General features: G+C 43.1%; 2 protein-coding genes across 4 annotated transcripts; both read right to left on the bottom strand.

The window, feature by feature from the left end:
• Window positions 1-39,861: 39,861 nt before the first annotated feature.
• LOC135543425 (inversin-A-like) lies at window positions 39,862-43,349 on the bottom strand. Its single transcript, XM_064970675.1, has 4 exons — window positions 42,429-43,349; window positions 42,104-42,286; window positions 41,575-41,791; window positions 39,862-41,497 (listed from the first exon to the last, which is right to left on the bottom strand). The coding sequence occupies exons 1-4, from the start codon at window positions 42,648-42,650 to the stop codon at window positions 40,548-40,550; spliced, it is 1,572 nt and encodes a 523-aa protein (XP_064826747.1). The 5' UTR covers window positions 42,651-43,349; the 3' UTR covers window positions 39,862-40,547.
• Window positions 43,350-43,438: 89 nt separating this feature from the next.
• LOC135543424 (single-stranded DNA-binding protein 3-like) lies at window positions 43,439-64,845 on the bottom strand. Of its 3 annotated transcripts, none has more exons than XM_064970672.1 (18): window positions 64,579-64,845; window positions 58,552-58,624; window positions 57,882-57,943; window positions 52,518-52,602; window positions 50,666-50,755; window positions 49,635-49,700; window positions 49,189-49,248; window positions 49,017-49,083; window positions 48,472-48,539; window positions 48,310-48,371; window positions 48,109-48,154; window positions 47,876-47,911; window positions 47,702-47,756; window positions 47,528-47,598; window positions 47,287-47,365; window positions 47,154-47,182; window positions 46,916-47,017; window positions 43,439-46,604 (listed from the first exon to the last, which is right to left on the bottom strand). In XM_064970672.1, the coding sequence occupies exons 1-18, from the start codon at window positions 64,632-64,634 to the stop codon at window positions 46,449-46,451; spliced, it is 1,263 nt and encodes a 420-aa protein (XP_064826744.1). In that variant the 5' UTR covers window positions 64,635-64,845; the 3' UTR covers window positions 43,439-46,448. The 3 variants fall into 3 exon arrangements, with proteins under 3 accessions (XP_064826744.1, XP_064826745.1, XP_064826746.1); XM_064970673.1 differs by having other exon boundaries at window positions 47,705-47,756; XM_064970674.1 differs by having other exon boundaries at window positions 46,498-46,775; window positions 64,579-64,844.
• Window positions 64,846-72,089: the final 7,244 nt, after the last annotated feature.

The following is a 72,089-nucleotide window of genomic DNA, read 5'->3' as shown; positions in this document are numbered from 1 at the left end:
GGACACCTACTCTTCAATCAAATGTTTTAGACCTAGATAATTACACATCCAGCACATCTTATTTCTCTACCAGCATGCGAACCGTGAAAATCCCTCAACTGCAACAGCTCTAGTTGATTTAACTGATCAATGGCTCTGGTCACTTGACCAAATTAAACTTATGGTTGAGCTGCTTCTTGATTTTAGTGCAACATTTGACCTTGTTGACCATATGGCTAATAGCTGAGGCTATTGAGGAGATATGTTTTCTTGAAACCTCATTTCTTTGTTGGAACTTTGTTACTGAGGTGTCATAGTCTACGGAAGACCTGTTTTACTGTAGTAAGGTAGCCTATATATTTTATTAATGATGAAGAGTATGATGAGAAACATAGTGGTCGACTGAGATTAAACAAATAACCTAAGGAAACCTGGATGAGTTGTGAAATCTAAAACACATTGACTTGGAATTAGGCAAAACACCTGTATTATGAATGGTCAACCATTTGATAAGAGGTAGAGCATTTTATTTTAATAAGACATTTGGTTTCATGAATTCAATGTAAATATTACGTATGACTGTGCTCAACAGATTTTTAAAAAGTGAATTGTTCCAGCATTTGATTACACATGAGAGCTTCTGTGGGTAGTCATAGCAATGGGGCCTTCATTGTGACATCACAAGATTCTGATTCTGGGAGGTTAGCTGTTGCACAGACAAACAGAACAGTGCAAAGAGACTGATTCAACTAACCACTGACAGATTATTCATGTCCTATTTCATTAGCAAGAGAACACGCTGCTTACTTGAGAGGTAAGTTGTAATATAACTTACTGTTTAACTATGTTTCTGAAGAATAACTACTTTTTAAATGACTTGTGTACTAATATGACCCTTTGAGTAGGCCTGACATGCAATCATGGTGACAAGAGAAACTGTTGACGAGAGACAGTTTGCTTGAATCCATTTTTTGTGAGAATATTGTTCATCCTGACAACTGAGATGGCATGTTACAGTTGTAGTCAGCCAGCCTAATGGCAAATACATTATATTGATGAAAGAAAACCGCATCTCTGTGTTAATCCCCAACATACATTGTAATCAATTATCTCTATAAATATGTAACACAAGGGTAGGTTGTGTAAAAAACAGAGAGCCTGAAGTTTGATAGTTAAAGTCTATGTTGTGATTTCTCATCTCCAATGGCGACGCCTTGCATCACAATGATGATGTCATGAAGGATGTTGTGCACATAATGATAGGAACAGACAAAATCGATTCATTTGAACTTGGTCACTTTTCTAGAAGCCGACAATTTACTAGTAATTCAGGTAGGCCTATTGAATAATCATCTCTGGATTGGGATCGTCACTTCCTTAATTGTAAGTAAAGGGGAAGAAGGGTGAGCACATCATAAAGAGATGTATTATTCTTTGGTTAGCAACACGCCACTTACTACAACGTTATGTATTTCACAGTTTTTGTTAGCTAGGAGGAAGACATGGAGGGTTCAACGCCGGCACAGAGGAGGGCTGAGTGTCAGTTGAAGGAAAGGGAGATCCAGACAGACTACATGATGGAGCTGGGAGCCAGGTTGGCTCTGGTGAGACAGATCCAGAGGGAGCAGGAGAAGGAGATAAAGAGGATTTGGTTTGAGACAAGGAAAATGCCAAGCCTGATTGAGGAGGTAACAAGACCAACGTTGAGAAATTCGACTAGAGTTCTGTTGAATAATATTGATTAAAGCAAGTATATGTCAATAGTTAACAGTATTTTGTCTAACTTTTCTGGTGTTGTTTGTGTATGTCTCTGAGTATTGTTATGTACATAGTCCTCAGTTCTTATGGTTGCCTTGTCTTGAAAAAAACTAAAATAACAAGACCAAGCGATCTCTCGTAGACCTTCATATCAGGATAATGTAGTTGTCCCACCTAGCTACCTTAAGTTGAATGCACTAACTGTAAGTCGTTCTGGACAAAAGCGTCTGCTAAATGTCTAAAATGTCAAATGTTATGCTGGGTGTTGTGCATATATTTTTACACTTAGTTGACCCGTTAGCTAGAAGACCCAGGGTTGGTACAGACTGGTGCAGAGCATCTGAGAGGACACTAGATCTATACAGTGTCTTAGGAAAGTATTCAGACACCTTTACTTATTGCACCTGTTGTTACGTTACATCCTCATTCTAAAATGGATTCAATCAAATAAAGATTCTCAGCAATCTACACACAAAACCCCATAATTACAAAGTGAGCAAACTGTTTTACATGTTTTGTTGCTTATGCATTAAACTACCTTATTTACATCAGTATTCAGACCCTTTGCCATGAGTCTCAAATGAGCTCAGGTGCATCCTGTTTCCATTGATCGTTCTTGAGATGTTTCTACAACTTGATAGGACATGTGGAAAGGCACACACCTGTCTAATAAGGTCCCACAGTTGACAGTGCATGTCAGAGCAAATACCAAACCATGAGGTCGAGGGAATTGTCCGTAGAGTTCCCGAAACAAGATTGTGTCGAGAAACAGATCTTGGGAAGGGTACCAAAAAAAATCTCTGCTCCATTGAAGGTCCCCAAGAACACAGTGGTCTCCATCATACTTAAATGGAAGAAGTTTGGAACCACCAAGACTCTTCCTACAGCTGGCCGCCAGGCCAAGCTGAGCATTCGGGGGAGAAGGGTCTTGGTCAGGGAGGTGACCAAGAACCTGATAGTGACTCTGACAGCGCTCAAGAGTTCCTCTGTGGAGATAGAACCTTCCAGAAGGACAACCATCTCTGCAGCACTTCACCAATCAGGCCTTTATGGTAGGGTGACCAGATGGAAACCACTCATCAGTACAAGGCACCCCGCTTGGAGTTTGCCAACAGGCACCTAAAGACTCTCAGACCATGAGAAACAAGATGCTCTGGTCTGATGAAACCAAGATTGAACTCTTTGGCCTGATTGCAAAGCGTCAAGTCTGGAGGAAATCTGGCAGCTACAGCACGGTGAAGCACGGTGGTGTCAGCGTCATGCTGTGGGGATGTTTTTCAGCGGCATGGACTAGGAGACTAGTCAGTATTGAGGCAAAGATGAACAGAGCACAGAGAGATCCTTGATGAAAATCTACTCCAGAGCGCCCATGACCTCAGACTGGGGGCGATGGGTCACCTTACAACAGAACAACGACCCTAAGCACAAAGACTAGACACCGCAGGAGTGACTTTGGGACAAGTCTCTGAATGGCCTTGCCAGAGCCCGGACTTGAACCGGATCGAACATCTCTGGAGAGTACTGAAAATAGCTGTGCAACAACTCTCCCCATCCAACCTAACAGAGCTTGAGAGGATCTGCAGAGATGAATAGGAGAAACTCCCCAAACACAAGCATGCCAAGCTTGTAGAGTAAAACCCAAGGAGATTCTATGCTGTAATTGCTGACAAAGGTGCTTTCAACAAAGTACTGAATACTTTAGTAACCATTATTTATATTTGAAATGAACTTGGAACGATTCTGTTGTTGCTTTGTCAATATTTGGTGTCGTGTATAGATTGATGAGCAAAAAAATGATTTAATCAATTTTAGAAGAAGGCTGTGAGGTAACAACATGTGGAAAAAGTGAAAGGGTCTGAATACTTTCTGAAGGCACTGTATATGTGATGTATAAGTTATTTTTAATTTTTACCTTTATTTTACTAGGCAAGTCAGTTAAGAACAAATTCTTATTTTCAATGACGGCCTAGGAACAGTGGGTTAACTGCCTGTTCATGGGCAGAACGACAGATTTATACCTTGTCAGCCTGGGGATTTGAACTTGCAACCTTTCGGTTACTAGTCCAACGCTCTAACCACTAGGCTACCCTGCCGCCCCAGGCACTGTATATGTGATGTATAAGTACATAGTGTTCACTCATAAAGTATGTATGTACTGAATGTGATCACTTTCATCATGTCTGTTTCTTTTCTCCTGCAGAATGTGAGAGATGTGACCAACCGTCCACTCACTAAGTTCATGGCTCCCTGTATTGACTCCCTCCCACCACTGGCTTTCACCAATCGGAGGCCTATACCAACCATGTTGCATCCCCCCTCTCCATTGGCCATACGCACTCAGGATGCACAGCGGTTCATTGTATTTTCCTACTTTGTCCCTGCTGAGTGCCCAGTTGCCACAGAGGCCACTGCAGATGTATCTGCTGGTAAAAGAGAGGACTTGTCGCCAGATACACATCTATCCTCAATGCTGCATCGATACCTGCCACACTTCTTTAACGATGACTCCATTCCACCACAGCAGACAGTAGAGGGAACCACTGAGGACTCAGATGCTCCAGTGGCAATATCTAATATCTTCCTATCAGTGCTCCCTCCCACCACTGGCTCAGCGGCTCATTGGCAATTCATTCAATGTCCCTGAAACATCCCAGCTTGCTGTTTCAGCCACGGAGTGCCGAGTTGCCACAGTGGCCACTGCAGGTACAGCCACAGAGAACCGATGGGCAGCTAGAATTCTTCCTTCAGTGCTGCCTCCATGCCTGCCACCAGTCGTTGACGATGACTTCATGCCTCTAGAACACACAGTAGAGGATGCCTATGAGGTCTCATTTGCTACAGAGGCCACTTCAGGCACAGCTACTGTTGATGGAGTGGACAGATCAGCAGCTAAATGCCCTGTCCCAATGCTGCCTCCAAGTCTGCCACGTGTCTTTGACATGGACTACAAACTGCCAGGGGCGGCAGTAGAGGGAACCAACAAGTGTCCAGTTGCCAGTGAAACAACCAATGATGTGTCCACTCACCTCAAAGAGGACATGGCAGCTGATCAACGCCCTCCTGACCCTGCAGCACTGCCTCCAAGCTCGCCATGTATCTTTGACTCTGACCACAAACTGACCAAGGAGGAAAAAGAGGATGTACCCGAGTCCTCCCTTGCCACAGAGATCACTGTAGGCACATCCATTGTCCAGGGAGAGGACCTGGATAAAATCCCTGCTCCAAGCCTGGCATGCATCCATGACAAGGACCACAAGCAGCCAGATCAGAAAGGGAGGGGCACTACTGTGGAGGTGGATATCTGCCCTCTTGTTCACCAGCTGGTCTCAGATGCTAAATTAACTCTGGCAACCAGCAATGATGAGCTGCCCAACCCTCTGATCTGCGTGGTCACTAAGATGCCTGTTAGAGTTGGAGCATCCACATGCAGTTCAGAGGGTGAGGAACCCAGGCCCCGGACCCTGGAAGAGGCAAAGGTAGGTGTCGTATTTCACACTACTACTTTACAGGGATGGTGGTCAGTTCCATTTCAATTCAATGTGTTGAAGAGAATTGGAAAACATCACCCCTCACTAGGGTTATTAGGCCATCACTGTATGTTGATCACTCAATTGTGTATTGAATGTGCCACATTGGAACAATATTACATCTAGAGTCAATGTCTTCCTGTTAGGATCATTGGATAGGCATTGAAAATGAGAGTGAAGAGAGGAGCGTCACTGAGGAGGTGAGCCCGAGGGAGGGATTGAAGAGTGAGGCGGATTGTGCCCATTCCAAGTGCTCCAATGGGACGGTTTCATCAGAGAGAGCAGAGACCATCCTGGGAAGAGTGGGCTTTCTGCTCATGAACCAAATGCAGAAAATCCCATTTTTGAAGATGGAGGAAAAAGAGAAAAATAAGAAACTGAATAAGAAGTTGAAAGATGAAGAGAAAGAGAGAAAGGAGATGAAACACAATGAGGAGGAGCAAAAAAAGAGGGAGAAGAAAGAGATGAAGGAGAGAGAGAAAGAGCAGAAGAAAGTCATGAAGGCTGAGAAGAAGAGGGAGAAGTTCGAACAGAAAATGAGAGAGAAGGAAAGAAAAGAGGAGGAAAAGGCAGAGAAAAAGAGGTTAGAGGGGCTGATGAAGATACATAATGACATGATGAAAGACAGGATTAAGAAAGAGAAGAAGTGTTCTGAGGAGCTGAAAAAGAGAGAGAAAGCTCAAGCTGCATTCTTGGAGATGGAGAGAAAGATTCAAGAAAAGGAGGAGAAGAAGAGAGAAAAGATGAGGAGAGAGGAGAGGAAGAGACTGGAGAAGAAGAGGAAGAGGGAGCCAGCTGGAGGTGGAACTGAGACGGTGATAGAAGAGCAGGGAAGGGATGAAATCTTGAAGATTGATGAGTAGACTGGGTAAGAGAGAGAGAGTAGGGAGGGATACTGTATTTTTGCCTGCATTGAAAAAAGGAATAAAAATATTAAATTGAAAAGGTTTACTCTCTGTTTTGATTTTTGTCAAGAGATACTGTATAACACAGTATAAACACACAATGTTTACTTTTCACAAATCTGGGGAGAGTTGCACTGTTTAAATGTTGAATTTCAAATCGACCCGATGGAGCGGGGCTGTGCTGAGATGACTAGGACGGAACAGTAGAGGGAGTGGATGGAGGGTGGTGCGGACTTTGACGGAGAGAAATTTGACAGAGAGGAATATGATAGATGGGAATATGATAGAGAGGAATATGATACAGGGGAAGATGATAGAGAATAATGGAGGAATATCTGATGCTCTTGAGCAAGAGAGGTTGTCTGACATGTTTTTAACAATAGGCACTGTTGGCAGAATCGATAGTCAGCTGATATTGATTTTCTTAGTTAATAATTTATTCAACTGCAATGCAAGAACTCAGGTACACCTCCAACATCTTCTACCCAAACTCATAAGACTCCTGAACAGCTAATCAATGGGCTACCCAGACCCCACTTTTACTCTGCTGCTACTTTCTGTTCATTATCTATGCATAGTCACTTTAACTCTACCTACATGTACATATTACCTCAATTATCCCGACTAACCGTTGCCAACGCACATTGACTCTGTACCGGTACCCCCTGTATATATCATCGCTATTGTTATTTACTGCTGCTGTTGAATTATTTGTTGCTTTTATTTTTTTTAATTGGCTTAACACCTTTTTTTCTGAAAACTTCTTAAATCATTGTTGGTTAAGGGCTTGTAAGGAAGCATTTGACTATAAGGTCTACTACACCTGTTGTATTCGGCGCATGTGACAAATAACGTTTGATTTGATCTACTCTTCAATCAAATGTTTCAGACCTAGATAATTACACATCCAGCACATCTTATTTCTCTACCAGCATGCGAACCGTTAAGATCCCTCGACTGCAACAGCTCTAGTTGTTTTAACTGATCAATGGCTCTGGTCACTTGAACAAGATAAACTTGTGGTTGAGCTGCTTGTTGACTTTAGGGTTGCATTTGACCTTGTTGATCATATGGCTAATAGCTGAGGCCAGAGATGGTTTCTTGAATCCTCATTTCTTTGTTGGAACTTTGTTACTGAGGTGGCATAGACTATGGAAGTATTGTTTTATTCTAGTAAGGTAGCCTACAGCAGCATGTATTTAATTAATAATGATGAGGATGATGAAATTAGTGGTTGGCTGAGATCAAACAAATAACCTAAGTAAACCTGGATGCTAGTTGTGATATCTACAACATATTGACTTTGAATTAAGCAAAACACCTGTATATTATGAATGGTCAATAATTTGATATTGTCACAATGTTTTTTACATTTATTTTATTTCACCTTTATTTAACCAGCTAGGCCAGTTGAGAACAGGTTCTCATTTACAACTGCGACCTGGCCAAGATAATGCAAAGCAGTGAGACAAAAACAACAACACAGTTACAAATGGGATAAACAAATGTACAGTCAATAGAAAAATCTATATACAGTGTGTGCAAATGAAGTAAAGATTTAAGGCAACACACAGGCCAATAGTGGAGAAGTAATTACATTTGAGCAATTTACACTGGAGTGATATATGTGCAGATGAGTATGTGCAAGTAGAAGTACTGGTGTGCAAAAGAGCAGAAAAAGCAAAAACAAATATGGGGATGAGGTAGGTAGTAGGTTGGATGGGCTATTTACAGATGGGCTGTGTACAGCTACAGCGATCTGTAAGCTGCTCGGACAGCTGACGCATTGAAGTTAGTGAGGGAGATATAGGTCTCCAACTTCAATGATTTTTACAATTCGTTCCAGTCATTGACAGCAGAGAACCGGAAGGAAAGGTGGCCAAACAAGGTGTTGGCTTTGGGGATGACCAGTGAAATATACCCGCTGGATCGCGTGCTACGAGTGGGTGTTGCTATGGTGACCAGTGAGCTGAGATAAGGCAGAGCTATACCTAGCAAAGACTTATAGATGACCTGGAGCCAGTGGGGTTGGCGAGCCCTGGGGGACACCGAAGGGATGTCGGGAGAGGGTGGAGAGGAGGATCTGATGGTTCACAGACATGTACCGAGGTCCAGCCAACGAGAGCATACAGGTCGCAGTGGTGGGTAGTATATGGGGTTTTGGTGACAAAATGGATAGCACTGTGATAGACTGCATCCAATTGGCTGAGTAGAGTGTTGGAGGCTAATTTGTAAATCTCATCGCCGAAGTCAAGGATCGGTGGGATAGTCAGTTTTACCAGGGTAAGTTTGGCAGCATGAGTGAGGTAGGCTTTGTTGCGAAATAGGAAGCCAATTCTAGATTTAACTTTGGATTGGAGATGCTTAATGTGAGTCTGGAAGGAGAGTTTACAGTCTATACAGACACCTAGGTATTTATAGTTGTCCGCATATTCTACGTCAGAACCATCCAGAGTAGTGAAGCTAGTCAGGCGGGTTGAAGAGCATGCATTTAGTTTTACTAGTGTTTAAGAGCAGTTGGAGGCCACGGAAGGAGTGTTACATGGCATTGAAGCACGCTTGGAGGTTTGTTAACACAGTGTCCAGAGAAGGGTCAGATGTATACAGAATGGTGTCGTCTGAGTAGAGGTGGATCAAAGAATCACCCGCAGCAAGAGCGACATCATTGATAAATACAGAGAAAATAGTCAGCCTGAGAATTGAACCCTCATTTTAGGAAGAGAGGGTCCAGAGGGTCCAGATTGTCTAGCCCAGCTGATTTGTAGGGATCCAGATTTTGCAGCTCTTTCAGAACATTAGCTGTCTGGATTTGGGGGAAGGAGAATCTCCCTACCATATGACATCATTTATTCAGAAGCATACAAGACGTTTCTGGACCTTGTTGTGCTGTGCTCACTAGAGAAAGGAAGGTGATGCGGCGGTCCTTTGTGGTCAAATTTTGTCATCAAACTTTGTCATTAAAGTAAGGCATTCTCTGGATTTATGGTGCTTTCAAGACAACTGGGAACTCAACAAAAAAAGCTTGAATCATGATGACATCAGTGATCTTCAGGTCGTAGCTCTAGAAAGAGGCCCGAGTTCCGAATGTACAATTCCGAGCTGGATGAAAGTTCAAAACATATTTTCCCAGTCGTAGCTCGTTTTTTTCCGAGTTCCCAGTTGTCTTGAACGTACTATAGTCAGATTTTGCAGTTCCGAGTTAACAGTTGTTTTGAGCGTGGCACAAATCATGTTTCATTGACAGCATGGCCAATGTTGAATGCTTATAATTTTCAACTAGGAAAAGTGACACTAATCTTAGACTTGGGACCTGTGGTGGCAAAATTGCAAGATTATGTTATAATACTTTTATTGCATCAAATGGTTGTTTTATTTAACAGAATAGATCATTCTTAACTATTGAGGATGTGCCTCGGGGAGATAACACTGACAGGAGATTTACAATGTTTTTTGGGTGATAAAACCTAAAGAGCATTCCAGAGCATGAGTTAATGTTTCTGTTCTATACCGTACCAGAGAGAGATGGTCCCAGTTTGGAGTCGGAGGGCCAGACACTGGTCTATACAATAAACTGTTGACACAGCAGATACTGTCTGCTATGTATTATAGGCATCTTTCACACAAATCTAAACCTTGTGACCCGTTCTATGTACAGTGGGGAGAACAAGTATTTGATACACTGCAAAATTTGCAGTGTTTCCTACTTAAAGCATGTAGAGGTCTGTAATTTTTTATCATAGGTACACTTCAACTGTGAGAGACGGAATCAAAAAAACAAACATTTTTAAGTAATTAATTTGCATTTTATTGCATGACATAAGTATTTGATACATCAGAAAAGCAGAACTTAATATTTGGTACAGAAACCTTTGTTTGCAAGTACATAGATCATACGTTTCCTGTAGTTCTTAACCAGGTTTGCACACACTGCAGCAGGGATTTTGGCCCACTCCTCATACAGACCTTCTCCAGATCCTTCAGGTTTCGGGGCTGTCGCTGGGCAATACGGACTTTCAGCTCCCTCCAAAGATGTTCTATTGGGTTCAGGTCTGGAGACTGGCTAGGCCACTCCAGGACCTTGAGATGCTTCTTACGGAGCCACTCCTTAGTTGCCCTGGCTGTGTGCTTCAGGTCGTTGTCATGCTGGAAGACCCAGCCACGACCCATCTTCAATGCTCTTACTGAGGGAAGGAGGTTGTTGGCCAAGATCTTGCGATACATGGCCCCATTCATCCTCCCATCAATACGGTGCAGTCGTCCTGTCCCTTTTGCAGAAAAGCATCCCCAAAAAATGTTTCCACCTCCATGCTTCACGGTTGAGATGGTTTTCTTGGGGTTGTACTCATCCTTCTTCTTCCTCCAAACACGGCGAGTGGAGTTTAGACCAAAAAGTTATATTTTTGTTTCATCAGACCACATGACCTTCTCCCATTCCTCCTCTGGATCATCCAGATGGTCATTGGCAAACTTCAGACAGGCCTGGACATGCGCTGGCTTGAGCAGGGGGACCTGCATGAGCTGCAGGATTTTAATCCATGACGGCGTAGTGTGTTACTAATGGTTTTCTTTGAGACTGTGGTCCCAGCTCTCTTCAGGTCATTGACCAGGTCCGGCCGTGTAGTTCTGGGCTCACCTTCCTCATGATCATTGATGCCCCACGAGGTGAGATCTTGCATGGAGCCCCAGACCGAGGGTGATTGACCGTCATCTTGAACTTCTTCCATTTTCTAATAATTGCGCCAACAGTTGTTGCCTTCTCACCAAGCTGCTTGCCTATTGTCCTGTAGCCCATCCCAGCCTTGTGCAGGTCTACAATTTTAACTCTGATGTCCTTACACAGCTCTCAGGTCTTGGACAGGTGCGGTTAATACAGTTAATGAGTGGAGAACAGGAGGGCTTCTTAACTTCTTAAGGTATAGGGGGCAGCATTTTCACTTTTAGATAAATAGCGTGCCCAATTTCAACTTCCTGCTACTCATGCCAAGAATATAAGATATACATAGTATTAGTAGGTTTGGATAGAAAACACTCTGAAGTTTCTAAAACTGTTTGAACCATGTCTGTGAGTATAACAGAACTTATGTAGCAGGCAAAACCCTGAGGACTAACCGTTCAGAATTGTTTTTGGTCTCTGTCTGTTCAGTGATTTCTCACTGGGACACTAGATTAATTAGGAGTTCGTTTTCAGTTCCTACCACTTCCACTAGATGTCACCAATCTTTGGAATTTGGTTGAGGTTATTCCTTTGAGAAATGAAGAAGTTCGGCCATCTTGGAAATGGGTAACACTGTTGAGAGTTGCGCAAGACTTGAAAAGTATCGTTGTTTGATGTCTTCCTGTATTGAACACAGATAGACCCGTCTTCAATTTGATCGATTATTAACGTTTAAAAATACCTAAAGTTGTATTACAAAAGTAGTTTGAAATGTTTTAGGAAAGTTTATAGGTAACATTTGAGATATTTTGTAGTGACGTTGCGCAAATTGGAAGCTGTTTTTTTCTGGATCAAACGCGCCAAATAAATTGACATTTTGGATATATATGGACGGAATTAATCGAACAAAAGGACCAATTATGATTTTTATGGGACATATTGAAGTGCCAACAAAAGAAGCTCGTCAAAGGTAAGTGTTACCATAATTTAATTATGCCAATGTGCTTTCATCAATTGAAATTTGTAAGATTTCTTGTTTGCATAAAATAGACGCAGACCAGTCTTTCAATAATAGGTAATAGAATTTATTCTCGGAGCGCGCTGCCACTTAAACACGTACAGCAGTTTATATACAGATCATGACGTCATTTCACTGCTTTAACAGAATCCCCTCCTCTCGACCGGGACAAAGTAAGGTGAAAAGTTCATTCTAACTCACTAACACACTCCCAGATAACTTTTGACCCCTCAACATTATCGATCACCACTGAACTGACAGTTTTAATTAACAGACAACCTAGGAATGCACTCACTGCCTTATCTAAAAACCCCAGAGCTAAGTTTCAGTAGGGTCAACCATAGGCTAACGACCTTCTGTGTTTACACAGTCCACAACCCATGTGTTTCTGCCTAGTTGGAATGGTGTTCATTAACTTTTTATTACTCCTTGTCCGTGTCACACAATCCCTTCTTATGAACTCATATTGTCAATCACTTATAAAACAAAGTATAGGTTTACCTAGTTACAATTCTATTTAAAAAGGATATTGTTTATTTATTTATCCATAATAAATTCAACAGTAAGGCATCTTTTATATTTTATTTCTGCGTTTTGTGAAGCGCCTGCAGGGTTGAAATATGCTACTCTTTGTTTACTGTTGTGCTATCATCAGATAATAGCTTCTTATGCTTTCGCCAAAAAGCCTTTTTAAAATCTGACATGTTGGCTGGATTCACAACGAGTGTAGCTTTAATTTAGTATCTTACATGTGTGATTTAATGAAAGTTAGATTTTTATATAATTTTATTTGAATTTGCCGCGGTGCATTTTCCCTGGTTATTGGTCAAGTGGGACGCAAGCGTCCCCTATCCTAGAGAGGTTAAAGAAAAACTAACAGCTCTGTGAAAGCCGGAAGTCTTACTGGTTGTTAGGTGATCAAATACTTATGTCATGCAATAAAATGCAAATGAATTACTTAATCATACAATGCGATTTCCTGGCTTTTTGTTTTAGATTCCGTCTCTAAAAGTTTAAGTGTACCTATGATAGAAAGTACAGACCTCTACATACTTTGTACGTAGGAAATACAGCCAATTTTACAAGTTATCAAATACTTGTTCTCCCCACTGTATCTATTGTTCGTCATGTAGGTTGAAAGGGGGTGTATCTTGGATATAAAAGACCTTTGTACTTTTGTCTTGCCGCTCTCAACAGATCATCAGAAACGATGATTTGTCGACCAGCAATTGCCATAGCAAAGCTCTCACTATTAAAGATTTAGTTTAATTATAACTCTGACTTGTGTGATACGTTTGTCTCTCCTCATTTGACAGTAAAGAAATGAACCACCACACAGCCACCCCAGTGAATAGCAGGCAAAGCAATCATCAGTTAGCCACTGATTCCTTCCAAACCACTCATTATTGATATTTGTCCAATGAACACTGATACGTTTAATCAATAATTTTCTCTTCATATGATATGGATGAAGAAGGATTTGCCAGCAGATAGTCGACTCCATTCATGATGATGACTGCTAGCTATGATTTTGAAAGTATGATGTTGACTTGATCAGTCAAATCAAAGATACTGTAGATATAATGCCATTTTATCTGTGGCCAAAGACCTTGAGCTTTCTTGGATGGGCTGAAGCACCTGCATTTTGGAGCTGCTTACTCAAGAAAACATAGAAGAGAACATGTTTGTATGCAGCTTTATTAGCTCAATGACATACAGTACCAGTCTAAAGGTTGGAAACACTTACTCATTCAAGGGTTTTTCTTTATTTTGACTATTTTCTTCATTGTAGAATAATAGTGAAGACATCAAAACTATGAAATAACACATATGGAATCGTAGTAACCCAAAAAGAGTTACACAGATCAAAATATAGTTTTTAAATTTGAGATTCTTCAAAGTTGCCACCCTTTGCAGTGATGTTAGCTTGCACACTCTTGGCATTCTCACAACCAGCTTCACCTGGAATGCTTTTCCAACAGTCTTGAAGGACTTCCCACATATGCTGAGCAATTGTTGACTGCTTTTCCTTCACTCTGCAGTACAACTCAATCTAAACCATCTCAATTGGGTTGAGGTCTGGTGATTATGGAGGCAGGTTCATCTGATGCACCACTCCATCACTCTTCGTCTTGTTCAAATAGACCTTACACAGCCTATAGATGTGTTGGGTCATTGTCCAGTTGAAAAACGATTCATAGTTCCACTAAGTGCAAACCAGATGGGATGGCGGATAGTTGCAGAATGCTGTGGTAGCCATACTGGTTAAGTGTGCTTGAATTCTAAATGGATCACAGACAGTGTCACCAACAAAGCAACCCCATACCATCACACCTCCTCCATGATTCACGCTGGGAACTACATATGCGGAGATCATCCGTTCACCTACTCTGCATCTCACAAAGACACGGAGTTTGGAACCAAAATCTCAAATTTGGGCTGATTAGACCAAAGGACAGATTTCCACCAGTCTAATGTCTATTGCTTGTGTTTCTTGGCCCAAGCAAGTTTTCTTATTATTGGTGTCCTTTAGTAGTGGTCTCTTTGCAGAATTTTGACCATGAAGGTCTGATTCACGCAGTCTCCTCTGAACAGTTAATGTTGAGATGTGTCTGTTACTTGAACTCTGTGAAGCATTTATTTGGGCTGCAATTTATGAGGCTGGTAACTCTAATGAACTTATCCTCTGAAGCAGAGGTAACTCTGGGTCTTCCTTTCCTGTGGTGGTCCTCATGAGAGCCAGTTCCATCATAGCGCTTGATGGTTCATGCGACTGCACTTGAAGAAACTTTCAAAGTTCTTGAAACTTTCCTGATTGACTGATCTTCATGTCTTAAGGTAATGATGTACTGTTGTTTCTCTTTGCTTATTTGAGCTGTTCTTGCCATAATATGGACTTGTTAATTTTCTCCAAATAGGGCAATCTTCTGTATACCACCCCTACCTTGTCACAACACAATTGATTGACTCAAACGCATTAAGAAGTACAAAAATTCCACAAATTAACTGTTAACATGGCACACCTGTTAATTAAAATGCATTCCAGATGACTAGCTCATGAAGCTGGTTAAGAGAATGCCAAGAGTGTGCAAAGCTGTCATCAAGGCAAAGGGTGGCTACTTTAAAGAATCTCAAATATAAAATGTATTTTGTAACACTTTTTTGCTTACCACATGATTCCATATGTGTTACTTCATAGTGTTGATGTCTTCACTATTCTGCCCTCCCAAGCATTTGGTCAAAAATGAATTAGTCATTTTTGTTAGATTAAATGCATGCTTAATCATGTGGACAAGTATCCTGCCTCTATTGTATTGTGTTTTGGAGAAAATGGGGTTCGTATAAGCAGTAACTGCAAAAAGTTACTGTGAAACCAAGGTAAATGGCAGTAACTGAACTTAATGCCTTTTAGTTTGGTTTCAACCTGCCCTTGGCTGCAGTTACTGCGTTTTACCTTTGTATCATATCATTCTGATAGTGATGCAATCGAACCTGTATGACACCTACACACACATACATTGCTAATCTAGGGATACAAAACCATGGAACATCATTCCCGGGGGTTAAATGATGGTTGAACTTGCTCTGAAACGCCGACATCCAGACACTGGTAAGAACTAGCCAGCTAAGTAGATCTGACATCAAAATGAATTAGCTAGCAAGCAAGCTAAACTAGCTAGCGAGCATAGACTAACAATGCTACCTGCTCTCATAAGAGGTATGCAATTGATACTAACATCAATCTATTAGCCATATAATGAATTATATTCTGAATTTTCATCCGATGGTTTCTTTGAATCAGTACACCATACACACGACTTCTAGCCAGTGACAGCCACCTAGCTAAAACTGACGCGCCAATACCAAAACGTCAAAACCTACCTAGCTAGCATTAGCATGAAGCAATAGATTTGTGCTACATGTTCCCATAAGAGACAATCAGCAGTTTATACTAGCTTTAATCTATTGTACCTAGAATTAATATAATCCCTATAGTTGTATTCTGACATTGAATGGGTTATTTGAATCCATAACGTTACACCACACACGATCTCTAGCCAGTTGGGACGTGCACCCCATACTGAACTGTCAAAAGCCACCCACACTCGTTTTCCGGATGAGTGCACACACAGCATTGCTCGCTCATTAATAATATATCTACTCACATGTTCAGGTTCCTGGTCAGGAAAGTTAAAATCTCAAATTGTATCCATCACCTTTGTTGGTGGCATATGTAATTAGTACAACAAGCTTTGACATACCAAACGTGTGCTCAATGTGTCTGCTTCAGTGCCATCATTACATGAATGCGGGAAAAACTGTTTTGCATGATTTCCACCAATCCCCGTGGATTAGTATCTATGCGGATCAAAGTTGCCATGTGAGGGTGTATTAGGACAGTCAATGTCCATCCATGCAATTGTTTTGTATTTGTAAGTAAAAATGAAAATGTAAGAGCGTTTTTGGGAGCAGGTATGGAGTTAATAGATGAACTGAGTTATGACAGTGAAAATGATTTTGATAATGTTTGCACAAGATAAAATCAACATGGATTATATCCTATATTATAGAATAACTGAAAAGGATTATAATCATATGTTTGAAAATGTCAGTATTAATTATTATCATCCATGACAGAATAGAATCAATAGGATGCAGGTCCCTGATTATTTGCTCTATTTATTTCAGTTGAGTTTGAGGGCCACATTCCAACAAAGATTCCTGATCTACCCCCTTTAACTGAAGTCAGTGTCAACACTATCTGAAGAAATAGAGGATCAGTGGATGGTCTCTGACTCCTTAGACATCAGTCTACAGGAAGATAAATCAATTGCCAAAGATGATGATGATGAAGATTATCATCCACCTTCAGAGTTGGATGTTCCAGGCCATGTGGCAGCTGAGCCCGTGGACATAACTCCAGAACACCTATCAAACAAGAAATCCAAGATTCCACCAATGGGTAAGCCATGTGGTCCCAAATGCAAGAGGCAATGTACTCTGAAATATTCTGAGGTTAGCTAAAGGAAATATGGGAAAAGTATTGGGAGAAGAAGTATAAGGAGAAGAGGACATGGATCTTCCACATGGTGGCACAACAATCAAAGAAAAATATCACTGTTGGTGCTGACAGTCGATGCAGCAGGTCGTTTCTGTACCATCTTCTTAACCAGAGCGGTTCTGCACAACAGGTGTGCAAAGTGTTTTTTTTTCGGACAACATTGACAGGTTGATTGTCACAATGATGTCACAATCACCACCACACTGATTCCACCAAAGGATCAGAGGGGAAAGAGCTTCCACGAGCAAATTGAACATGAATCCAATCCTGCAACACATTGAGTCCTTCCATCCCCAAATCAGCCACTACATAGGAGAGCATGCCCCACATCGCCTCTACCTCCCTAGTGACGTCAATATTCAGTTCATACATAATGACTACAAGGAGAAGAACAAAGATGCCAGCTGCGGTTACGAAACCTATCGCAAGGCGGTAAAGGGAAGGAACATCAGCCCTGTGAAGCTCGGCGAGGAGTGCGAGCTCTGTTTGGTGCAGGGTCATCATCTGAAGATGGATCACATGGAGAACGAGACCATGGAAACCCAAGCCTGCCAAGACAACAGCCATGCAGCACCTGAATTCACCATCACCAACCTCAACTGCATGCAATGTAGAAAATATGAGGAACATAAGAAGTCTGCAGGGCAGAGCAGAAGCCATTACCAGGCTGATGCACAGAAAGATTGGCCTGAGGATTGGTCTGTGAGGAGCGTTGATATGCAAAAAGTCATCATGCTCCCTCACATGCCAGGTGTGAAAACAGCATTGTTCACAAGATGAATCGTGGCCTATCACGAGACATTTGCCACCACTGGAAAGAAGTCTAAAAAGAAGAAGAAAACAATCTCAGTGGTATGGCATGAAGGAACAGCTGGTCGGAAGGCAGAGGAGATTACTTCATCTTACGTAACAGCACTGGAGAGGGAGAGAGATGTCAAGCATGCAGTGTACTGGGTGGATAACTGCACTTCTCAAAACAAAAACTGGTGCCTCCTAACATCACTGGTGAGTGTTGTCAATGCTGACTCAACTTTGATGGAGGACATCACCCTCAAGTTCTTCGAGCCAGGACACACCTTCATGAGTGCAGACAGTTTCCACCATGGCGTGGAACAGGAAATGAAATCTCGACCTGGAGGTGTGGTGTACGACTTCGGGGACTTCCTCCATGTGGTCGCCACTTTCAATGCAGGCAAGGTGGAGGTGGTTGAAATGAAAAAGGAAAACATCCTGGCATGGAAAGCTGGCCATTCCATTGTCACCAAAGCTGAGATCCAGTTGAGGCGTGGATCCAGGAGCCTCTTCTACAAAGTCTCCCATGAAGAAAAGGACATATCAGAGCTTGACTTCATCATGAAGAAAGTCACTCTAGAGACACACTCGACACTATGTACACAGGATAGAGGGATAGAAGAGTCCAAGAAGATGGACATAATCACCAAGATGTGTCCTCTGATGCCTGCAAAACGAAGGCAGTTCTGGAATGACTTGGCTGCGAACAGCATTGCTGAGGATGAGGAGTGATATGGAAGGGCACTGAAGAAGTTTTACTTAAAAATTAAATGGAACTATTCAGCATTTTATCAATTGTAGCAAAATGTCATTTGGGTCGTCTTGTGAATATGAACATGTAAATATGCTTAAAATCTATTCTTAAAGCTGTTATTTGATTTTATTTGCAATCTCATGGTCATTTTTTATCTTGTATTACCCTACATCATACTTCAATTATGTTCCATAGTTATATATTACAAGACAGGTAATCATTTAATGTAATTCAAACAATTTCAGTGCTGCATTTCACATTTATTCCTATAACAAGACATAGGCTACTTGTCAAACAGTATGTAATGTGACTGATGCAGAACCTACATCTCTATGTAAATGCAACTGGTATCTTAGTGGAAGACACATAAAGGATGCAGTTTCAACTTTGTTACACTGTCAGTAATTACACTGCTCTTGAGTCTGATTGGTTAGATCAACTGGAAAGACATGGATAAGAAACATTTCAAACAAGTTTTTAAACAATGGGACCTGTTGGCAGGTCTAAAACTACCGTTCGATAGTCAGCTGATATTGATTTCCATAATAATAAATTGAACTACAATTCAAGAATTCAGGGACACCTACTCTTCAATCAAATGTTTCAGGCCTAGATAATTACACACCCAGCACATCTTATTTCTCTACCAGCATGCGAACCGTGAAGATCCCTCAACTGCAACAGCTCTAGTTGTTTTAACAGATCAATGGATCAGGTCACTTGACCAAAATAAACGTATGGTTGAGCTGCTTCTTGATTTTAGTGCAACATTTGACCTTGTTGATCATATGGCTAATAGCTGAGGCCATTGAGGAGAGATGTTTTCTTGAACACTCACAGTCTACAGAAGACCTGTTTTACTGTAGTAAGGTAGCCTATATATTTTATATATAGCCTATATATTTTATTAATGATGAAGATTTTGATGAGCAACACTGACATTAGCGGAAGGCTACGGTCAAACAAATTACCTAAGTAAACCTGGGTGCAAATTGTGAAATCTAAAACATATTACATTTGAAATAGGCAAAACACCTGTACTATGAATGGTCAACAATTTCATAAGAGGTAGAGCATTTTATTTTACTAAAACATTTGGTTACATGAATTCAATGTAAATATTAGGTATGACTGTGCTCCACAGATTTTAAAAAAGTGAATTGTTCCAGCATTTGATTACACATGAGAGCTTCTGTGGGTAGTCATAGCAATGGGGCCTTCATTGTGACATCACAAGATTCTGATTCTGGGAGGTTAGCTGTTGCACAGACAAACAGAACAGTGCAAAGAGACTGATTCAACTAACCACTGACAGATTATTAATGTCCTATTTCATTAGCAAGAGAACACGCTGCTTACTTCAGAGGTAGGTTGTAATATAGCTTACTGTTTAACTATGTTTCTGAAGAATAACTACTTTTTAAATGACTTGTAGGCCTGACATGCAATCATGGTGACAAGTGAAACTATTGACGAGAGACAGTTTGCTTGAATCCATTTTTTTGTGAGAAAATTGTTCATCCTGACAACTGAGATGGCATGTTACAGTTGTAGTCAGCCAGCCTAATGGCAAATACATTCTATTGATGAAAGAAAACCGCATCTCTGTGTTAGTCCCCAACATACATTGTAATCAATTATCTCTATAAATATGTAACACAAGGGTGGGTTGTGTAAAAAACAAGTAGGCGAACTTGGCTAACTTGTAGTTGCTCATTTAAAAATCTAATTTAAAAATCTGATTTTCTTGTTTGAATGGTCATCCATTTCAAATGGTTGAATTGATAGACCTCATTAAATTGAGTTGCTCTCAGAGGCACTCAAAGAGAAGACTGGAGAGATTCAAATAGATGAAACTGGACAACAAGTTGGGTCCATGATGGATATAGAGTCACTTTCTTCCCCAAAAACCTTTTTGAATGATATTATATAAGTGATTAGTGTGGTTTGTGAGAACCAGGACCAATATGGAGTGGCGTTACATGAGGGGGTTGAATAAGGCTCAATAGTAAGGTACAGAGAGAGCCTGAAGTTTGATTGTTAAAGTCTATGTTGTGTTTTATCATCTCCAATGGCAACGCCTTGCATCACAATGAAGATGTCATAAAGGATATTGTGCACATAATGATAGGAACAGCCAAAATCGATTCATTTGAACTTGGTCGCTTTTCTTGTCGCCAACAATTTACTAGTAATTCAGATAGGCCTATTGTGTAATCATCTCTGGATTGGGATCGTCACTTGCTTAATTGTAAGTAAAGGGGAAGAAGGGTGAGCACATCGTAAAGAGATGTATTATTCTTTGGTTAGCAACACACCACTTACTACAACGTTATGTATTTCACAGTTTTTGTTAGCTAGGAGGAAGACATGGAGGGTTCAACGCCGGCACAGAGGAGGGCTGAGTGTCAGTTGAAGGAAAGGGAGATCCAGACAGACTACATGATGGAGCTGGGAGCCAGGTTGGCTCTGGTGAGACAGATCCAGAGGGAGAAGGAGAAGGAGATAAAGAGGATTTGGTTTGAGACAAGGAAAATGCCAAGCCTGATTGAGGAGGTAACAAGACCAACTTTGACAAAGTCGACTAGAGTTCTGTTGAACAATATTGATTAAATCAAATATATGTCAATATACGTGCAAAATGTGCCATATGCCATTGAATGTAAGCTAACAGTATTTTGTCTGATAACTTTTCTTGTGTTGTATTGTGTATATCTCTGAGTATTGTTATGTACATAGTCCTCAGTTCTTATGGTTGCCTTGTCTTTAAAAAAAGTAAAATAACAAGACCAAGCGATCTCTCATAGACCTTCAAATCAGGATAATGTAGTTGTCCCACCTAGCTACCTTTAGTTGAATGCACTGTAAGTCGTTCTGGACAAAAGCGTCTGCTAAATGTCTAAAATGTCAAATGTTATGCTGGGTGTAGTGCATGTATTTTTACACTTAGTTGACCCGTTAGCTAGAAGACCCAGGGTTGGTACAGACTGGTGCAGAGCATCTGAGAGGACACTAGATCTATACAGTGTCTTAGGAAAGTATTCAGACACCTTTACTTATTCCACCTGTTGTTACGTTACATCCTCATTCTAAAATGGATTCAATCAAATTAAAATGATCAGCAATTTACACACAAAACCCCATAATTAAAGTGAGCAAACTGTTTTACATTTTTTTGTTGCTTATGTATTACATTTAAAAACAGAAATACCTTATTTACATAAGAATTGCTATGAGTCTCGAAATTGAGCTCAGGTGCATCCTTGAGATGTTTCTACAACTTGATTGGACATGTGGAAAGGCATACACCTGTCTATGTAAGGTCCCACAGTTGACATTGCATGTCAGAGCAAATACCAAACCATGAGGTCGAAGGAATTGTCCGTAGAGTTCGCGAGACAAGATTGTGTCGAGAAACAGATCTAGGGAAGGGTACCAAAAAAATCTGCACCATTGAAGGTCCCCAAGAACACAGTGGTCTCCATCATACTTAAATGGAAGAAATTTGGAACCACCAAGACTCTTCCTAGAGCTGGCCGCCCGGCCAAGCTGAGCATTCGGAGAAGGGTCTTGGTCAGGTAGGTAACCAAGAACTTGATGGTGACTGACAGCACTCAAGAGTTCCTCTGTGGAGATACGAGAACCTTCCAGAAGGACAACCATCTCTGCAGCACTTCACCAAACAGGCCTTTATGGTAGGGTGACCAGATGGAAACCACTCATCAGTACAAGGCACCCCACTTGGAGTTTGCCAACAGGCACCTAAAGACTCTCAGACCATGAGAAACAAGATGCTCTGGTCTGATGAAACCAAGATTGAACTCTTTGGCCTGATTGCAAAGCGTCAAGTCTGGAGGAAATCTGGCAGCTACGGCACAGTGAAGCACGGTGGTGGCAGCGTCATGCTGTGGGGATGTTTTTCAGCGGCGTGGATGAGGAGACTAGTCAGGATCGAGGCAAAGATGAACGGAGCACAGAGAGATCCTTGATGAAAATCTGCTCCAGAGCGCCCAGGACCTCAGACTGGGGGCGATGGGTCACCTTACAACAGAACAACGACCCTAAGCACAAAGACAAGACACCACAGGAGTGACTTTGGGACAAGTCTCTGAATGTCCTCGAATGGCCTTGCCAGAGCCCGGACTTGAACCGGATCGAACATCTCTGGAGAGTACTGAAAATAGCTGTGCAACAACTCTCCCCATCCAACCTAACAGAGCTTGAGAGGATCTGCAGAGAAGAATGGGAGAAACTCCCCAAACACAAGCATGCCAAGCTTGTAGAGTAAAACCCAAGAAGATTCTATGCTGTAATCGCTGCCAAAGGTGCTTTCATCAAAGTACTGAATACTTTAATAACCATTATTTATATTTGAAATGAATTTGGAACGATTCTGTTGTTGCTTTGTCAATATTTGGTGTTGTGTGTAGATTGATGAGCGAAAAAAATGATTTAATCCATTTTAGAAGAAGGCTGTGAGGTAACAACATGTGGAAAAAGTGAAGGGGTCTGAATACTTTCTGAAGGCACTGTATATGTGATGTATAAGTACATAGTGTTCACTCATAAAGTATGTATGTACTGAATGTGATCACTTTCATCATGTCTGTTTCTTTTCTCCTGCAGAATGTGAGAGATGTGACCAACCGTCCACTCACTGAGTTCATGGCTCCCTGTATTGACTCCCTCCCACCACTGGCTTTCACCAATCGGAGGCCTATACCAACCATGTTGCATCCCCCCTCTCCATTGGCCATACGCACTCAGGATGCACAGCGGTTCATTGTATTTTCCTACTTTGTCCCTGCTGAGTGCCCAGTTGCCACAGAGGCCACTGCAGATGTATCTGCTGGTAGAAGAGAGGACTTGTCGCCAGATACACATCTGTCCTCAATGCTGCATCGCTACCTGCCACACTTCTTTAACGATGACTCCATTCCACCACAGCAGACAGTAGAGGGAACCACTGAGGACTCAGTTGATCCAGTGGCAATATCTAATATCAAGGAAGAGGACAAATTCTATCCGTTCTCCCTCCCACCACTGGCTCAGCGGCTCATTGGCAATTCATTCAATGTCCCGGAAACATCCCAGCTTGCTGTTTCAGCCACGGAGTGCCGAGTTGCCACAGTGGCCACTGCAGGTACAGCCACTGTCAAGAGAGAGAACCGATGGGCAGCTAGAATTCTTCCTTCAGTGCTGCCTCCATGCCTGCCACCAGTCGTTGACGATGACTTCATGCCTCTAGAACACACAGTAGAGGATGCCTATGAGGTCTCATTTGCTACAGAGGCCACTTCAGGCACAGCTACTGTTGATGGAGTGGACAGATCAGCAGCTAAATGCCCTGTCCCAATGCTGCCTCCAAGTCTGCCACGTGTCTTTGACATGGACTACAAACTGCCAGGGGCGGCAGTAGAGGGAACCAACAAGTGTCCAGTTGCCACTGAAACAACCAATGATGTGTCCACTCACCTCAAAGAGGACATGGCAGCTGATCAAAGCCCTCCTGACCCTGCAGCACTGCCTCCAAGCTCGCCATGTATCTTTGACTCTGACCACAAACTGACCAAGGAGGAAAAAGAGGCTGTACCCGAGTCCTCCCTTTCCACAGAGATCACTGTAGGCACATCCATTGTCCAGGGAGAGGACCTGGATAAAATCCCTGCTCCAAGCCTGGCATGCATCCATGACAAGGACCACAAGCAGCCAGATCAGAAAGGGAGGGGCACTACTGTGGAGGTGGATATCTGCCCTCTTGTTCACCAGCTGGTCTCAGATGCTAAATTAACTCTGACAACCTGCAATGATGAGCTGCCCAACCCTCTGATCTGTGTGGTCACTAAGATGCCTGTTAGAGTTGGAGCATCCACATGCAGTTCAGAGGGTGAGGAACCCAGGCCCTGGACCCCGTTAGGGGCAAAGGTAGGTGTCGTATTTCACCCTACTACTTTACAGGGATGGTGGTCATTTCCATTTCAATTCAATGCGTTGAAGAGAATTGGAATTTTAGAGAACTTCCTGAATTGATCGGAATTGACCCCAACCCTGCTGCTCTTTGCTCATAGTATAAAACATCACCCCTCACTAGGGTTATTAGGCCATCACTGTATGTTGATCACTCAATTGTGTATTGAATGTGCCTCATTAGAACAATTTTACATCTAGAGTCAATGTCTTCCTGTTAGGATCATTGGATAGGCATTGAAATTGAGAGTGAAGAGAGGAGCGTCACTGAGGGATTGAAGAGTGAGGCGGATTGTGCCCATTCCAAGTGCTCCAATGGGATGGTTTCATCAGAGAGAGCAGAGACCATCCTGGGAAGAGTGGGCTTTCTGCTCATGAACCAAATGCAGAAAATCCCGTTCTTGAAGATGGAGGAAAAAGAGAAAAATAAGAAATTGAATAAGAAGTTGAAAGAGAAAGAGAGAAAGGAGATGAAACACAAGGAGGAGGAGCAAAAAAAGAGGGAGAAGAAAGAGATGAAAGAGCAGAAGAAAGTTATGAAGGCTGAGAAGAAGAGGGAGAAGTTCGAACAGAAAATGAGAGAGAAGGAAAGAAAAGAGGAGGAAAAGGCAGAGAAAAAGAGGTTAGAGGGGCTGATGAAGATACATAATGATATGATGAAAGACAGGATTAAGAAAGAGAAGAAGTGTTCTGAGGAGCTGAAAAAGAGAGAGAAAGCTCAAGCTGCATTCTTGGAAATGGAGAGAAAGATTCAAGAAAAGGAGGAGAAGAAGAGAGAAAAGATGAGGAAAGAGGAGAGGAAGAGACTGGAGAAGAAGAGGAAGAGGGAGCCAGCTGGAGGTGGAACTGAGACGGTGATAGAAGAGCAGGGAAGGGATGAAATCTTGAAGATGGATGAGTAGACTGGGTAATAGAGAGTAGGGAGGGAGAAATAAGCATTTAAAAATAAAATAAAAAATGTTTACTTTGTTTGATTTTCGTTCAGTTATACTGTACAACACTGTATAAACACAACATGTTAACGTTTCACAAATCTGGGGAGTGTTTAAATGTTCGACACGATGTAGAGGGGCTACGCTGAGATGAGGAGGATGAAAAGGGAGGGGAGTGGATGGAGGGTGGAAAGGAATATGATGGAGAGGAATATGATGGAGAGGAATATGATGGAGAGGAATATGATAGAAAGGAATATGATATTTTATTTTATTTATTTTCTTTTATTTAACTGGGCAAGTCAGTTCAGTACAAATTCTTATTTACAAAGACGGCCTACCAAAAGGCCTGGGGGCTGGGATTAAAAATAAATGAATCAAATTAAAATATAGGACAAAACACACATCACGACAAGAGAGACAACACAACACTTTAACCAGGTAGGCCAGATGAGAACAAGTTCTCACCTACAACTGCGACCTGGCCAAGATAAAGCAAAGAAGTGTGACAAAAACAACAACACGGCTCAGACACCAGAGGTATGTGGCAGGGTCTACAGTCAATCACGGATTACAAAAAGAAAACCAGTCCCGTCACGGACCAGGATGTCTTGCTCCCAGGCAGACTAAATAACTTTTTTGCCCACTTTGAGGACAATACAGTGCCACTGACACGGCCTGCAACGAAAACATGCGGACTCTCCTTCACTGCAGCCGAGGTGAGTAAAACATTTAAACGTGTTAACCCTCGCAAGGCTGCAGGCCCAGACGGCATCCCCAGCCGTGCCCTCAGAGCATGCGCAGACCAGCTGGCTGGTGTGTGTACGGACATATTCAATCTATCCCTATCCCAGTCTGCTGTTCCCACATGCTTCAAGAGGGCCACCATTGTTCCTGTTCCCAAGAAAGCTAAGGTAACTGAGCTAAACGATACTTCCGTCATCATGAAGTGCTTTGAGAGACTAGTCAAGGACCATATCACCTCCACCCTAGCTGACACCATAGACCCACTCCAATTTGCTTACCGCCCAAATAGGTCCACAGACGATGCAATCTCAACCACACTGCACACTGCCCTAACCCATCTGGACAAGAGGAATACCTATGTGAGAATGCTGTTCATCGACTACAGCTCGGCATTTAACACCATAGTACCCTCCAAGCTCGTCATCAAGCTCCCTGTGCAACTGGGTACTGGACTTCCTGACGGGCCGCCCCCAGGTGCTGATCCTCAACACTGGGGCTCCACAAGGGTGCGTTCTGAGCCCTCTCCTGTACTCCCTGTTCACCCAGGAGGCTGAAGAAATTCGGCTTGTCACCAAAAGCACTCACAAACTTCTACAGATGCACAATCGAGAGCATCCTGGCGGGCTGTATCACCGCCTGGTACGGCAACTGCTCCGCCCACAACTGTAAGGCTCTCCAGAGGGTAGTGAGGTCTGCACAATGCATCACCGGGGGCAAACTACCTGCCCTCCAGGACACCTACACCACCCGATGCTACAGGAAGGCCATAAAGATCATCAAGGACAACAACCACCCGAGCCACTGCCTGTTCGCCTTCTGGATGATAGCGAGGTGAAGTCAGTAAAGGTGCATCAAAGCTGGGACCGAGAGACTGAAAAACAGCTTCTATCTCAAGGCCATCAGACTGTTAAACAGCCACCACGAACATTGAGTGGCTGCTGCCAACACACTGACTCAACTCCAGCCACTTTAATAATGGGAATTGATGGGAAATTATGTAAAATATATCACTCGCCACTTTAAACAATGCTAGCTAATATAATGTTTACATACCCTACATTATTCATCTCATATGTATACGTATATACTGTACTCTATCATCTACTGCATCTTTATGTAATACATGTATCACTAGCCACTTAACTATGCCACTTTGTTTACATACTCATCTCATATGTATATACTGTACTCGATACCATCTACTGTATCTTGCCTATGCTGCTCTGTACCATCACTCATTCATATATCTTTATGTACATATTCTTTATCCCCTTACACGTGTGTGTATAAGAGTAGTTTTGGAATTGTTAGTTAGATTACTTGTTGGTTATTACTGCATTGTCGGAACTAGAAGCACAAGCATTTCGCTACACTCGCATTAACATCTGCTAACCATGTGTATGTGACAAATAAAATTTGATTTGATTTGTTTGTCACCGTTATAGGGCTATTAATATATTGATTAGTGTTGTGTAGTACAGTGGCTTTGTTGGCATTCATACCACACATGTGTTATTTCCCCACCAAGATTTACAAGCTCAAATCACCACTAATCATATTCCCTCTATAATATTTCCGCTATCATATTCCCCTCTATCAAACTCCCCTCTATCACATTCCTCTCTATTATATTCTCTCTATCATATTCCCCTGTATTATAATAATCTATATCATATTCCCCTCTATCATATTCTGTGTATTATATTCCCCTATATCACATCATATATATCTCCATCATCTTCCCCTCAATCATTTTCTCCGCTATCATTTTCCCCTATATCATATTCCTCTCTATCATATTCTGTGTATTATATTCACCTATATCACATTTCCCTCTCTATCATATTCCCCTGTATTATAATAATCTATATCATATTCCTCGCTATCATATTCTGTGTATTATATTCCCTATATCATATTCCCCTCCATCATATTCCCTCTATCACATTCCCCTCAATAATTTTCCCCACTATGATTTTTCTCTCCATCATATTCCTCTCTATCATATTCCCCTGTATTATAATAATATATATCATATTCCCCTCTATCATTTTACTCTCTTTCAAATTCCCTCTATCATATTTCCTCTATGGCTGCTTTGCGTGATGTATTGTCTCTTCCTTCTTGCCCTTTGTGCTGTTGTCCCTGCTCCACAAGGTTTGTACCCTGTTTTGTGCTTCTACCATGTTGTGCTGCTGCCATGTTGTGTTGCTACCATGTTGTTGTCATATTGTGTTGCTGCCATGCTATGTTGTCGTCTTAGTTCTCTCGTTGGGCAGGGACTGTCCCAAGATCGCTATTATGATATCATAACCTTCATGGATAAAAGAGTACTGTGCAACCGTCTTCATCGACCTGGCCAAGGCTTTCAACTATCAATCACCGCATTCTTATCGGCAGACTCAATATCCTTGGTTTCTCAAATGACTGCCTCACCTGTTTCACCAACTACTTCTCAGATAGAGTTCAGTGTGTCAAATAGGAGGGCCTGTTGTCCGGACCTCTGGAAATCTCTATGGCGGTGCCACAGGGTTCAACTCTCAGTCTGACTCTTTTCTCTGTATATATCAAAGATGTCGCTCATGCTGCGGGTGATTCTCTGATCCACTTCTACGCAGATGACAACATTCTGTATTAGAGGTCGACCGATTAATCGATTTCAAGTTTTCATAACAATCGGAAATCGGTATTTTTGGGGGCCGATTTGCCGATTCATAAAAGTAAATTTAAAAATTTAAAAAATATATATAAAAATATATATATTTTTTTTTACCTTTTATTTAACTAGGCAAGTCAGTAAAGAACACATTCTCATTTTCAATGACGGCCTAGGACAGGTGGGTAAACTGCCTCGTTCAGGGCAGAACTCCAGATTTTCACCTTGTCAGCTCGGGGGATCCATCTTGCAACCTTACAGTTAACTCGTCCAACCCAATAACATTTAAGACCTGCCTCTCTCTCGTTGCACTCCACAAGGAGACTGCCTGTTACGCGAATGCAGTAAGCCAAGGTAAGTTGCTAGCTAGCATTAAACTTATCTTATAAAAAACAATCAATTATAATCACTAGTTAACAACACATGGTTGATGATATTACTAGATATTATCTAGCGTGTCCTGCGTCGCATGTAATCTGACTGAGCATACAAGCATACAGTATTTAAGTATCTGACTGAGCGGTGGTAGGAAGAAGCAGGCACGTAAACATTAATTCAAAAAGGCTTTCTTTGCGTTTTGCTAGCAGCTCTTCGTTGTGCGTCAAGCATTGCGCTGTTTATGACTTCAAGCCTATCAACTCCCGAGATGAGGCTGGTGTAACCGAAGTGAAATGGCTAGCTAGTTAGCTTGCGGTAATAGCGTTTCAAACGTCACTCGGTCTGAGCCTTCTAGTAGTTGTTCCCCTTGCTCTGCATGGGTAACGCTGCTTCAATGGTGGCTGTTGTTGTTGTGTTGCTGGTTCGAGCCCAGGGAGGAGTGAGGAGAGGGATGGAAGCTATACTGTTACACTGGCATTACTAAAGAGCCTATAAGAACATCCAATAGTCAAAGGTTAATGAAATACAAATGGTATAGAGGGAAATAGTCCTATAATTCCTATAATAGCTACAACTTCTTACCTGGGAATATTGAAGACTCATGTTAAAAGGAACCACCAGCTATCATATGTTCTCATGTTCTGAGCAAGGAACTGAAATGTTAACTTTCTTACATAGCACATATTGCACTTGCACTTTCTTCTCCAACACTTTGTTTTTGCATGATTTATACCAAATTGAAGATGTTTCATTATTTACTTGTTGCTAAATTGATTTTATTGATGTATTATATCAAGTTAAAAGTGTTCATTCAGTATTGTTGTAATTGTCATTATTACAAAAAAAACAATTGGCCGATTAATCGGTATCGGCTTTTTTGGTCCTCCAATAATCGGTTATCGGTGTTGAAAAATCATAATCGGTCTACCTCTATTCTGTATACATCTGGCCCTTCTTTGGACACGGTGTTATCAAACCTAAACTCTCCTTCCAGACTCACATTAAGCATCTCTAATCCAAAATTAAATCTAGAATCGGCTTCCTATTTTGCAACAAGGCCTCCTTCACTCATGCTACCTTGACTTCGGCGATGTGATTTACAAAATTGCCTCCAACACTCTTTTCAGCAAATTGGATGTAGTCTATCACAGTGCCATCCGTTACGTCACCAAAGCCCCATATAATACCCACCTCTGTGACCTGTATGCTCTCGTTGGCTGGCCCTCACTACATATTCGTTGCTAAAACCACCTGCTCATCTGTAAATAGCACACCCAACTACCTCATCCCCATATTGTTATTTATTTATTTTTTCACTTCACTTTTGTACCCCAGTATCGCTTACCTTTGATGATCTTTGGATGTTTTCGCTCACGAGACTTCCAGTTACACAATAAATGTTCCTTTTGTTCCATAAAGATTATTTTTATATCCAAAATACCTTCGTTTGTTTGGCGCATTGTGTTCAGAAATCCGCAGGCTCGAGCGGTCACGGCAACGCAGACAAATTCCAAATAGTATCCGTAATGTCCACAGAAACATGTCAAACATTTTTTATAATCAATCCTCAGGTTGATTTTAAAGTATATAATCGATAATATATCAACCGGCACCGTCTCTTTTTCAGTAGGAGAGGGAGAGTCAATGGCTGCCCCACTCTGTTGCGCAGGCAAAACTCATGCGAACACCCAGCAATCCACTACGCGATGTTATCTTTCTCGCTCATTTTTCAAAATAAAAACCTGAAACTATGTCCAAAGACTGTTGACACATTGAGGAAGCGATAGGAAAGGGAATCGGGTTGATATCCCTTTAAATGGAGCGAAGGCAGGCTATGGAACATGGAGCTTTCAAAATAGAAGCCACTTCCTGGTTTGATTTTCCTCAGGTTTTCGCTTGCAATATTTTGACCGTTTTGGAAACTTTAGAGTGTTTTCTATCCTAATCTGTCAATTATATGCAGATTCTAGCATATGGGCCTGAGAAATAGGCCGTTTACTTTGGGAACGTTCTTTTTCCAAACATAAAAATTGTGCCCCCTAGCTGAAAGAGGTTAAAGTGTTGTGTTGTCTCACTTGTCGTGATGTGTGTTTGTCCTATGTTTTAATTTTATTTATTTATTTTTAATCCCAGCCCCCATCCCCGCAGGAGGCCTTTTGCCTTTTGGTAGGCCATCATTGTATATAAGAATTTGTTCTGAACTGACTTGCCAAGTTAAATAAGGTTAAATAAGGTTAAATAAAATATCATATTCCTTCTATCAAATTCCTCTGTATGATATTCCTCTCCACCCTCCATCCACTCCCCCTCCCTTTTCTTCCTCCTCTCCTCATCATTAAACACTCCCCAGATTTGTGGAAAGTCAACATTTTGTGTTTATACAGTGTTGTACAGTATGCCTTAACAAAAATCAGAGTTAACATTTTTAATTTTATTTTTAAATGCTTAGTTTTTTCATTGCATGCAAAAATACCATATCCCTCCCTATATCTCTCTCTATTACCCAGTCTACTCATCCATCTTCAAGCTTTCATCCCTTCCATGCTCTTCTATCACCGTCTCAGTTCCACCTCCAGCTGGCTCCCTCTTCCTCTTCTTCTCCAGTCTCTTCCTCTCCTCTCTCCTCATCTTTTCTCTCTTCTTCTCCTCCTTTTCTTGAATCTTTCTCTCCATTTCCAAGAATGCAGCTTGAGCTTTCTCTCTCTTTTTCAGCTCCTCAGAACACTTCTTCTTTCTTAATCTTGTCTTTCATCATGTCATTATGTATCTTCATCAGCCCCTCTAACCTCTTTTTCTCTGCCTTTTCCTTCTCTTTTCTTTCCTTCTCTCTCTTTTTCTGTTCGAACTTCTCCCTCGTTTTCTCTGCCTTCATGACTTTCTTCTGCTCTTTCATCTCTTTCTTCTCTCTCTTTTTTTGCTCCTCCTCCTTGTTTCATCTCCTTTCTCTCTTCTCTTTCAACTTCTTATTCAATTTCTTATTTTTCTCTTTTTCTTCCATCTTCAAGAACGGGATTTTCTGCATGTGGTTCATGAGCAGAAAGCCCACTCTTCCCAGGATGGTCTCTGCTCTCTCTGATGAAACCGTCCCATTGGAGCACTTGGAATGGGCACAATCCGCCTCACTCTTCAATCCCTCGCTCTGTCTCACCTCCTCAGTGACGCTCCTCTCTTCACTCTCATTTTCAATGCCTATCCAATAATCCTAACAGGAAGACATTGACTCTAGATGTAATATTGTTCCAATGTGGCAAATTCAATAAACATTTGAGTTATCAACATACAATGATGACCAATTAACCCTAGTGAGGGGTGATGTTTTATACTATGAGCAAAGAGCAGCAGGGTTGGGGTCAATTCCATTTCAATTCCGATCAAATGACTCTAAAATTCCAATTCTCTTCAACGCTTTAAATTGAAATGGAACTGACCGCCATGCCTGTAACGTTTTAATGTGAAATAGGACACCTACCGTTACCTCTTCCAGGGTCCAGTGCCTGGGTTCCTCATCCTCTGAACTGCAAATGGAGGCTCCCACTCTAACAGGCGTCTTAGTGACAATGCAGATCAGAGGGGTGGGCAGCTCATCATTGCAGGTTGCCAGAGTTAATTTAGCATCTGAGACCAGCTGCTGAGCATGAGGGCAGATATCCACCTCCTCAGTAATGCCCCTCCCTTTCTGATCTGGCTGCTTGTGGTCCTTGTCATGGATGCATGCCAGGCTTGGAGGAAGTGCATGGACAGGGCTTTTATCACCCATCATTTCCTCTCTCTTGACAGTGGATGCAACTGCACTTTCCTCTATGTCAACTGAGCACTCTGTGGTGTTCTCAACTGTCTCCTCTGGCTGTTTGTGGTCAATGTAGTGGGTGCAGGGCAGCCTTAGAGACAGTGCTGTGGGTGCAGGAGGACTTTTATCAGCCAAAAATTCCTCTTGGAGGACAGTAGATGCGGAAGCGGCTGCTTCACTGGCAACTGGACACTTGCAGGTGCCCTCTACTGCCTCCTCTGGCCGTTTGTAGTCATTGTCAAAGACAAGTTTTTGGCTTGAAGGCAGCACTGAGGGAAGACCTGTAGCTGCTGATGGATCCTCTCTATTAGCAACTGATGCCTCTGTGGCGACTAAGCACTCAGTGGTGCCCTCTGTCGTCTCCTCTAGCTGCTTATGGTCATTGTCCAAAACGTGTGACAAGCTTGGAGGCAGCCTTGGAGCAGGGCTTTTATCCAGGTCCTCTCCCTGGACAATGGATGTGCCTACAGTGATCTCTGTGGCAACATAAGACTCGGGTACATCCTCTTTTTCCTCCTTGGTCAGTTTGTGGTCAGAGTCACGGATACAAGGCGAGCTTGGAGGCAGTGCTGCAGGGTCAGGAGGGCTTTGATCAGCTGCCATGTCCTCTTTGAGGTGAGTGGACACATCATTGGTTGTTTCAGTGGCAACTGGACACTTGTTGGTTCCCTCTACTGCCGCCCCTGGCAGTTTGTAGTCCATGTCAAAGACACGTGGCAGACTTGGAGGCAGCATTGGGACAGGGCATTTAGCTGCTGATCTGTCCACTCCATCAACAGTAGCTGTGCCTGAAGTGGCCTCTGTAGCAAATGAGACCTCATATGCATCCTCTACTGTGTGCTCTGGAGGCATGAAGTCATCGTCAAAGACACGCAGGCATGGAGGCAGCACTGAAGGAAGAATTCCAGCTGCCCATCGGTTCTCTCTCTTGACAGTGGCTGTACCTGCAGTGGCCACTGTGGCAACTCGGCACTCCGTGGCTGAAACAGCAAGCCGGGATGTTTCCAGGACATTGAATGAATTGCCAATGAGCCGCTGAGCCAGTGGTGGGAGGGAGAAAGGATAGAATCTGTCCTCTTCCTTGATATTAGATATTGCCACTGGAGCATCTGAGTCCTCAGTGGTTCCCTCTACTGTCTGCTGTGGTGGAATGGAGTCATCGTTAAAGAAGTGTGGCAGGTATCGATGCAGCATTGAGGATAGATGTGTATCTGGCGACAAGTCCTCTCTTTTACCAGCACTATCATCTGCAGTGGCCTCTGTGGCAACTGGGCACTCAGCAGGGACAAAGTAGGAAATACAATGAACCGCTGTGCATCCTGAGTGCGTATGGCCAATGGAGAGGGGGGATGCAACATGGTTGGTATAGGCCTTCGATTGGTGAAAGCCAGCGGTGGGAGGGAGTCAATACAGGGAGCCATGAACTTAGTGAGTGGACGGTTGGTCACATCTCTCACATTCTGCAGGAGAAAAGAAACAGACATGATGAAAGTGATCACATTCAGTACATACATACTTTATGAGTGAACACTATGTACTTATACATCACATATACAGTGCCTTCAGAAAGTATTCAGACCCCTTCACTTTTTCCACATGTTGTTACCTCACAGCCTTCTTCTAAAATGGATTAAATCATTTTTTTTTCGCTCATCAATCTACACACAATACCCCATATTGACAAAGCAAAACCAGAATTGTTCCAAATTCATTACAATTAAATAAAAATGGAAATGTACATAAGTATTCAGTACTTTGTTGAAGCACCTTTGGCAGCGATTACAGCATAGAATCTCCTTGGGTTTTACTCTACAAGCTTGGCATGCTTGTGTTTGGGGAGTTTCTCCTATTCATCTCTGCAGATCCTCTCAAGCTCTGTTAGGTTGGATGGGCAGAGTTGCTGCACAGCTATTTTCAGGTCTCTCCAGAGATGCTCGATCCGGTTCAAGTCTGGGCTCTGGCTGGGCCACGCAAGGACATTCAGAGACTTGTCCCGAGGTCACTCCTGCGTTGTCTTGGCTTTGTGCTTAGGTTTGTTGTTCTGTTGTAAGGTGACCCCTCTTCTCTAATCTGAGGTTTTGAGTGGGATTGGAGTAGATTTTCATCAAGGATCTCTCTGTGCTCCATTCATCTTTGCCTCGATCCTGACTGGTCTCCTAGTCCACGCCACTGAAAAACATCCCCACAGCATGACGCTGCCACCACGTGCTTCACTGTGCCGTAGCTGCCAGATTTCCTCCAGACTTGACGCTTGGCAATCAGAGAGTTCAATATTGGTTTCATCAGACCAGAACATCTTGTTTCTCATGGTCTCAGAGTCTTTAGGTGCCTTTTGGAAAACACCAAGCGGGCTGTCATGTGCCTTGTACTGATGAGTGGCTTCCATCTGGCCACTCCACCATAAAGGCCTGATTGGTGATGTGCTGCAGAGATGGTTGTCCTTCTGGAAGGTTCTCCTATCTCCACAGAGGAACTCTTGAGCTCTGTCAGAGTCACCATGAGGTTCTTGGTCACCTCTCTGACCAAGGCCCTTCTCCTCCAAATGCTCAGCTTGGCAATGCGGCCAACTCTAGGAAGAGTCTTGGTGGTTCCAAACTTTTTATTTATTTAAGAATGATGGAGGCCACTATGTTCTTGGGGACCTTCAATGCTGCAGAGATTTTTGGTACCCTTCCCTAGATCTGTTTCTCGACACAATCTTGTCTCTGGAACTCTACGGACAATTCCTTCGACCTCATGGTTTGGTGTTTGCTCTGACATGCACTGTCAACTGTGGGACCTTATATAGACAGGTGTGTGCCTTTCCAAATCATGTACTATCTATTTAATTTATCACCATGTCCTATCAAGTTGTAGAAACATCTCAAGAACGATCAATGGAAACAGGATGCACCTGATGTCATTTGAGACTAATGGAAAAGGGTCTGAATACTGATGGAAATAAGGTAGTTTAATACATAAGCAACAAAAAATGTAAAACAGTTTGCTCACTTTGTAATTATGGGGTTTTGTGTGTAGATTGCTGATAATTTTAATTTGATTGAATCCATTTTAGAATGAGGATGTAATGTAACAACAGGTGGAATAAGTAAAGGTGTCTGAATACTTTCCTAAGACACCGTATAGATCTAGTGTCCTCTCAGATGCTCTGCACCAGTCTGTACCAACCCTGGGTCTTCTTGCTAACGGGTCAACTAAGTGTAAAAATACATGCACTACACCCAGCATAACATTTGACATTTTAGACATTTAGCAGACGCTTTTGTCAGAACGACTTACAGTTAGTGCATTCAACTTAAGGTAGCTAGGTGGGACAACTACATTATCCTGATATGAAGGTCTACGAAAGATCGCTTGGTCTTCTTATATAAAACAATTTCAAGACAAGGCAACCATAAGAACTGAGGACTATGTACATAACAATACTCAGAGACATACACGAATCAACACAAGAAAAGTTATCAGACAAAATACTGTTTGCTTACGTTCAATGGCATATGGCACATATATTGACATATATTTGATTTAATCAATATTATTCAACAGAACTCTAGTCGACTTTGTCAAAGTTGGTCTTGTTACCTCCTCAATCAGGCTTGGCATTTTCCTCGTCTCAAACCAAATCCTCTTTATCTCCTTCTCCTGCTCCCTCTGGATCTGCCTCACCAGAGCCAACCTGGCTCCCAGCTCCATCATGTAGTCTGTCTGGATCTCCCTTTCCTTCAACTGACACTCAGCCCTCCTCTGTGTCAGCGTTGAACCCTCCATGTCTTCCTCCTAGCTAACAATAACTCTGTGAAATACATAACGTTGTAGTAAGTGGTGTGTTGCTAACCAAGGAATAATACATCTCTTTATGATGTGCTCACCCTTCTTCCCCTTTACTTACAATTAAGCAAGTGACGATCCCAATCCAGAGATTACGCAATAGGCCTATCTGAATTACAAGTAAATTGTTGGCTACTAGAAAAGCGACCAAGTTCAAATGAATCGATTTTGGCTGTTCCTATCATTATGTGCACAATATCCTTTATGACATCTTCATTGTGATGTATAAGCGTTGCCATTGGAGATGACAAAGCACATCATAGACTTTAACAATCAAACTTCAGGCTCTCTCTGTACCTTACTATTGAGCCTTATTCAACCCCCTCATGTTACGCCACTCCATATTGGTCCTGGTTCTCACAAACCACACTTATCACTTATATAATATCATTCAAAAAGGTTTTTGGGAATAAAGTGACTATTTCCATCATGGACCGAACTTGTTGTACACTCATCTATTTTAATCATACCAGTCTGCTCTTTGAGTGCCTCTGAGAGCAACTCAATTTAAAGAGGTACATATTTGGTGCATATTTATAGAGATAATTGATTCCAATGTATGTTGGGGACTAACACAGAGATGCGGTTTTCTTTCATCAATAGAATGTATTTGCCATTAGGCTGGCTGACTACAACTGTAACATGCCATCTCAGTTGTCAGGATGAACAATTTTCTCACAAAAAAACGGATTCAAGCAAACTGTCTCTCGTCAACAGTTTCTCTTGTCACCATGATTGCATGTCAGGCCTACTTAAAGGGTCATGTTAGTACACAAGTCATTTAAAAAGTAGTTATTCTTCAGAAACATAGTTAAACAGTAAGCTATATTACAACCTACCTCTCAAGTAAGCCGCGTGTTCTCTTGCTAATGAAATAGGACATTAATAATCTGTCAGTGGTTAGTTGAATCAGTCTCTTTGCACTGTTCTGTTTGTCTGTGCAACAGCTAACCTCCCAGAATCAGAATCTTGTGATGTCACAATGAAGGCCCCATTGCTATGACTACCCACAGAAGCTCTCATGTGTAATCAAATGCTGGAACAATTCACTTTTTTTTTACCTGTTGAGCACAGTCATACGTAATATTTACATTGAATCCATGTAACCACATGTTTTATTAAAATGAAATGCTCTACCTCATATCAAATGGTTGACCATTCATAATACAGGTGTTTTGCTTAATTCAAAGTCAATATATTTTAGATTTCGCAACTAGCATCCAGGTTTACTTAGGTTATATGTTTGATCTCAGCCTACCACTAATGTCCATTTTCTTCATCATCCTCATCATTATTAATTAAATACATGCTGTAGGCTACCTTACTACACTAAAACAAGTATTCCATAGTCTATGCCACCTCAGTATCACAGTTCCAAGAAATGAGGTTTCAAGAAAACAGCTCTCTTCAATGGCCTCAGCTATTAACAATATGATGCACAAGATCAAATGCTGCACTAAAATCAAGAAGCAGCTCAACCATAAGTTTATTTTGGTCAAGTGACCTGATCCATTGATCTGTTAAATCAACTAGAGCTGCTGCAGTCGAGGGATCTTCACGGTTCGCATGCTGGTAGAGAAATAAGATGTGCTGGATGTGTAATTATCTAGGCCTCAAACATTTGACTGAAGAGTAGGTGTCCCTGAATTCTTGCATTGTAGTTCAATATATTATTAATAAAGGAAATCAATATCAGCTGACTATAGAACAGTAGTTTTAGACCTGCCAACAGGTCCCATTGTTTAAAAACTTGTTTGAAATCATCCCTGATTTGGGCTTTGAGATGATCTGATGTCTCGTTTGTTTGAGACATTTCTCATCCTATTCCAGCACACTAATGTCCTTCTTGAAGTAGCATACATCTGAGGATACCTCTTTTTTTTCAGATCCTTATGTGCTTCTCTTATAGGTTGGAATGTGTGTCCTCTGTCGTCTCTCCCATCTCTGCAGATCCCAGAGATCAGATTATTGTCCGTCTCCCAAGCCTCTCCATGTTCACCACATTCATCTTCTCTGCCGTTTCCTCTCTCGGCTGTGGCGCTCTATCTTTTAGGATCTTCCTCCAGTTTCAGCTGGTAGGCCACATTCCTGATCAGTCTGTTGATCTGGAAGTTTCTGGCTCTGACCAGAGCTGGTATCCAGCATTCCGGCTGTCTTGAAGGCATCTCCAAGGTGTGCTTGGCAGACAGCTCAGAGACACAGGCTCAGTGTCGATCTCTGTGCAGATGGAACAGGACAGGTGCTCTGCCAGGTCGAGGAAGATGTGGTCATAATGGAGATGACTGTGCTCGTGCTCAGTGTGTGAGAGAAAGAGGCAGTATCAGAATACCCATATTAGCATACTAAATAGTATGTGAAATTCACATGCTAGTTGGAACTAGGAAACTCTGGAATGTCCGACTTGCTGAATGCGACAGGTATATAACTACAACCAGTAAGCAAGTCTGACATTTCCGAGTTTCTTAGTTCCGGCTGGCACATAAACGTAGTACTCTGAATGCGTCATCTAATGCACGATTGCATTGACTCCGTCATTTGTACATGTTGGTACAGCGCTTCAATTGATCTATTTATCAGCTGTTGTCAAACACGTGAGTGGGAAAAGAAGAGTGAATTCTGCAAGGGTGGGCAACTCCAGTCCTCGAGGGCCTGATTGATGTCACACTTTTTCTCCATCCCTAGCAAACACAGCTGATTAATCAAATTGCATTCTAAACTGAAGATCATGATTAGGTGATTATTGGAGTCAGGTGTGTGAGCTGGGGCAAAACTGTGACACCAATCAGGCCCTCATGGACTGGAATTGCCCACCCATGTTACGAGATCAAATGCCAAAATTAGTACATACCCTAATCTAACTGCCTGTAGCTCAGGATCTGAATATTCTTGATACCATTTGAAAGGAAACACTTTGAAGTTTGTTAATGTGAAATTAATGTAGGAGAATAACACATTAGATCTGGTGAAAGACAAAAACAACCGTTTTTTTGTACCATCATCTTTGAAATGCAAGAGAAAGGCCAAAATGAATTATTCTTGCCAAGGTGCAATATAGACTTTGGCTACTAGATGACAGTGTATGTGCAAAGTTAAAGTGATCCAATGAACTATTGCATATCTATTCAAAATGTTTTATCAAGACTGCCCAAATGTGCCTAATCGGTTAATTCATACATTTTCAAGTTCATAATTGTGCACTCTCCTCAAATAGCATGGTATTCCTTCACTGTAATTTAGCTACTGTAAATTGGACAGTGCAGTTAGATTAGCAAGAATATCAGACATGTCCTGTGATTTGTTTTTGTTTCTTACAACCTCATGCTAATCACATTAGCCTACGTTAGCTCAACCATCCCGTTGACGGAACACCGATCCTGTAGATAAAGTACACAGTCAAATTAACATTTGCTTTAAAGCCCTCACTAAGAATACTGACTAACTTCTTGTAAAGGTAGGGGCATGTGACTATCATAAAGCAAGACAGACTAAAGTTCAGTGACAGCGACAACTTTCAGTGTGGGGAAAAAGCTACAACACAAGTGAATAAAGGTTTTATATCCATACAGTATAAATAGGAAATATCTAATAAACAAATGATTCCAACTAATTCTTTGGATTGGAGATTACTGCTTTAGACTGTTGATATAAAAGCACAAATTCAGGTCAGCAAGCACTAAATAAGTGTCCAGCATGCTCTAGAGGTTATTACAAGTAACTACACATTTAAGTCATTTGGCAGACGCTCTTAAATATCACACCACAACAGCTAACATATGGTCTCACTCCCGATCCTCCTCTCCCTCTTATCTCCTCTGTTCTTCCTCTATTCCTCCTCCTCCTCCTCTCAGCGGCTCCAGCTGGATAGAGTGACGTCGAGGTGACCTCTCACTGGAGGGAGGGAGAACAAAGGAGGATGAGGAGGTGGAGGAGAGGGGTAGAGGAGGCAGAAAGCCTGGTCTAAATATTGTTTTAAAGGGAAGAGCGGGGGAGGAGGAGAGAGTGCGAGAAAGGCGGGGAGTGAGAGAAAGAGGGGAGGGGGAGGGCAGCTGCGTCCGACACACCATGCCAACACCTGCAACAGGTAGGCCAAGGGGCGGGACCTGTAGGTGAGACTCATAACACGATAGGGGAGGCAGGTGAAGAAGGGGTGGAGCTGGAGTCAAGGAAGGGAGGGTGTTCCTACGAACTCCCTGCCAGCAAGAGGGAGAGCAGGGAGGAAGTCTGTCCACAGAGCAATTCCGGGTCATTGGGTCACCTCCGATGACATTAGATCCCCCTCTACAATGAAAAGCAGTTTGAGTACTGGGGTGTTCTCTGTATATATCCAAGGTGGAACCTCCAGGGGCTAGCCTCCTCTCAGGGGACAGTCTGCTCTGGGCTGCCTGGGAAAGGTGCTCCTCTGTGGGAAAGAGGAGAGAACAAGAGGCCCCGGAAGAGATCTCCTTATGGTGGACAGATCGACTCTCCTTGTCATCTCCCACCTCTTCCTCTAGCTCGGCCTTCTCCCTCCTTTCCTTCTTAAAGTTGTGATGAAGAGAACCTTTTTCTCCCTTTCCTTCTTCCTCTCCTCCCTCTTCCTCTACCTTCCTTTCCCTCCTTCCCTCTTGGTAGACCTTGTTAAGTCGAGCCAGATTGTGAATAGCTAGCCATGGTTCAGACCACTGTCGCTGTCTGGGAGGGGTGACACAGGACTGGTCCACTGGACTCAGCTCACATGGGGAGAATCTGCTGCTGCTGCCACTCCCCCTCTTACCTGGGATGAGATAAGAAAGGATGAGACAGGTTCCTGAGATGTTTAACCCCTTCCCTCCCTCCCTCCCTCCCTCTAACCTGATCCTCTGAAATTGAACACGTTCTCTCCCTCAGGTGAGTTGGGTGAGCCCGTCTTGATGATTATGTCAGAGGGTGACATGCAGGTGACAGGCGATGCATCGGGAGACGGCAGAACGTTCAGGTAGCGCCTCGTCACCGGTCCTCCGCTCACACCCATCTCCGTGGTGATGATGATGATGTCACGGCCTTTGGCGCGGCATGCGTCCAGTAGCACCTGGGGTATGTAAGGATCACTTATAATCATTTCACCACACACACGGTCTTGTATAACTAACCTTTTGGGGGCACACTATTCAGTCCCATTCAAAACACTATTTTCCCTAACCCATACCCTTAACTGAACCTTAACCCAAAAATCTAACCCTAAACCTAATTCTAACCTTAACCCTAAACCCCCTAGAAATAGTGTTTGACCTTGTGGGGACCAACAAAATGTCCCCAGTTGGTCAAATGTTTGTTTGTTTACTATTCTTGTGGGGACCAGTAGTCCCCACAAGTATAGTTAACCCCCCTCCTCCCTCCTGACCTGTAGTGTAGGCTGGTGCTGTGCGTTGATAGCGTAGACCATAGCTGAAGCTCCAGAGTAGTCCTCCATACTGGGGTCAGCTCCAGCTGAGAGGAGAGTAGAGGCTAGCTGAGCTCCAGCCCTCTCCATACAGGAATACATCAGAGCTGTACGGCCTGACCGGTCCTGGGCATTAGGGTCTGCCTGGGTGGGGAAAGATAGGATGGGGTTAGGATGTAGGTAGGCGCACACACACACACACTAGGCCTGTTTAGAATAGAATAGGATAGAATCCCACAAGGGAAAATTAAACCTACAGAGCTCTCCTTTAAAAGCAGACACAGACCTGGTTGTCTAGTAGGTATCTGAGCAGTTTCAGGGTTCCAGGTCCAGTGGGTTCACCTCTCAGGACTTTACACGCGGCCAGGAGAGGAGTCTCTCCTCCTGGGTTTCTCTCGTTGACCTGGGCACCCCCCTCCAGGAGCAGCCTGACGAGGCGAAGCTTACCCAGCCTCGCTGCTCCAATCAGGGGACTGCCGTCTGGCAGGAGGTCCTGGGGGACCGACATGGTCTGGAGGAGAGGATAAGATAGAGGCAGTCAAACAGACAGGCGAAAGTCAAATAGTGAGTTAGCATCCAAACGTACCTGGGTTGTCTGAGGTCCTGGGTTGATTGTTAAGGTTTCACTTCAGACCAAGTGGAAATCCACACATCACATATTGGCAGACAACATCAGCCGACTGGACACTGATACACATCCTCTTCGCTCCATCTCACGCCGTTCTACCTCTCTCCTGTACGAGGAGCGTGGGTCATGTCTCAGGCGAAGGGCAGGCGTGGGTAGCGGTGAGCGTTCAAAGTTGTCAATGGTTTTCAGCTCTAAATGTCACCTGTTGCTGAGTCTCCACACTACAAAGGCACTGGGAAGGACTGATAGAAGTCAGCTTTGAACGGCCTTCATCTGGCAGACCACCGCCTGAGTTCAAACAGCCTAGAGGGGTGTGTGTGCAGAAATGGCACTCTAAAACAAATTTTATTGGTCACATATACATTTAGCAGATGTTATTGCGGGTGCAGCGAATTTCTTGTCACAAAAACAAAAAAAGAAATACTGCAAAGTTGCTTAGGAGCTAGAAGCAGAGCTGCCATGTCTGTCAACGCCATCTTGTCAGAACACAGAATGGTGATAAAAAGACCTGTGGATAAGGAGTCTTCTGGCTGTTCTGCCTATAGATGGGCCTGTAAACACACATCCTTTGCCCTCATCGTCAGCAGTGCAAGAGAGTGCAAACTAATTGAGGTGATGGGAACTAAGCCTCTAAAAGGTGTTGAAAGAACTAAGTGTCTTGGCAAAAGTAGTGAATTCACTTTATTTGTTTTTTTTTGATGTATCTACAACAACGAGAAGGACACAGGTGAAAAAAAAACAAAAAACAGATGACATTTATTGTTGATGCAAGATCTCCCACCTTTTTTTTCTCCCAATAAGCAACTTTATCAGCCTCTAAAGAAACTTTATTACAACAAAGAAAACGTACAAATAGGAAACATTTTATTACTACACAAGACATTTAGGAGTAGAAACTAGCCTATCAGGAAATACAAAGCAAACCCAGGAAGCAGTTCTTCACCATGTTTTATCCAGATTGGCATGATACCATGTTGGCCCCTTAGATTATGTTCCCGCTGCTTTTGAAAATAACCTGAACATGGCAATATTCCAACCAAATGTCATGGGATCATTTATATACACAGCAAGAGATGGTCAAAGTTCTTTCAGTTGGATCTTCAAATCAAGGTGGCACCCAATCTAAAAAGGGTTAACAGAATTTAAAAACACAGGATCATTGGAATGGCCTAAATGTTCTGGAAAAACAAACTGCCTCGTAGCGGCTTTGTCGTCAGAGAAAAACATGGCCTGCAGCTCAAATTTAAAGTGGCTTCCTCTCCTCACGTCATCTCCTCCGTCTGCACAGATCCATCGTCCACGTCGGTGCAGGTGAAGGGAGAGGAGGACGCTACTTTAGACTAGCGAGATGGACAAACCCAAGGAACAGTCAAATGTTTCCTCGCCCGCTGTCCCCTCCTTTCAACCCAGAATGAAACAGTATTATACGTCACCATAGAAAGACAGAAATGATCAACAATGTGACAACGTTGATTTTTCGTTGAGTTTCCCTGTTGAGTTTCCCTGAACAGGTTACAGTCAGGAAACAACTTGAAAAAAAAAGGTAGAGCCATAGAGACTAATAGTGGCCAAAATGCCGTTTTAGCATGGGCAGCGCCATTGAGGGCTTCTGCCATACTCAACCGGATGGGGGTTCCTATGGGTTGTAGCCCCAATGGCGCTGCCCATGCGGTCACAGATAAAGAGGCGTCCTCTTCCGTATGGGCAGAGTGGAAAGGTCAAAAGAAGGTCATGAGTAGGGCCATGAGTTTTTCCAGAGCACATGAAATGACAAGGACCACAGGAGGTCGGTGCACCTTAATTGGGGACGGAGGCTTGTGCTAATGGCTGGAGCCCGAATCAGTGAAATGTTACATACAAACATGATTCCACGCTCCAGTCCAGACATTATGAGCCATCCTCCCCTCAGCAGCCTCCACTGACAAGGGCACATAAAACACTCCTAGCCCTAGTTATGGTAAGTAAATATATCTCACATTTTAAAAACGAAACAGTTTCACGGTTCGTTTTCCAATAATTATCCTCTTCCAACAATAAACACTTTGCACTGGTGGAAACTAGGGCGCGTTCCAAATGGCACCCAATTTCCCTATGTAGTGCACTACTTTTGGCTTCAGTAGTGCACTATATAGGGGAATTGGGTGCATTTCCGATTTGCCTTTAGTGAATATGGTTCAGAGTTGAATCTATACAGCAGTATCTCAAACTACACCAGAAGCCTTTTCCCCCCTTAACCCTCTCCATATTATTAAGAACCTGTGATTTAACATCTTTTCTCAATTCAAATACAGAAAAATCCTTAATAGAAAACAATCATTTTCTTTTCATCTATCGTTACGAGAGACAGGAGATTTCCCTAACAGCTTGACCTGGCCAGGAAATATTCAGGACTCTAACGTTAGATGTAGTTCTTAACTACATAATGATCCAATATAGAGGGTTGCTCCTGGCCCTAGTTGTGTCTGAGTTGAACAGTGAGGTACTGTAAAAACACAGTCTCTTTTCAAACCAAGTTGCTCTGAATCAACTCATTTCGCAGGTCATTGGTTGTGACGGAAATATCAAAACATGTCATGATATCAAAATTCACTTTACAGTATTTACAAAACAAACCAAAGACAGATGGAGACGGCACAAAAGGAGAGAGAGGTGGTTGGGGAGGGGGAGGGTGTAGGTAGGCCGATTGGTTGGTTGTGTGTGAGAGTAAGGACAAACGTTGTCCTCTTGAGGGGGGGGGTCTTGCCAGTTACCATGGCAATTGCCACACCACCTCCTGATTGGCTCAGCTCTGTTTAAGCATTCAAGCAGAATAATTTCACAGAAGGTCAGAAGAACTGCCCTCTGGGTAAAAGAAAATAAATAAAAAACAAAAACCAGACACCTCCAAGATGTCTTCCTCTAGGTGGATGCTGATTGGTGCCGAGTGATTTCGGAGTGTGCAGATTGAGAGACTTATTGTCAACCTGTTCTAAGGAAGATTAAACAAATAAATACAACTGTGCATCCTCTGCATGTTCAGGGTCACTTAGTCTACTACAGAGAAAACGCCTTCTCGGGGGGGATGGAGAGGGACATTACAATTTAAAGTACCATGATGGACCAAGGTGCTGTTCTCTGACTGGGCAGTAGATTGTGTATATCCTGTGGGTTTTCCTTAAGGAGACTAGTGAAGGTTCACCGTCCTGTGAAGTTACTAACGAAGAGGTCATCAGTGGATGCATGCCATTTCAACAACAAAAAACCTCCAGAAATTAAATCCTACATTTTAAAATAAACAGAATCATAATATTATTAAATCATAACAATAAAATATTATAAAATAGCAATAATACATTACATACAGAGTAATGTAAAACATCACAACACTTGTGTTTTTAATGTATACACAGAGTGAAGGAGGGGGGAGGGGGGCTAGACGACACTTCCATGTCTACGTCTCAAATGACACCCTATTCCTCTAAAGTAGTGCACTACATAGGGAAAAGGGGATCATTCGAGATTCATCCCTGTATCCATTAGAAACACAATCAAATCCATTAGAAACAAATAAAAACATCAAAATAAAAGTGAATGCCAATGTAAATGTTTGTCAAGCTTCCAGACAGCTACTGACAGAACCCTACCATGCTGTGTCCCGAAGGGTGTCCATGTTACCCAGTCTCTCCATCATCCCCTCTCTCATTGTCCAGACCCTGACAAGAAGTCAGAGAGGCAGGGGGCAGGGTTAGAGAGTAGGGACTTCCTGTGTCTCTGTTTCCTGTCTAGGCCACAGACAGCGTCGGGAAGCTCCTCCTTCACTAGAGGCCCAGCATGCCCCAGGGCTGTCCTAGAAGCCTGGGTAGCGGCGAGAGTTCGAGGGGGTGGAGGTGAGGTGGGAAAGGCAGAATGAGTCCGATCCAAGGTGAGGGGTTGGAAAATCCAGGTGGAAAGGTACAAAAACAACCAAAAGAAAATACAAAAATAAAGAAATTAAAATTACACACTCATCGTCATGTTGGGTGAATACTGTGAAGAGAGAGGGGGGGGGGAGTGGTAGACATGAGTGAAAAATGTAAATGCTACAACATTACATACCAGGTCACCCACCCTGGTTCTTGAGGGGTCAAGGTATAAGGGTCAGGGGGTCATTGGCCAGCAGTACTCACACTTTCACTTTGGAATGGGTTGAGGAAGTTTCCACCCATCTCTCCATCGTCCCGCGGCGTCCCGGGGGGGTTGCTCATACCCCCCATGTTGTTAGGAGAGTTCTGGATAGATAGAGAGTAAGATAACTCTATTAATATGTTGTACCACAAGTTATTTGACCAGCAGCTCCAAGACATGTCCCTCTGTCTGTTTGAGAGATTGAAGTCAAATGTTGTAGAAAAGGGGATTTATATTCACCTTTGGCAACCCGTCCATGTCCCCAGAGCCTGAGAGACCATGAGAGAAAGATGAGATTCAAAACAGTTCATCCACTGAACATTGTCACCCTTACGACTGCATTGATAACAGGTTTCATAACCCTGTCACCCACCTAGTGAGCCGTTCATGTGGTGAGGTTCCATGGCTCCCATAGCTCCCATCGGTCCATCAGGCCCCGGGCCCATAGGGAACTGGGAGAGAACACAAAGATGTCTCAGTGAAACTGGACCTTCGGACAGGTTTTATTGCTCTAGCTAATCAGCAGGGGGATAAAGTCATACTGTGTCATACTGTATCGTGGTGTCACGCTGCGTGACATCACGCGGTGGAATACGACATGTAATGTGACTCACGTTGGGTCTGTTTCCTCCAGGTCCTATAGGGTTCATCATAGTGTAGATGTTTTCACTGGAGTTGTTGGAGTCTGGGGGAGATGAACACAATAGCACAACATTAGTCCACAGAGAGAGGCAACACACAGTGTAAATATAGTACTGGTGCTGGGGAGACATATTTAAGAGACACACCACCTGGGCTGGGCATGATGGGAGTTCCGGGCGGCCCCCCTCCTCCTGGAGGACCCTGGGAAACAGTTCAAAGGGGTCAATAAGAACAGTGCACACAATGTCCCCCATTTCTACAGCTAAGGAACAGTTTTATAACTGACAAGTTATTGAAAACACTGAGGGTTGGCTACTCACCACATAGTGGCCGGGAGATGAGGAGGAGTATTGTATCTGTGATGAGAAAAGGGAAACTAGAGGTTAGGGGGGGGGGGGGGTCATAGTTACTACTGGGAGAGATTCTCAACTAACCAGCAGTTCTTTCCTCCAGCAACAAGAGGGCAGTATAGTACATTTTCAAGCCATCTTAAATAATAATCATTGTAATGAATAATCTAATCTATGGCAAATTGAGCGAGGAAACAACTTACTGAGTTCGCATTGGGACCAGGCCACGGTCCTCTACCACCAGGTCCCCTGAGAGACAGAGACAGACTTTAAGTATAGGGAAACACTGCCATAAACCAAGAAAACAACAGTTCAACATTCATGATGTCGGGGCCTTCGATATTCAACCATGAGGCTGGTGCTATGGGATAGACTGTATTTCTCCCTATGGAGGGAACACTTACATGTTCATCCCAGGCATAGGACCACCCATGGAGTTAGGAGGGGGTCTCATACCCCCGTAGTTCTACATAGAGAGAAGAGATACACAGTGTCAAAACTAGAGTGTGTGTGTGTGTGTGTGTGTGTGTGTGTGTGTGTGTGTGTGTGTGCACGCTTACACTTACCTGTGGACCCATGGGCCCCATTCCTCGTGGAGCGTTCATTCTCATTGGCCCGCCCATATTAGGATGTCCTATAGGAGAAAAGATGACAAGAACACCGTCTTAACACCAACACACACTGGTAGTTAAAGACACTGATGGTTTAATATGGATAATTCGATTCACTTAGCAAACACTTTTATCCAATGAGACGGTCACCTCCACACCTAATCCACATATGGTCAGTCTGAACCTGGAAGGCAGGGTTAATGGCAGGCAACAGACTAAACTCTCCTCTAACCTCATTAACTGGGACCCCTGTTGGGTTAAACAGTACTCTATAATCTGAACCTGTAATCTCAAGCCAAAACTCAGAGACCCACACTATCCTATCTTCCACCCAGATGACCCCTAGATCTGTAAGGTCCTGGGGGCACCGGCGTTCTCAGAGGAACGTCACTTGAAAAACTGCAAGCTTACATAAACACAAGCATGAATAATGTGTACACACACACACACACACACACACACACACACACACACACACACACACACACACACACACACACCTTGTGGTCTGGTGGGGTCCATGCTGTTTGGCAGGAGAGGCTGAGAACCAGGGATTCCCCCGGGAGGCTGAGGGAAACAGATGGACGAGAGAAAGGGCAATCGTGAGTATGGACCACCAGCACCTACCTGAAAGTAAAGGTTCAGCTGTATAGGTGAGCATGTGGTCCATACCTGATTTGGCATTCGGAGAGAGGGGCGGGGTCCACCTGGAAACCGTGGCGACATGAAAGGCTGAGAGAGAGAGAGAGAGAGTTTGTCATTCCCACTGAAAAGGAGTTGAGCAGACAGGTGGACAGAGTGTGAATGGAGGATGTGGAAGGGGGTGAGAACACAGAAAACAATGAGCCGGATAATTAACTAGATATTTTACAGAGGAAGCTTGTCTTCAAGGATGCAGGCGTCGCTCTCATCCCTTAGCCTTACATGTAGTGGTACATGTAGAGCAGTGTGTGTTCTGTCTGTCCCGTGCACATGTGCACTCAGTGTGTCGGTCCACAGTGGCTCCTCTTTTGTTTTATTGATGAGGGGTTGGTGGAGTGTGGCTGTGTGGAGGCTAAAGCTTCAACCCCCCCAGAACAGCTCCAGAGGAGAGTCAATTATTTATGTGTGTTTGTTACCTGTCCGTGTGGTCCCATGCCGTGGGGGGGCTGTGCGTGAGGAGACTGCTGGGAGCCTGGCGGACCCTGAGAGAAGAGTAGAGTGACATCAGAGAGAGGAGCTAACAACTACAGCTGCAGGAGCAAGCCAATCAGGGATGTGGAAGAGAAGCTAGGCAGTAGCCAATCAGAACACAGAGTGGGAGAGGAGGGCATTTTTCCTAATCCATGCTAAGAGGGTGTCTTCACCACTAGAGGGCAATGTTGACAACTATAAAACACAGCTCAGAACAACAGTGGATCAGAGGAGCCTACAGCATGTTTGGTCACCGTCCATCCCACACTGTTCAACATCAGGACATGCAACTAGACTGAGGAACTGCTTGAATGTGCATGAATGACTTCAGGTTTGTTTTGTGAATTGTGTGGGTCTTCAATTTTTTATTTGCGAACAAACAAGCACACACATGATAATAGCAACACAGGCAAAATTGCAGCAAGCAGCTCTTGCTAATGATAAGGCCACTTGTACAAAAAGGACAACACAAGCACAGACACCCCCCTCCCTCACTTGTGTTATAAATAGCACTTCTGTGCCTCTCCTCTTTTCTCGCTCCCTCACTATTCTCTTGCCATCTCCCACTTTCACCGACTTCCTCCCTCCCATTCTTTCATTTCAGCTCTCTCCAGTTCGCTATTCCACTCTCGACAGACAATGAAGTGGAAGCCACAGAAACAAACACATTGAGGCCCATCTCTCTCCGTTCCACCTTATCATCGCCGCTGCCAAATGCCAGGGCTGTCCATCACGCTGTCTGGCTTTTGTGTGTGTGTGTGTGTGTGTAATCTATATATGAGAGGAGAGAGGGATTATTGGAGGTGGAGAGAAAGAGGGGGGTGGAGAGAAAGAGAGGGAGGTGAAAAAGAAGTGTGAGGAGATCTAGGAAGAGAGGGAATAAAGTAATGGATGATGAAGATGACTGGTGTTTTACCATGCGTAAAGTGGTGGCGAGGGAGGTAGCAGAAGAGATGGATGAATAGAGGTGTATTACCTGGAAGAATCCAGGCGGCATGGGTCCTCCTGGCATACCATCATTAGGAGGCATATTCCCCATCACAGGACTGGGGGCAGCTGCCGCACTCTGCAACACACACACACACACACACAAGTTAAAAGATGAAGCACAGAGTCACACACCATCCACACGTTAAAAGATGAAGCACAGAGTCACACAGACACACACCATCCACACGTTAAAAGATGAAACAGAGTCACACACCAGTCCTAAACCCTGCCCTTTCCACTTTATGTTAAACTGACACACACCTTGTCTTTATACATTTATGCTAATTCTGCCCATGAACAGGCCACCGAGTCCCTGGGGACAACATAGGGTCTTCCCTCCATCTTGCTCTCTTTCCCCGGGTCATTCTCCTTAACCCTCTCCAAACATCTGCACTCCTCCTCTCCACCCCACGGCCCTGATCCCCCCCCCGCCCACAGCCCTCGCCCCCCCCCGGCCCTCACCTAACCTCCCCCGGCCCTCCCCTAACCTCCCTTCCCCTAACCTCCCTTCCCCTAACCTCCCTTCCCCTAACCTCCCATCGCTCTCACTTCCTTTTGCTCACTCCCCCTCTCTCATCTCTTGCAGTAGCTAGTCGAAGCTGTTGCTATGGAGACTGGTCCTTTGCTCCCCGTGCCTCTAGCATCCCCCTCTCAGAGAGAGGGGGAGAAGAGGGAGGTAGGAGAAAGAGACCGAGAGAGCGACAGAGTGACGGGTTTTCAGTAACAACCTCCAGCCAGGTCCTAACCACTTGTGTGGATATGAAATAATTGGATAGATATAGGCAATATGGTGAAACCTCCACCTATCATACCAGAGGGCAAGGTTCGTATAGAAATACCATTAACCAGGCTACTGGCATCATGCTTGACATATCGACAAAACACAGACAAATCCTAAATCCTACACATCAATGACAAATAACTGTACATCAATAAAGCTACATGGTGGACTATAACTCTCCCACACAAACATAAATAAATGTCAACACAGTGACAGGAAGCACCACAGGGGAAGGTTAACGTCTGGCTCAGCCTATAGGAATCCACTACCATGAATAATTAATCAACAAATCAAAATTGATGATTTGATTGGGCGATGTGGTACGTGGCTCACCGATACTGAATGGAATTGATCTATCCAGCCCACACACACACAGAGAAAATGGACAGATCAATGGTGCTCAACACATTATTGACCTTTTCAATGGTAAGACAAACAAACACTGGAAGATGGAGAGAGAAAGAAAAGGGGGGAGAGAAAAGTGATAAACCCCCCCTCCCACAAAAAAAGAGATGAGAGTAAAGGGGGCAAAATGAGAGAGGGAAGAAGGCAAAGAGAGTTACAGGAGAACTAAATCATTTGTTTCCTATGGACTTAGAAAACAGCATGTCTGAGGCCACACACACACACAGACACACACACAGACAGACACACACCCCCCCCCCCCTCCCTGCCAGAATGCTCTACATGGATATAGACACACACCTTGTGTGTTTGAGTGACCATCTGGTCCTCGAGACTGGCAAACTGGCACTTCACTCAAACAGTTGCCAGCCACGGCAGACAAAACAGAGCACACAAAGCATGCACACACATGGTTAACCAGCTCTCTCTGGCACCGAGGATGTGAAAGCCCCCCGTGCTCTGGGCCAGATGCCAGGGCTGCAACACACACAGACCCACCCATAAATCCCTGGCTTAACCCCGGCCCAGTGCTGGGCTTACTGGATTAAGACCTCCATTCCATTATCTCCACACACTGACGATTGCCACACACACACACACACACGGGAAGAGGCGGGACGAAGACACACACACACTTGGGCCTGTCACTCACATAATCATGGAAGGCCTTGGCCTCGCTGGAGTGTTCGCAGTTCTCCCGTCTGTCCGGCGCAGCGCAATACAAATCCCAGAATACACTGCAACAGGAAATAGAGGAAGAGTGTTCATGTCAGGGAGCACCTGATGAGCCAATCGAGGCGATAAAGAGGTCAAGCGAACTCCACCAAAGCAATTGAATTGCCATGGAGACGCATGAAGGACCGTGGGGGAAAGATCCCGACTCTTCTCATTGCCGCCCTGCAAAATCAGCCGACATTTAGGCTATTGTTGACATGTGTATTTCACACTATGTTGAGGTAGAAATCTCAATATAATGCTTGTATGGATGTCAATCCCAACACGTGTCCATGTCATCATTACAATTAGAGGTCGGCTGATTAATCGGAATGGCCGATTAATTAGGGCCGATTTCAAGTTTTCCTAACAATCGGAAATCACTATTTTTGGACACAGATTTGACAGATATAGACACATACATATATATTACACACCTTTATTTAACTAGGCAAGTCAGTTAAGAACATTCTTATTTTCAATGACGGCCTAGGAACGGTGGGTTAACTGCCTTGTTCTGTGGCAGAGCGACAGATTTTTAACTTGTCAGCTCGGGGGATTCAATCTCCAACCTTACTAGTTAACTAGTCCAACGCTCAAACCACCTGCCTCTCATTGCACTCCACGAGGAGCCTGCCTGTTACACGAATGCAGAAAGAAGCCAAGGTAAGTTGCTAGCTAGCATTAAACGTATCTTATAAAAAACAATCAATCATAATCACTAGTTAACTACACATGGTTGATGATATTTGTAGTTTATCTAGCTTGTCCTGTGTTGAATACAATCGATGCGGTGTGCATTCGTGAAAAAGGACTGCCGTTGCTCCCACGTGTACCTAACCATAAACATCAATGCCTTTCTTAAAACCTGTTAAGGCTCGGGACAATACTGCCCCCTTTGGATGAATTGTGTGCCCATAGTAAACTGAAAAAAAATATGTCCAAAATTGCTAATATATGCATATAATAATAATAATAATAATTACTGGATAGAAAACACTCTAAAGCTTCTAAAACCGTTTGAATTATGTCTAAGTATAGCAGAACTCACAGGGCAGCCAATCTCCCAAACTAGTTTTGGAAACATGAAAGTTGGGCCAACTTTGACGTCATCGCCCCCACCCTTCCCAACCAGCTATAGATCTGGAAACACTTTCTATGTCTTCCACTAGATATCCTCATTCAGTAGAGTGTTTAATTGTGCAAATCCCAAGAGCTTTGACCCTTTGGGAGGCAAAAGAGTGGGTGTCGCGAGAAAATACATGCGCGTTAGGGCGCGAATTGTACACAGTCATTCCTCTGTTCCAGATTGTCTGAGAAGAATTGCTTTTGTCCAGTTGAATCGCCAATTGTTTTGTACGTTTATAACATCCTAAAGCTTGATTCTGCACTTAGTTTGACCAGTTTAGTCGACATATAATATGTAATTTTGAAGTTTTCATGCGCAACTGTTCGGGACCAGAAGTCATTTTGGATGCATTTCAGCTGAAAGTGTTAGCAGATGCTAATACAAAGACACAACTTGAAACAAAACAATGTATTGGGTAAGTATGACTCCTTCCACTACATTCTGATCGAAGACCATCAAAAGGTAAGGGAATATTTATGTTGTAATTTTGTATTTCTGTTGACTCCAACATAGCGGAGAAATATTGCTTACGTCTGAGCGCCGCCTCAGATTATTGCATAGTGAGCGATTTCTTTAATGTGAAAAATAAATGTGACAAAGCGGTTGCATTAAGAAGCAGTGTATCTTTCTAACTATATGTAGAACATGTATATTTAGTCAAAGTTTATGATGTGTATTTCTGTTATCTGGCGGAGCTGTCTATAATTTCTCCGGACATTTTTGAGGATTTTCTGAACATGGCGTCAATGTAAACGGAGATTTATGGATATAAATTGCATATTATTGAAAAAAAACAATTGTACTGTGTAACATGTCCTATTACTGTCATCTGATGATTTTCAAAAGGTTAGAGAATAATTTTTCTTTTAATCCTGCGTTTGTGATTGCATCTTTTGTTCGACAAAATGGCTGTATATCGTCTGTCTTTGTGGTGGTTTGACATAAATATGTGCTATGTTTTCGCCGTAAAACATTTTAGAAATCTGACTCGCTGGGTAAATGAACAAGGTGCTTATCTTTCATTTGAGCTATTGGACTTGTTAATGTGTGGAGGTTAAATATTTCTAAGAATATTTTTGCATTCTGTGCGCCACCTTTTGAGTTGAGCGGGGGTGGTGGTGCCCTTGGGGAACCTGTACCGTGAACACGTTAAAATCAATACACAAGTATATATTTTTAAACCTGCATATTTAGTTAATATTGCCTGCTAACAAGAATTTATTTTAACTGGGTAAATTGTGTCACTTCTCTTGCAACAGAGTCAGTGTATATTCTCGCTATACACCAAGTCACTTGGCTCTGTCATAACCTCACATGGTCTCTCCTATCATTGCTATGCAGACGACACACAATTAATCTTCTCCTTTCCCCCTTCTGATGACCAGGTGGCGAATCGCATCTCTGCATGTCTGGCAGACATATCAGTGTGGATGACGGATCACCACCTCAAGCTGAACCTCGGCAAGACGGAGCTGCTCTTCCTCCCGGGGAAGGACTGCCCGTTCCATGATCTCGCCATCACGGTTGACAACTCCATTGTGTCCTCCTCCCAGAGCGCTAAGAACCTTGGCGTGATCCTGGACAACACCCTGTCGTTCTCAACCAACATCATGGCGGTGGCCCGTTCCTGTAGGTTCATGCTCTACAACATCCGCAGAGTACGACCCTGCCTCACCCAGGAAGCGGCGCAGGTCCTAATCCAGGCACTTGTCATCTCCCGTCTGGATTACTGCAACTCGCTGTTGGCTGGGCTCCCTGCCTGTGCCATTAAACCCCTACAACTCATCCAGAACGCCGCAGCCCGTCTGGTGTTCAACCTTCCCAAGTTCTCTCACGTCACCCCGCTCCTCCGCTCTCTCCACTGGCTTCCAGTTGAAGCTCGCATCCGCTACAAGACCATGGTGCTTGCCTACGGAGCTGTGAGGGGAACGGCACCGCAGTACCTCCAGGCTCTGATCAGGCCCTACACCCAAGCAAGGGCACTGCGTTCATCCTCCTCTGGCCTGCTCGCCTCCCTACCATTGAGGAAGTACAGTTCCCGCTCAGCCCAGTCAAAACTGTTCGCTGCTCTGGCCCCCCAATGGTGGAACAAACTCCCTCACGACGCCAGGACAGCGGAGTCAATCACCACCTTCCGGAGACACCTGAAACCCCACCTCTTCAAGGAATACCTAGGATAGGATAAGTAATCCTTCTCACCCCCCCCCCCCCCTTAATGACTTAGATGCACTATTGTAAAGTGGCTGTTCCACTGGATGTCAGAAGGTGAATTCACCAATTTGTAAGTCGCTCTGGATAAGAGCGTCTGCTAAATGACTTAAATGTTAAATGTAATGTAAATGTATATGCAGCAGTATGGGCTGCCTGGCTCGTTGCGAACTGTTTGAAGACTATTTCTTCCTAACAAAGACAGCCAAACGGGGGATGATTTAACAAAAGCGCATTTGAGAAAAAAGCACAATCGTTACACGACTGTACCTAACCATAAACATCAATGCCTTTCTTAAAATCAATACACAGAAGTATATATTTTTAAACCTGCATATTTAGCTAAAAGAAATCCAGGTTAGCAGGCAATATTAACCAGGTGAAATTGTGTCACTTCTCTTGCGTTCATTGCACGCAGAGTCAGGGTATATGCAACAGTTTGGGCCACCTGGCTCGTTGCGAACTAATTTGCCAGAATTTTACATAATTATGACATAACATTGAAGGTTGTAAATGTACCAGCAATATTTAGACTTAGGGATGCCACCCATTAGATAAAATACGGAACGGTTCCGTATTTCACTGAAAGAATAAACGTCTTTTCGAGATGATATTAGTTTCTGGATTCGACCATATTAATGACATACGGCTCGTACTTCTGTGTGTCATTATGTTATAATTAAGTCTATGATTTGATAGAGCAGTCTGACTGAGCGATGGTAGGCACCAGCAGGCTAGTAAGCATTCATTCAAACAGCACTTTTGTGCATTTTGCCAGCAGCTCTTCACAATGCTTCAAGCATTGAGCTGTTTATGACTTCAAGCCTATCAACTCCTGAGATTAGGCTGGTGTAACCGATGTTAAATTGCTAGCTAGTTAGCGGGGTGCGCGCTAATAGCGTGTCAATCGGTGCCGTCACTTGCTCTGAGACTTGGAGTGGTTGTTACCCTTGCTCTGCAAGGGACGTAGATTTTGTGGAGCGATGTGTAACGATGCTTCGAGGGTGGCTGTTGTCGATGTGTTCCTGGTTCGAGCCCAGGTAGTGGGGAGGAGAGGGACGGAAACTATACTGCTACACTGGCTATACTAAAGTGCCTATAAGAACATCCAATAGTCAAAGGTTAATGAAATACAAATGGTATACAGGGAAATAGTCCTATAATAACTACATCCTAAAACATCTTACCTTGGAATATTGAAGTATCATGTTAAAAGGAACCACCAGCATTCATATGTTCTCATGTTCTGAGCAAGGAACTTAAACGTTAGCTTTTTTACATGGCACATATTGCACTTTTACTTTCTTCTCCAACACTATTTTTGCATTATTTAAACATGTCATTATTTATTTGAGGCTAAATGGATTTTTATTGATGCATTACATTAAGTTAAAATAAGTGTTCAGTATTGTTGTCATTATTACAAAAAAAAAATTATGTAAATAAATAAATAAATATATATTTTAAGCGGCCGATTAATCGATATCGGCTTTTTATGGTCCTCCAATAAACGGTATCGGAATTAAAATCATATTCGGCCAACCTCTATTACAAATCAATCGCATTATATAGTTAAAAACAACTGACCACCACCAATTTCTGTATGCTAGCTATGCTAACCAGCTTATACAAACGGCAGTTAGCATTTAGCAGTCACTTCTAAAGTTACTTGGAGAAAACAGCTGACATATATCCAAATCGGACTTAAGTAACCACATTGTGGGCCTGTTACAGTCGATAAATGGCAACTTTGTTAGAACGTGTGCCACTGCCTCCTTTACCGCATCCATGTACAGTACATATGTTATTCACCATACTACACTCTCTCTCTCTCACACACACACACACACACACACACACACACACACACACACACACACACACACACACACACACGGAGTGGTGATATTCTGATGGAATACAAACGCGTGAACACAAGAAGATACAAGGGGCCGAGATACTCACCACCACCACGAGTGCAGGAATCCTGGAGGCTCTCCTAACGTAATATTCTTTTCCCATCGTATCTGAAAGAGAGAGAGCAACATGCTGTCTAGTTCTAAACTCAGCAGGGGAGGAGACTGTCAAGGTGGGTGTGTGCCGGTAGAGTATGTGTGAAACTCATTCCACTGAGGGCTGAGCGTCTGCAGGTTCACTCCCTTTGTACTTGATTGATGAATTAAGGTCACTGATGAGTAAAGCACTCCCCTCACCTGGTTGTCTAGGTCTTAATTGAAAGGAAAAACCAAAAACCCACAGACACTTGGCCCTCCGTGGAATGAGTTTGACACCCCTGGCCTAGAGGTTAAGAACACAGTCAGTCTGTCTCAGCCAGTCACCGCTGTCCGTCTTCGCGACCATACTCTCCCTTACGCTCCTTCTTTCCCTACCTCTCAGTCAATGCCCTCAGACAGTCACACCTCGTTCTACCCCTTTGTCAACGCCGCCCTTCCCCTTTGCTCTCCCTCTACCACCATCTAGGCTACCGCTACCTGTCCACATCATGTCCCCCTCTTTTCCTCTCAGTCATTCTCCACCTTTCTCCCTCTAGTCCCTTACTTATTGGGAAGGACCAAAGTTGGCAACCACCAGGCTAGAGGTAGGACGACATCGGACAGAAAGGTGTGCGTCGTACCTCTGACAAGAAGGTCTGTGCAGACTTCTGTGCTCCTACATGCAGCAGGTACTCATATACGTACAGCGCTAACCTGCAACAGAGGAGAACAGGACCTTGAATTAGCAAAACTGTAGAAAAAGCCATAGGAGTTAGCATTAGCAAAGATATGGTTGAGGATTACACAAACCTACTAGAACAACAAGGCTGACTGTGTGTGCACGGCAGGCCGCAGGCATAAGCGGTCGCTTAGGACCCCAGGCCACTAGGTTGTTTTTGGGAACTCAGTTCAGGGCCTCAACTTACTGTTGCGAGTTAGAATAGTAGAATACACAAGGTGCAAGTTCGAAATTTGGTAATGCATCAGCAATTTCTCTTATGTCAGTCACTAAATTACCCACGCCAGCGAACAATCTAAACTTGTAGTAATCATGGCCAAATACCAACCAGGTATGTTCCTAGGGTCCCCAATTGATTTTGTTAGTCTTTCTCACTCAGATATCATTAAAACCCTCTCCAGCTGGAGCATTCTAATTTCGTAAAAGTTAAACAATGGTTTAAAGCCATAATAACACCACCGTCCAATCACCAAATGCATTTCTGTAAACTGCCATTTACACATGACAACTAGTAGATATATTAATGGTTGAGGGCTTTATGGGTGGGAACTTGTTTTTTTTACTTCAATGAAAGGTCACAGAGCAAATCCTCCATTTGCCTCAGTGCCCTGGTAGATGACTGGAAGGAGAGTGGATCGAGTGCCATTTTGACCGCTTCAAAGCGGAAACAACCAGGTGGATCAGATGAGGTAAGAAAGTTGCTTCTCCCTCCGTTTCTGACATTTTTGGGGCCATTTCTTTCTGGCTGGAAAAACAAGTGAGCTAGATTTTCTGTGTACTGTCAAACATAGCTAAGTTTGTCGCTAGTATGGCCTAGTAAAAATCAGCAGGTAAACTAGCAGTTAAGAGCATTGGGCCAGTAACCGAAAGGTCGCTGGTTCGAATCCCTGAGCTGACTACGTGACAAAAAAATATATTTTGATCTGCCCTTGAGCAAGGCAATTAACCCCAACTGCTCCTGTAAGTCGGTCTGGATAAGAGCGTCTGCTAAATGACTCAAATGTCAATTAAACCAGATTGCAAGTGAAGTGAAACTAGTGTGAGCACAGTGGTCAGTGAAATATAATGTGAGCTTGTCAGATCAGGCTGGTTTGGGAGGTTAAGGAAATACAGTATGCTTGATGCATGTCCCCCTGCCCCCACACTTCCCAGCGTTGCTCCCCTTCCTTCCAACACCCCTCACCAGACCACTTCATCCCTTGCCTCACCACTTCATCCCTTCTGCCCCCCCCCCCTCTCCCCTTCTGCCCCCCCCCACTGGCCTTGTCTCCTAGTCCTACCAGACACCGGCTGCATAACAGCCTCCAGGTCCACCGCAGCTACCGAGATAGCCGACTCCTCTGCCCACCAGAGGCCCCCACCTTGGCTCCTCCATAACTCTCCAGTATGTTCCTCACAATTGTATGTTGTCCTTTCCTGTTCCCATATATCCTGCCTACCAGCCTGCCTACATGCTTGAGTCAGAACTCTCATGGCCTTGGAGATGTAAAGGACATGTAAAGACTAAAATAATGTTGGTCTTTTAAATGGTTCCCGTTCTGACTCCTCACGTGATAGGCCTAGGGTTATAATGTAGAGGAAAACATGTAAGTTGTAAAAGCCAATAAATTAGAATTATGTCTATCATATTCTGTCATTCCAAATACATTTCGATGACAATACCCCTGAGATGAACGTTGTATTTAATGTTATGGCTATGATGGTGATAACTTTAACTTTTAGTTTTTTTGTACAGGTTCGAATGAGACAATGCACTCCCTAACGTTATTCTTTCAATAAAGTTGTCTTATTAATATTATATTACTTGTTTAGGTCTTTGCTTATCACGTCAGACAAAATGCTATTTGTAATTTGTTTTGGAGCAGATGTGTTGAATATACTACGCAGATAAGTGTCTGATCAAGGAACATTCCATAGAATTATTTTTAAATACCATTGGTCACTAAAACAACTTGTTCACAGTAAAAGGTATTTATATTCTTATTTCAGATTATCAAACCTTACAAAACAAGAGACTCAATATGCTCTAAGTGTTTTCAATCTTCATTAGAAATTGTTGTAAATTGCAGTTGGGGAGGGGGTCATAGATTTTCATGTAATATACATTTTCACAGGTGTTCTTTCTTGACTGATTGTCATTTGAGGGCAGTTTCTCAACATTCAAAATAGGTATCATGTTTTCATTATACTCATGGGTCATGATCCAGTGGAACAATCCCCTCAGGCTGGAAAGGGTTAACATGGCATACGTCATAAAGTATAGAATTGCTGGAAATTTGCTTCAAAAAGCTACAATATGCAACTTTTTGGGCGACCCGACAAAAGTCATAGAAACGTGAGTTACAGATCTGTCACTCATTGAAAGCCTAAGAAGTAGTATCTCTTCTATGTGCGCTATTTCGATGCTTCCCATTTAAATTGTATTTTTGCATCTTTTACTTTCATTTTTGTACACCAGTTTTCAAACAGCTGAAAATGAAATATTTTTAGTTATGGAAACAATTTCACAGCAGTATAGGTGGTACAATGATTCTCTACACTATACTCACTTGTTTTGTCAAACAGAAATTAGGCGAACTATTAGAATTAAGAGAAATTTCTGCATAGTGCCTCTCTAAAAATGCAAACATTTCACCCCATGGAAAAATGGGTAGAATTGCAGAAAACTGTAAATCTTTTTTTCCCCATACATATTGGACCATGACCTAAATGGTCCGAAAGTGGCTTCTTACACCTGAATACCAAAACATCCAGAAAATTGAGGTGCTCAAAGTTGACCCATTTGACATACCATGAGACTGCCATGTCTTCATCAATATAAAATATAAAACAGTTGAGTTTGATATCATTTTTTTTATTTACAAAAAACAAATTTGCAAATTATTTTATAATTTCATGAAAAACAATATTTTTTATATTCGCATATGTTGTAGTTTAGACCTTTCATCATCTGAGGTGTGTGTTGTGCCTGCCATCAGTGGAGACGCAACAGCTTACGAATACAATAGAAGTAGTTGATTCGGCCCATGTAATTTGAAAATATTTAAATATTATTTTCTCTGTATTTGAGTAACAAAATATATACATGTATTTGAATCCAGGTCTGGTGTGTGTGTACAGTCGTAAGGGCTGTCTCACAGGACAGGACCATAAATAGCTGAGGGGTGTTCCCACCCTGTGATCACAGATAAAACAACTGGTGAGACAGGACAAACACACTGCCAGAGAAGAGTACAAACCCTCTTAAGAGTAGGAGGTAATTGTGAGGTTGCAGCTCTTCAGACAGGCGAGCCTGTGATTTATGAGCCAGGTCGTCAGAGGTAGTGGTTCTAACACACAATTGTCTGTGGCTGCCTGGTGGTGTAGTAAAGTTTACTGTCAGTCTTGGGTCAGTTAAGCCTCTCACACACAGCTGACCAATGCACTGGGCAGTCAATGATTTGAAAAGTCACTTAGCTCTGAGACTGCTGGTTTAGAGTGTGGGTCTCTCAGCACACACTCACAAACTGATCGGCGTTCACAGTGAATAAAGTAACGCTGCCTATACTTTCAATGCATTTTCTCCCAAAATGTGGGGAAATGTAGCCAGGCCACTGGGGTTAACATCCCTTCTCTTATGATATGTGCCATGGGATCTTTAACATCCCATCCGAAACACTGCATTCTACACAGGGAAACGTCCCCAATCACTGCCCTGGGACACTTGTTTTTTTTAGATCACAGGAAAGAGTGCCTCTGCTTAGCTTCAGAGGCAAGCCAGAAGTGGGATGCATGGTGGGTAAACTGCTTTTACCCTCCACTACACCACTGACTTTGGTTAGTGTAGGTCTACCCTCTCACATACACACCATGTCTTCTCCTGACCGTTTACAGAAGGCTATGGTTAACGATCAAACTACTGATCTCCCCCACAAGGGCACTGATGAAATGTTTATGTGTGATGGGAGGCCTGTGTGTGTGTGCGTGGGGTGGGGGGCTATGTGCACCTGGTCTGCTGCATTATTTAAGCTCACGCATTGAGAGGAAGAGAGTTTCTTGAGCTGCAACACTGGGGAGATGTTTAGATGGGAAGGTAGTGTCTCTGCACACACGCACAAAGATCTCCTCCCTCAGTCCCTTTCTCTCTCACACAAACTTCCCTCCTGATGTTCACCACCAGTACACCTGACATCCTGCCTGCGGCTGCAGACAAAACCCCTCTTTAAACATGGATAAGACAGCCCACCAGCAAACGCTCTCCTTCTCACAGACAGGGAAACACAGATATTGCTCCAGCTCAGAGCGACCACACGCACACACCGCTCCGACTCACAGCACAGAGCAACCGCTTCAGTCAGGCACTCAATAATTCAACACAGAAGAGGGAGATGAGGACTTGGAAGAGAGGAAGGGAGAACTGAGCATTGGAGAGGAGGGGAAGAAAGGAGAGGAGACAGAGGAGAGGGAGGGGAGGAGGCAGAAGAATAGAGAGAGGGGAGGAAAATCAACAAAAGTTTGCCTTCTGAGCTAAGCTATGGTCTGCCCAGAGCTCAAGTACTGAGGTTGATTCATAAAATCAATTAGGCTAGATTGTAGATTAACATAATCATATCAAGCACAGCAGCGACATACACAGAAGGAGCAGACAAATGTGTTGACAATTTATTTGCACATCTAAGGGACAGGGCTTAGAACAGCTTTAATCTAAATATGGACTGAAATGTGTGGGGGAAAGTATGGGCAAATAATAAGGCATCGGCTTTGTTGACATTTGGCAAGACAAGGGAAAAAGAGAGCCATCTACAGCTTGTCAGTAAAGCTCAAATAAATCAGTACGAATAGCCTAGTAGTTGTGTTGTTCACAGTGCATACTTATGAGTATCTGGTTCTGAAGGTTATACCATACAAATTTGAAATCTCTTTAGAGAAACCAAATAACACATGTTGTGACAAACATGTTTAGGAAAGAAACATAAATGCAACACAGTAGCACTGGGTGGATACGATAAAGTTACTGTCGTACTAGCAGCCAGTTCAGCGGAACATCATCATGTACGGACAAAACGGCATCCGTAGCTAGCAGACAAAGGGATGGGTAAGCTACCGCTATCTGAGCTAGCACACTACCTCGTTTGTAACTCCAACTATTCGGCTAAATGCTCAGCGTAGTGCCCAATTTTAAATGATAGAAAGCCTCGTTTTATAAAGGACACTTATTTTACTCTTTAATAAGGGCTAAACAAACTGTTTGAACACAGTTATCATACTTGCCGCTAGCTAGCTCCTAGCCTACCTAGCAGTAACTCGCGTATGAAGGTACACATTCATACAATGTAGAGTGAGTTCGAATAGTTCCTTTTTGGAACGTTGGACACTCCTTTGTTACATTGAAACAAAACCGGTTACATTGGTTTCAACTTTGTAAAAGCTATCAGTCAGCTACGTTATTTCAGCATAAACTAATCCCAGGCTTCCTGAAACACACAATCATCTTCACGAATGTATTGTTCCCAATACCCAGAGAAGTAGGGATGCTCTTTTCCACTCAATTCTAAAATGCAACATATTGCAGACAGTTTTAAAACAAAGGATTTTTCCAATGTTGTTTAATATCGCCAATGTCATACATGAAGTTAATACTATACTGTACCGGATGAGAATGAAACTTAGTAGGAATGGATACCTTGGTAGTAAACTAACGTTTGGCTAAGCTAGTAATCAACCCCCAATAACTATTTGCTTGTTAGGGAGGGCTACAAGAATTCACCGATGCAAGAAAATCTGAAAAACAAAAGACCCTAAACAACTACGGAGAGCATATCGTATCCTAATCTGCACCCTTTCTATGACAACAAGCGAGGTGGTGTATGTGAGCGTTGGAGATAACAGTAGATATCCTAGCACTAGTGTCTCTAGCTGGTGTTTGTGACATTGCACTATTCCCACTTACTTTTCTCTTGCTTGGTTATCTGAGGGCACAACAGCACCTTTCCCCTTGGCGTACATCTTTGAAGCTGGTTTCGATACTTTTTATTCAGTCCGGTTCCGACACCTGTCAAAGAAAGCGACCACGTACGATCTCCATAGCTACACAGCAGTAGTGTTCTCTCTCACTGTGCCCCGGTGTATTTTTTTCTAGCAGGCTACATCCATCCTCAACATTGCCGATCCGAACAGGGGCTGCTGCCGTCGCGGGGAGCTTGAAACCGTCTGTTGGTGATCGTTTTTTTTCAGTCGCTGTTCCAGGATTTTACCCACGCTCCCCCTGTTATAGAATGGTGGGGGCTTCTTAAAGGGATAGATCCGTTTTTTTGTTTATTTGCCAAACTAAATTATGATAGACTGGTCAGTGTTCTTCATTCCTGGGCTTGGAGTCCCACATGGATGTGTGCAGGGTTTTGATCACTTACATGCTTCTTTTAACAGTACCCTACTGTGCCCACATGTAACTGTGTGCTCTGTAAGGTATGTTCCGGCCAGGAATGGTATATAACAGCTCTGTGTGTCCTGTTTATATATAGTTCTATGGCTGTGTTTACACAGTAATCCAAATTCTGATAATTTTGCCACTAATTGCTCTTTTTACGAATCACATCAGATCTTTTCACATCAGATCTTTTCCAGAGCTGATCTGTTTGGTGAAAGGACCAATTTAGTGAAGAAAAAAAGATCAGAATTGGGGTGCCTGTCTAAACACAGCCTATGTGTCGTGTGAGGGAATAATTAATCAAATGTGTACATGTATACCAAGTATGAAGTTGAGGGATGTGTGTGTGGCCTGTCCCTTTAAGAATGTGTGTGAGTGTGGGTGCAGTGCAGTGGCTGGATGTGTGTGTGTGCAGGAGCAAAGTGATCTGCTTAAATGTTGCTCATCTGTGGGAAAGACACACTGACTGCATGCATGTGTCATTCTTGGGGTTAGCCACCTCCACTGTTTTCCAAAGGACACACATAAGCAAACACATTGTCCAAAAAAGGGGTAAAGAGAGAGTACCAAGAGCTTGGACACAAACACAGTCTAGCTGGGCAGAGCTGTCAGTGTGCCTGTGTTGCTCCAATAGGGTAGAGAGTGAGGGAGAGTGTGTTTGTATCTACTCAGCTCTAGACCTCAAACTCTATCACTGTCTCATCATAGCATCAGTATCGATTGGCCTGAGCCCACATACCTCTCAGAACACACATCATGTTGAGGGAATGTGCCTGTGTGTGTGTGTGTATATTTCTGATAGGGTAGGATGATTCGTTAGGGTAATTATAAATCAACTCCACTCCTGGAATTCAGAGCTATTCACCCTAATGTACACACGCACACACACACATCTCACACACACTCCAAACAGGTTGTGTTCAATCGAGCCAGACCTGTATTTTCAATCACTCCAGAAGAGGACCTCTCAGAATATTACATTCACATGTTTCATTGCTAATTGAATGAGGCCGTTTGACTCACCAATTAGGTTGTTTGTTGGATTTCTGGATCAGTATTCACTAGATTCCTATAGATGGCTTAGTCTCAAAGACTTGGGCCCCGCTTCAATGCTGTAAGAAAGAGGTTACTGGAACAGGGCTCTAACATGAGCATGTCAATACCACAATCTAGCTAGTAGAGAGTGTGAGTTTAAGTAGTAGCACATTGAATCAATGTGGTTAACTATTTTGCTTCTCACACTTCCCGATAGTTCTACTATCACTCAGAATAGCTGTTACCTCTAACTACAGATCTAGGATCAGGTTACCCGACCTCACATTCTGATCATAACCATTAACAGGACTGAACAAGTGTCTGACCTGGGACCAGCTAGGCTGCGTTTACACATGCAGCCCAATTCTATTCTGATTATTTTTCCACTAATTGGTATTTTGAGCAATCAGAAGAATTGGCCTGCCTGTGTAAACACAGCCTTAGAATTAAGGGAAATGTCTAACTTCTCCTGTATCTCTCTAATCTCTGTTTTCTCTCAATACTTTCTATTTCTTTAGAAATGTAATCTCTCTAAAGATCATACTGCCTGGTTTCTCTACGCCCCTATTTTCACTCTGTCGGAGGGGAAAACCACAGACAACCACTGCCTCGGTATGACGCTGCCTCTCCTTGCTTTTTCAGCTTCTTTTTCTCTCCTCTCCTTTCCTCTCCCATTCATTAATTCTTCCACCCATCTTCTCCATCCTCCCCACTCCTTGTGCAAGCTGCAAACAGGTATATCTGTTGTAGGTATTTTGCAACAATGTGTACCTGGACTGTATTTACACCTTACCTGCTCATGCTAATTACTCGCTAATGATTACCTGCTAATTACCATGTAAGTACATGGGTTTTAGCACCACAACATATAGGTGGACCATATTTCCAGAAACTAAAATGGCAGGTTGCTGTTTTATACTGAACAAAAATATAAATCTCAACATGCAACAATTTCAAAGATTTTGCTGAGTTACAGTTCTTATAAGGAAATCAGTCAATTGAAATAAATGAATTAGGCGCCAATCTATGGATTTCACATGACTGGGCAGGGGCGCTGCCATGTGTGCGCCTTGGAGGGCATAGGCCCATCCACTTGGGTGCCAGGCCCACCTAATGGGAAGCCAGGCCCAGCCAATCAGAATGAGTTTTTCCCCACAAAAAGGGCTTTATTACAGACAGAAATACTCCTCAGCTCCCCCTCCCCTCAGACGATCCTGCAGGTGATGAAGCCGGATGTGGAGGTCCTGGGCTGGTGTGGTTACACGTGGTCTGTGGTTGTGAGGCCGGTTTGACGTACTGTCAAATTCTCTAAAACAAATTAACGTTGAATTCTCTTGCAACCGCTCGGGTGGACATTCCTGCAATCTGCATGCCAATTGCGGGCTCTTTCAAAACTTGAGACATCTGTGGCATCTGTGTTGTGTGACAAAACTGCACATTTTAGAATGGCATTTTATTGTCCCCAGCACACGGTGCACTTGTGCACTGATACTCTTGTTTAATCAGCTTCTTGATATGACACACCTGTCAGATGGAGGGATGTAAACATATTTGTGCACAACTTGAGAGAAATAAACTTGTGTGCGTATGGAATATTTCTGGGATCTTTTATTTCATCTCATGAAACATGGCACCAACACTTTACATGTTCCGTTTATATTTTTTTTAAGTGTAGATATGAATCGTATCAGCGTGGTTGTAATCAGCCAGTGGAAAGCAAAGGGGATCCAGAGGGAGAGAAAGAGAGAGATGTGGGAATTTGAGCGAGTTGACTAATATTCCGAGAGATTAAAGGAGAGAAAGAAAAAGAGAGGGAGAGAGAGATTGTGTGTGTCTGTATAAAGAGGTCAGACTGGGCTTATGAAACTGTCTATGACCTAACCTGCCCTATTTCTGACAGAACACAACTCTGTACAGTCATATCATAGGCATACAAACACATGCACAGGCTTTGGGATCAGAATGTCAAATATCACCACTTCAATCTAAGTAAAGTTTTGATACTGTGTGTCAATAATGGCACATTTTTAAACAGTTGGAGCAGAGTCAAGTACATCTGACATAAGAGCCCTGAAATAAAAACCCATGGATGTTAAATAGGATCCAGATTGCATGTCCTGTTAAAGAAGGGTTTTAACAGTCACACACGCACTCACACATACATACACATGCTCACACACACACACCCGGAACACAGATTTTTCATTAAAGGAACACAGACTGTGGTGTGATCTGCTACTACACGACCAAAGAGCCAGACAGTACACTGATGTTCTCAGCTTTTAACACTATTTTATTTAAATATTGACTTCAATCAAACTCTTACTGCAATAGTTATCTGGTCATGTCTTGATATTGTTTATTTCCCGAATTGCTAAATGGTTTTAGGTAAATTTACCACATTACTACTTTCCCAGGTATGTTTGCTGACTGAATAAATAATGCTATATTCTATCCCACCTCCCAATCTCTCTAAATATTCTCTCTCTTTATTGCTTTCCCTCTCTCCCCTCCCCCTCTCTCCTCCCTCTCCCGTCTTTCCCATTCTCCCTCCCCGTCTCTCTATCCTACTCCCTCCCCCTCTCTACCCTTCTTCCTCCCCCTCTCTCTCCTTCTCCCTCCCCCTTTCTCACCTTCTCCCTTTGCTCTCTCTCCCCTTCTCCCTCTCCCATCTTTCCCATTCCCCCCACTCTCTCCTTCTCCCCCTCTCTCCTGCTCCCTCCCTCGCGCTCTCTCTCCTTCACCCTCTCCCATCTTTCCACTTCTTCCTCCCCCTTTCTCTCCTTCTCCCTCACCCCTCTATCCCCTTCTCCATCCCCCTTTCTCTTCTTCTCCCCCACCCCTCTGTCTCCTTCTCCTTCACCCCTGTCTCCTTCTCCCTCACCCCTCTATCCCCTTCTCCATCCCCCTTTCTCTCCTTCTCCCTCACCCCTCTGTGTCCTTCTCCATCCCCCTTTCTCTTCTTCTCCCTCACCCCTCTGTCTCCTTCTCCCTCACCCCTCTCTCTCCAGTAGAGAAGGTTCTGCTTGGCATTATGTTTGTCTTACCTCTGCTCTTGGTGTCACATGCAGTGTTATGTATGTACACACACACCAAAAACAGGGGCTGTGTGTTTGTGTGTATATGGAGTGTGTTGTCTGGGTGTTTTGATACATGCGTTGTTGACAGTCTCGCCCCTCTGCCAGAACTACAGGGCCCCTCTACCCCTCTGTGGGCCTCTAAACCTCTCTTTCTTTTCTCTCTCCGTCTTTCTCGTTCTATACCGCTGTCCCTCTCCCTCTGAGCACTCCATACCTCCTGCCCTCTCTCCCTGTCCCTTCTCGCCTCTCCCTCCATTCACCACCACATCCACCTATCTCTAACACACACGGTGGCAGGGCTGTACTCTACCTCCCCAAGGAGTAGTGTTTAACTCACTGACGAGGGGTTTAAGGCCGAGGATGTTTGTGAGTGTGGTGGGGGTGGGGAAAGTAAATTGTTTAGTGTTTCTGTGCTGACTCCACATATGATCCCCATTAGCTAACGGGGGTACATACACACACTCACGGTGAAGGATGACGTTAATCAAGTGTTAGCCATAATGGGTCCATTCTAGCTGTTCAGCAGTATCTACTGCAGACATCACAAAGCACTTGTACATACCTGCTCTATTCTATTATGTTCTATCCAGATGTGGTGAATGAAACATTCATCTTTCTATTTTGCTTTAAAGGTTTATCAATTGTTTGTCAAAATCTGATGTAGATTTAAAAGGTTCTAACGATTATTAGTTGTCGAAAGAGGTGAAAACAACATATGAACCATTTTTTTAATTAAAAAAGTCAAATGATAATACACATTCTTCTAGTCAATGTCTCCGTACCAAGTCCAGAGTGTCATGTTTCAGATGTAAGTAGAACTGAGTTGACAGCCCGTAGCGTTCCAAAGTTAGAGCTCAAAGTCTGATGGCACAAGTGACCATATCGTTGGCCATTTTAAATCGTGTCAGTATGTCAGATTAGCTCAATCGCCAATTTGTCAGCCTCTGAGTATCACAGAAACACAACACTTTGAATGAATAGCAGACAAATGTTCATAACAAGTGGCTGGATGAAATGTGTCAAAATATCCATTCAAAACAGGAAAAACATTCAAATGTATATTTTGAAAGAGCAAATTTGACTATAAATGTGTGCATTTCTTTATTTAAACATTTTACAGCAGTGAGCTAAATCAAGGTATTGGTAGTCTTAAACAAATCTACTTTGAAACAAGTATTCACCTTCACACACATGGTTGTGGGCTTAAGAAGAAGACACCTGCACCATGTCAGATATAGAGTTGAAATGTATTACATTCTGAGATTGCATCCCAATATTACACTTCATATACATCACAGAAGACTGAAATATAGCAAAACCGTTTGACATAGAAAACCGGATTTTAGGGTTAACAATGTAGCAACATGAAAAACATAATCAACAACCACAGAAGCACCATAGGGGATAATCAGATCTTAACTACACTAATGCTTGATTGGTACTGGGGATTCACTGTATTCTTTTAATACACACACACACACACACACACACACACACACACACACACACACACACACACACACACACACACACACACACACACACACACACAGTGTGTATGTATGCTATCGTCCTGGTCTTCAGCTGTGTTTGAAGCATTAGGATTATTGTGTGAATGGCTACATAGGACCTGTGGAGTCAAGTGTCACTAGTCCTTCTCCCTTAACTGCTACCACTGTTCATTTATCAGCCATATGTACAGTACAGGATATGGGGAGAGAGAGAGAGGGGGAGAGAGAGGGGGAGAGAGACGGGGAGAGAGACGGGGAGAGAGAGGGGGAGAGTGACGGGGAGAGAGACGGGGAGAGAGAGGGAGAGAGAGTTTTCCGTTATTGAGAATAATCGTCCAACATATATCTCTTCTGTTTGTCTTTTTTTATTCTGGAGAAAATAAAACGACAACATGACAATCATAGTTCCCATCACTAAGATGTGCACTGGCATGGAATACACTGGCATTACTCTATCATAATGTCATCATTTATGATAAATGTGTTATAGCATAGGCAGGCCTATATTTTAACATGAAATTATATAAGAAAGGTGGATGTGGTAGACTAGAGAAACAAACAAGAAAACATTAAAGCCTTTTAATAAAGATGACAAAATACTTTTCATTCAGTAGAAATGGGCAGACATGTCAACATGCTTTCTCCCTCAGTCCACTAACCTTTTCGTTATCATAAATGTACTAATTCCTTATTATGGCGGGGGAGGGTAAACTGGTGACTTCAACAGCCGTTCTGTGACCCAAAAAACTGTCAGTCTTTGCCTGGAATAAATTGTGGAATATACTATTTCCAAGAACAAGGGGGGGGGCATATTTGACAAAACATTGAATTCTTAACAAATGACTGCTCAACTTGAATTCGGACTACTTTAAAGTCTAAAATAATCAACAAAGAAGACGAATAGGCTTACTTTTTATTTCGACGAGTTTTGTGTATTTAAAGGGGTTGGTTAAAGAAGGACGTAACATCGCAGACCCCCGCCATACGGTGCTGCGTTTCGAGCGGCCTCATAGTAGAATCAATTCAGCTTGGGGGAGCTTGAAACTGTCAACTGATGCTTTCCTCGGAGCTCTGGAGAAACACAGTCAAACTGAATACAGTCAGCTAGTGGGATATTAGCAGCACCGCACAAATTGCACACACTGTCGATCACACTCATTAATCTTTGCTTTTCCTTGACCGATTATCAAATGAAGAATTATGTGAAGTTAAATAACAGTGTAACACAATAACTACATGAAGGCTATACTTAAACTCTAGTCATTATGTTTTGAGCACTGAAATGAACTGCATAACGCTCAACACTTCATTCATATACACTAAAAGAGGGTTTAAAAACATGTCTTCATATGCTAGGATGCAAAATGAATATGCCCACAATCAGAAGATCTCTCATAACAAAAATTGA

Source organism: Oncorhynchus masou, chromosome 7, assembly GCF_036934945.1.
Source record: "Oncorhynchus masou masou isolate Uvic2021 chromosome 7, UVic_Omas_1.1, whole genome shotgun sequence".
Classification (NCBI taxonomy): Eukaryota; Metazoa; Chordata; class Actinopteri; order Salmoniformes; family Salmonidae; genus Oncorhynchus; species Oncorhynchus masou.
The sequence above is the reverse complement of the archived record's forward strand: the minus strand, read 5'-3'. Positions and strand labels throughout refer to the sequence as shown.

Bases quoted from the DNA above. Each gene is read 5' to 3' on its own strand.
- LOC135543425 (XM_064970675.1), bottom strand. From the start codon at position 42,650: ATGTCGGTCCCCCAGGACCTCCTGCCAGACGGCAGTCCCCTGATTGGA. The intron at 42,287-42,428 runs GTCTGTGTCTGC...TTCCCCACCCAG, and splicing joins GATACCTACTAGACAACCAG to GCAGACCCTAATGCCCAGGA. The intron at 41,792-42,103 runs GTCAGGAGGGAG...TACATACCCCAG, and splicing joins AGCACCAGCCTACACTACAG to GTGCTACTGGACGCATGCCG.
- LOC135543424 (XM_064970672.1), bottom strand. From the start codon at position 64,634: ATGTACGCCAAGGGGAAAGGTGCTGTTGTGCCCTCAGATAACCAAGCA. The intron at 57,944-58,551 runs GTACGACGCACA...TCTCTCTTTCAG, and splicing joins CACAGACCTTCTTGTCAGAG to ATACGATGGGAAAAGAATAT. The intron at 48,372-48,471 runs GTAAGTGTAAGC...CTCTCTATGTAG, and splicing joins TGGGGCCCATGGGTCCACAG to AACTACGGGGGTATGAGACC.